This window comes from Calliphora vicina, chromosome 3 (assembly GCF_958450345.1).
Source record: "Calliphora vicina chromosome 3, idCalVici1.1, whole genome shotgun sequence".
Classification (NCBI taxonomy): domain Eukaryota; kingdom Metazoa; phylum Arthropoda; class Insecta; order Diptera; family Calliphoridae; genus Calliphora; species Calliphora vicina.
Window position 1 is genome coordinate 89384521 of NC_088782.1, and position 72089 is coordinate 89456609.

The 72089-nt window shown below is 29.5% G+C and overlaps 1 protein-coding gene across 1 annotated transcript; it reads left to right on the plus strand.

Annotated features, from left to right (window-relative positions):
- Nucleotides 1-35559: 35559 nt before the first annotated feature.
- Nucleotides 35560-36447, plus strand: LOC135955838 (probable serine/threonine-protein kinase clkA; the record flags this gene model as incomplete). The annotated part of the gene is made up of 1 exon (XM_065506207.1): nucleotides 35560-36447. A coding segment is annotated over one exon (888 nt), but the record flags the coding sequence as incomplete, so codon positions are not given.
- Nucleotides 36448-72089: the final 35642 nt, after the last annotated feature.

Sequence of the window (72089 nt, forward strand, 5' to 3'; positions counted from 1 at the left end):
AAGTGTCTCCAGCACTAAATTCACATAAATTATCTCAGTTTGATTACATATGTATATGTACGAATTGGGTTTTGTAATTTTAAGCTAGGTACTCTGTTCAAATTTTCGTGCGAAATACTGTCAAACTCCATATAAAATATTTGGAATGAAATATATGCGAAATAATTTCGCAAAAGCAGTACTCTGTTTTTATTGTGGAAATCAATCTCCCCATTTAGTGAATGAATTTGGGGACTATCATTTTGAAATTATCGGTTTAACTAATCTTGTGTATAACAATATTTTCTATAGTAAATCTTGTGTATAACAATATTTTCTATAGAAAATCTTGTGTATAACAATATTTTCTATAGAAAATCTTGTGTATAACAATATTTTCTATAGAAAATCTTGTGTATAACAATATTTTCTATAGAAAATCTTGTGTATAACAATATTTTCTATAGAAAATCTTGTGTATAACAATATTTTCTATAGAAAATCTTGTGTATAACAATATTTTCTATAGAAAATCTTGTGTATAACAATATTTTCTATAGAAAATCTTGTGTATAACAATATTTTCTATAGAAAATCTTGTGTATAACAATATTTTCTATAGAAAATCTTGTGTATAACAATATTTTCTATAGAAAATCTTGTGTATAACAATATTTTCTATAGAAAATCTTGTGTATAACAATATTTTCTATAGAAAATCTTGTGTATAACAATATCTTCTATAGTAAATCTTGTGTATAACAATATTTTCTATAGAAAATCTTGTGTATAACAATATTTTCTATAGAAAATCTTGTGTATAACAATATTTTCTATAGAAAATCTTGTGTATAACAATATTTTCTATAGAAAATCTTGTGTATAACAATATTTTCTATAGAAAATCTTGTGTATAACAATATTTTCTATAGAAAATCTTGTGTATAACAATATTTTCTATAGAAAATCTTGTGTATAACAATATTTTCTATAGAAAATCTTGTGTATAACAATAATTAATATACCTTGCTTTCATGGTTAAAAACGGCTAAACAAAATAGAATAACAATATGGGAGTCAAGGCGAATTGTTTAGACAAGTGAACTGTCCATTCACTTGTGGTTGTTGTGGCGAAAAATACAACAAACCCACGCGTCACCTTCTTTAGATTCGCCTTGATGGGAGTGGTTGCGTTGCTCAATTATTTGTTGACAATAGCAACAAACAACAACAAAAATTAAATAAGCGCAAACGCAACGTGCTCAAACAACGTGGTTGTTGTTTTTATACAATATGTGTTCTGTGCAGTGTTACCATATGTCAAGTTTTCGCTTTTTTTCAAGGTTGAGACGCAACAAGTTTTATTTTTTAAAAAAAAAGTTTTTTTTGGAAAATTGATATCAATTAGTTAAACCGATAATTTCAAAATGATAGTCCCCAAATTCATTCACTAAATGGGGAGATTGATTTGAATATATTGAAAGTGTCTCCAGCACTAAATTCACATAAATTATCTCAGTTTGATTACATATGTATATGTACGAATTGGGTTTTGTAATTTTAAGCTAGGTACTCTGTTCAAATTTTCGTGCGAAATACTGTCAAACTCCATATAAAATATTTGGAATGAAATATATGCGAAATAATTTCGCAAAAGCAGTACTCTGTTTTTATTGTGGAAAACATGTGAAATAAATCTGACAACCTTATTTTTCCACACCAAATAACATACGCAGCAAAGTAAATTAATAAAGTAGCGACAGTAGTACAACAAATACAACATTTACAAAAACCACAAGCAATTTTGTTTTTGGTTTAAGGTCTGAGCTGTCAAAGTTGCCTGTTGTTGTTTTTGCTTTTGGGCTTGTTGTATTTTTCGCCACAACAACCACAAGTGAATTGACAGTTCAGACTGAATAAAAAAAATAGTCAGCTGTTCTACTGAGTCTACTTTATTAATTTACTTTGATACGCAGCACTTCTTTCGCACGAAATTAAAACCAACAGCTAGCTGTCAAAAAGCATGTAAAATTTTTCGCATGAAAAAACCATAATTTTTCGCAAATATGAACAGAGTACTAGGCTTTAGTATGTACTTAAAAAGTTTTTTTTGTTGAAAAAAAATGTTTTTTTTAGAAATAAAAAGTTTTCTTCAAAAAATATATCGCAACACTGGTTCTGTGTACGCGTGAGAGAGTTGCACTTTTGAGAACACATTATAAAATGCTCTCTCTATTTTCTTAGTCAACAGTGTTGCCACAACCTCAAAATATTTATAACCAAGTTTGTTTAAAAAAATAACCAAAATGCTAAAAAAAATAACCAAACAAATTTATTGGAAACGTCATGTTTTTAACTTTTGTATATCACGTAAATAAAAAACTCAAATTTCTATTGCTGCAGTTAGATATAAATTACCTAAAGAATTAATTTATAATAAAAATGTTTTTTAGGATGTAAAATTTCGGGGTATTATCCAAATATTTCATTACATTTTTAATTCATTTTTCATTTTAATTAAAAACTATGTTCACTTGAATGTGAAGTGTTAAATTTTTATTTTTTTTATCGTTTTCGGAATATAACATTTTAGTGAGAATAAAGCTAAAAGAGTCAAATTTCAACATTCTTGAAATATCAGACAAATATTCCAAAACATACACCAGAATTATTATACTCAAAAGAAACATATGTTTACGTAGACCAGTTTAACCTTCGCTTTACCAATACCCACCCGGGTGACCACATCGTTTTTATTGGATTAATATTTTTTTAAATTTTGTTTCGATTTAAATGAAATTTGTATTCACTGAACAAATTTTAGAGTTCTATAGAATTTAATAGAAACATTTTAAACTTTTTATAAGGTTTTTAAATTTTTTAAAATTTCGTTCGTCGCATATATTTATAGAAGTGTAGTGTCACCCGGGTGGGTATTGGTAAACCATGAACATAAAAAACCTTTGGTAAAGCGAAGGTTAATGCTAAAAAATTTTCATATTCTAAGACCCCTTTCACACTAGGCAATTTAGTTGCGCAAATTTTCTTCTCCTTAACCCGACATTACCTCTGACATCTACAAACACAAGAGACTTGCGCAACTAAATTACCTAGTGTGAAAGGGGTCTAGCTGCATTACCCAAAATTTATAAGAAAAATGCCAAAAAATAGGTTATGTAAGTAATGTGAATATAAAAACCGTGATATTTCGAAAACGCGAGCTGACTGGAAAAAATACATGTTTAACATTGTACTGAGGGTTCATCAACTCGTACAAAACGTAGTTGAAATTTCCGTCACCAAAAATTTCTTTTCCCCTGTGTAATTAAACCAATATTGTGAACTCATTTACATCCCTAAATCACAAAAATCGTAAATATCTTTTAAAATAATTATTCGTTCTCATAAGGATTAACACAAACCGATGTAAAAACTTTTTTTGGAGTACACCTTATATTGGTGTATAAATACGATATCGTTATAATATAAAAATAACCAAAATGAAAAAAAATAAATACACATCTACACATCAGGAAAAAAAATAACCAATTTTGGTTATAAATAACTAAAACGGCAACACTGTTAGTGAATAAGATTCAAGGCGAATTTATATACCAGGGACCTATTTCACTAAGCTACAAGTTCACAATTACAAGTGTTTTTGCCTGTAAAATTGTGAACTTGTGAATAATTGTGCTTCATCAAAACACAATTACAAGTTTGTAGCTACAAGCGAATTTTACAAGTCACAAGTCTACAAGTCATACTTCTACAAGTGGTTTTGTTTCACTAAACTAAATTTGCACTTGTACACTTGTAGAATTGTAGAAAAAAAGCTTAGGGTCGACGGAGACCCTCAGAAAAATTTTACAAGTTACAAGTAAATGATAAATTGAAATAAAATATGATTTTTAACTAATTTTTAATAAAAATTAATTAAAATAAACACAAAAACAAAAAATTTTAATATTAATTAGGATTTGGTTACCTTAAAAAAAGTCAAGATTTTTTTGCTAAATATGGGACCATTTATCGAAATAATCGAAAATCTGGGCTTATAAAAAACACGAGTTAGGGCCTTTCTATATTAAAGTAACGGTTTATTTATTTTTTTGAAAAGGTTTCATATATACAGAAGTCGTGCCACCTAATTTTAAGGCGATTGGTGTAGGATATCATATGGTCGAGCTTGACCGACTATTTTTTTTAGCCACTTTGGAAATCTAAACATATATAGACAATTATAAATTAATACCCATAATTGCAAAAGTATTTATTTTTGTCAGTCCCCGCACATTTTCGATAGATTGGGTCTAAAAATTATTGAAATATGTTATATTGCGTTTTTATAGGATATTTTAGAATTTTGAGTAATAATAAATAAGAACTTTAAAATTAATATCACAATATATATGTACAAGAACTTGTAATTGTAGTTTACAAGTGAAAAAAGCTACAAGTGTTGTGAAAATTTTAATGAACCACAATTCATCAGCACTTGTAAGAATTAGACTTGTAATTGTAACTTGTAGAATTGCAGTTTAGTGAAATAGGCGATTCACTAACTTTTAACACTTTAGCAGGTGTTAACTTTAACCACACATTCAGATGTTTGCACTAACCACTTTGTGATTCACTAACTTATTTTTAACCATGGTAAACAGTTTTATATTTCTGTGTTTTCAAATTGATATTACGTGGCAACTCTGCCAAGCGAAATGTAAAAATAGGAGAAAAGAACAAAGAAGAATAGAAAAAAAACAAAACAAATAACTTTTTTGTAAAATTTTGTTGCCATTCTAAAATAAAATGATTTTAGAATGGCTAGTACTTCCACTAAAAGAAGCCCAGCGTCTGCCGAGCAGCTAAGTCACGTGGTTGACTTCATGATAAACAATCCGGGACTTGCTGGCGGCAAATTTAAAAAGCTCCGCGGAAAATTGGTGTGTGACAAGAAGTGGAGCGAATTGTCGAATGCCCCTAATTGTCTTGGCGGGGCGGTCAAAGCGGTCAACCAGTGGCAGGCTCATTATCAAATAAATTGTAGGCTATATACTTCGAAGCCATTATATTACACGATTATAACGATAAACACTTTTCTAAACTGATTAAACCACACCAAAAATGCTGGTGTTAATAAACGACAATTTGTTTTGCTAAAAATAACAGCTGACTGAAACAGATGTATTTAAACGCCAGCAGATATCGTTTAAGGTGTTAGTGAATAACAAAATGGTTAATTTTGTGGTTAACATTTTTAAACGAAACAATTCTGGTTTAAAAAGCATAGTGAATCGCACTACATGTGGTGTTGATAGCACAGCTGATTAATGTGTGTTGGTTTCATTGCCTTGCGTATTTTGTTTTTTCTTTTGGTGTTTTGTTTCGTTTGGCATTGTTGTTGTTTTTTGTGTTCTTGATAAATTTAGGATGCTGTACGCTGAAAGTGGGCAATGTACATTAGAGTGCTCCAAGATTGTATGGACGAAAAAAACTTTCTAGGTACAGGCCGTCCCCCCCTCTAGAATTGTTCTATGTATTGTAGAAACACATTGTGTAAAATATTAGGATGATAGGATAACGTTAACTGGTGGCGCAACGACGCTGAAGTTTTGAGGTGCATTTACAATGGGAAAATATGCAATTTTTTAAGTTTTTGTAAAAATTTTGCCATTAAATAATGACTTTTACAATTTAATTTAAAAGAATCGAAATGTGTACGTAATTGTCGTTATAATAAGATATAAAAGACAAAAATTGGTGAAAAAATGTTAAAGTTATTAAAAAATCGCCAGGCCATTAACGTGTCTCAGGCCACTAGAACAAGAAATTTATGAACAAAATTAACATATTTTGAGAAATATTAAAATAAAAGCTTATTTTTACTTAAAATATATCCATATTTACTTGTATATGAGTTTTTGTCCTCGTAGGATACCGTTAACCTATTCGCAGGTATGACCAAAAAAATTAAATTTTTTTAACGGCAGTTTCAAAACTCCAATTTCAAATTTTTAAAAATTTTGTTAAACAAATTTCAGAATTTTTTGATCATCACATGGGGATTTATTGACAACATAATAGGGAATAAAAATGTGAAAAAAGTATGTCAATACCTCCTATAGTTTTTCCGTACCTGCGATATAAATTTTGCGATTTTCGAGAAAAAATAATTTTTTGGCCATATTTTGGGGAATGACCAAAATTTCCTTACTGTAATGATTTTTAAGTAAAAGCTATTCAGAATAATATAGTCCAGGTAATTTTAAATATAGTCTGAAATTTTTACTAAAATCGGAAAACTTTAACCCTTAAATCGTGAAGGTCAAAGGTCAAATTTTTCAATATTTGGAATTTCTCATGGAAAGATAGCGAAATATTATATATTTTTGGGCCGATTTTGATGAAACTTAAGAAAAATATAAAGTGAAGTCTAGTATTCACAATAACAGTACAAAAATGGAATCTTTCGAAAAAAAAAAATTTAATAAAATATTTTTGATTTTTTTTTTTTTAAATCAAAAATATTTTTGACTTTTTTTTCAAAATGGGCCCTTTTTATTTTTTTTTATATCCCACTCGCTTAGTGGGATGCGAGTGGGATATCTATCAAAAAAAATATTTTGTAACTCAAGATTTAAAATTTTTGATTTTTTTGCAAAATCAAAAACTTTGTTGACTTTTTTTAAAAAAATGGACCCATTTTTTAATTTTTTTTTTGCTCAGAAGAAAGCTTATGTGTTTTCCTTTAACACCCTTTTTGTCGCTTAGTGGGATATCTATAAAAAAAATGTTTTGTAACTCAAGACATACAATTTTTTACTTTTTTTTGAAAAATCAAAAACCTTTTTGACTTTTTTTTTCCAAAATGGACTCTTTTTTTATTAATTTTTTTTTTCTCAAAAGAAAGCTTAGGTCTTTTCCTTTAAAACCTTTTTGGTCGCTTAGTGGGATGCGAGTGGGATATCTATGAAAATAAATGTTTTGTAACTCAAGACAAATGTTTTTAAATTGATTTTTTTTCATATTTGTGTGTAAGTGTTTCTAAAACCTTAAAAATAAAAACCACAACAACTGACCGATAATAGCCACCCCCAAAATTTGTCTGAGTTTTGTATCTTGCGGCTTTTTTAGTCAATCCTAAAGGTAGTTTTCAGCGCACGTGATTTTCATTGTTAAAATATCAGGTGCCCCAGAAACAAATTTTTGGAATCAAGTGGAAATATTTTATGGCCCTTCTCCGAAGTACCAGTTTATTTATTATTTTATGACATTTGACTTTAAGAAGTGGGTGGAGAGGTAGAAGTTGACAGGTAGGTTATTTATATGGTGGTTTATTTTTATTATTATTTGTAACATTTGGTTAAACTAGGTACTTTAGTATGTAAGCCCTTCTTGACCCTAATAAAAGATTTTAGACTCATTCATTAAAACTAACTACCTATATGATCTTAAAAAACTATTTATTGTCATTCTGAAGACATACGGAAATCAGTTTTTTAGAAACAGCGTTAAAGTTAAGACGTGTGTTATTTACATAAATACTTACAAAATTCAAAATGTCTACGACTTCTAAAAAGGCTAAGGTTGAAAATGAAATTTATTCGTCTTTTTGTTTTAATCCCTTTAACAAAATGAAGCACAGATCATCAGATATGCGAAATATTTCCGACGGCTTATTAAAAAAATTCCCTACGCTGTCAAAACGATTGAAAATTTGTGGATCATGCAGGAAAGAGCTCGGAAAGTTGAACGAATTACCGAATTTGAATAGTAATGAGCCTTGCGTTGAAGTTATTCCAGATGAAGACAAAAGTAATTCCGAGAATGAAGACAGAACTGTTGATGATGATGGTTATTCTAACTTTTCAAATTCAACGAATGAGTGTCGAAACCAATACCATAAGGTACGAATCGATGGCAAGAAAGTTCAAATGCAGAAGAGAATGGTTCTCTGTAACCTGAATGAATTATTCGCAACATTTCAATCTGAATACGAGGATGTCAAAATTGGATTCACAAAATTTACACAACTGAGGCCAAAACATTGCGTTTTGGCAGGAAGCAGCGGAACTCACACAGTATGTGTTTGTATTTACCATGAAAATGTTAAATTGATGTTGAAGGAAATCAACTTAAATTACTTAAAAGATGATTCATCAGAAGATTTACACCATTACCGCGATTGCCTTAAATTGACTATGTGCCCTAATGCTACAACTTCTTGCCACTTAGGTGAATGTTCGAATTGCCCGGAAACCGCATCCATCAAAGAAAATGTGATGGTATTGGAGCAAACCTCAAAAGAAATGCAGCGAAGTATAGCCTCCAGTGCTCTCATCAAGATCGCATCTTAGATGCGACTGCTTTATTCCATTGGGCAAAGAATTATTGTAAAGAAACTAAAATAGTTTTTAGTAGCAAACAGGATCATGAGGAAACATTGAAAACACTAAAGAGCAGATTCGATGCTGCGGTAACAATCGATGGCACTGCTCAATACCATGCTTTCATACCGCTTGTCGATGGAAGACTCAAATTAAAAAAAGTTTTCTGCATCTACTCAATGCGATTTCTTTCCAAAGCCAAAAAAGAAGCCAGCAGCGAAATCAGTAGCTGAATCTAATAACGCCAAGAAAGGATTGACAAAAAAAAAGCAGCTAATAAAGGTGACAAATAAGGAGGATAAAGTATGGATATTTGAAAATTTAAAAACTTCATAAATTAAGTGTAAAAATAGTTATTATATAAATTGATCTATTGTGATTAAGATTAAATTTTACTAAATTATTCATCTTTTTATTATTATTATTATATATTAAATTAATTATTATTACAAATAAATAACAAAATTAAATTATTCAACATTTCCATAGAAAAAAAGTGATTTTTATTCCTGAGGTTAACATATTATGGGTATTACAGTATCGAGGCTATGAAATTTTAGTTGGGTATGTTACATACCATCGGAAAGGCTAATGTGTCTAGTTTCTCTGCGTAAGTTTAATTTTTAAGGTTTACACACAAATATGAAAAAAATTAAAATAGTGCAAATTTAAAAACCTTTGTCTTGAGTTACAAAACATTTATTTTGATAGATATCCCACTCGCATCCCACTAAGCGACCAAAAAGGTTTTAAAGGAAAAGACCTAAGCTTTCTTTTGAGAAAAAAAATTAATAAAAAAAGAGTCCATTTTGGAAAAAAAAAGTCAACAAAGTTTTTGATTTTGCAAAAAAATTCAAAAATTTTAAATCTTGAGTTACAAAATATTTTTTTTGATGGATATCCCACTCGCATCCCACTAAGCGACCTAAGCTTTCTTAAAAAAAAATAAAAAGGGCCCATTTTGAAAAAAAAATCAAAAATATTTTTGATTTAAAAAAAAAAATCAAAAATATTTTATTAAATTTTTTTAATTTTTTTTTTCGAAAGATTGCATAAATAGCTATCTAAACTATTTGGGACACGTTTTGCTATGAACAATAGGTAATAAGTTATATGGATAAAAAAAAACACCTGTTTGGCCAAAATGTCAAATTTTGACCTCCTATAACTCAGAGAGTTCTTGACCGATCTTGTTGAAAAATGGTGTCCGAATTACTATCCAATAGAACTAACATTGGTGCAAATTTCATCGCGATCGGAAGACATCGATTTCAAAAGTTGGTTCACTTGACGTGAAATGCCCCATATACAATTATAAAAAATAATAATGCATCCACAACAAAGGTGAAGGGTATATAAGATTCGGCATAGCCGAATATAGCACTCTTACTAGTTTTTTTACTCAAAATGCAAAAATATCATATAAAAACGCAATATAACATATTTCAATAATATTTCTTATATAAAAAATATTTTTTAACCCGAATTTTTTTTCAAAAAAAAAATTAAAAAACCAAAAATTTTTTTTTTAAATTTAAAAAACAAAAATTTTTTTTTTAAAATTTTAAAAAAAAAAAAATTAAAATAACAATTCGAAAAATATTTTTTTTCCAAAAAATTAAAAAAACAACTTTGGAAAAAAAAATTTTGTTTACCTAAAAAAATTTAAAACTAATAAAAATAAGATTCGGCATAGCCGAATATAGCTCTCTTACTTGTCTATACCCAATCTATCGGAAAATGTGCGGGGACTGATAAAAATAAATACTTTTGCAATTTTGGTTACTAATTTAGAATTGTCTATATATGTTTAGATTTCCAAAGTGGCTATTCCCAAAGGCAAAAAAAAACCAGTAAGAAAGTATAGTCTGTGAAGCCCGACCATATGATACCCTAAATCAATCGCCTTAAAATTAGGTGGCATAACTCCTATTTAATAGTAAACAAAATAAATAAATCGTTACTTTAATATAGAAAGCCCAGATTTTTGATTATTTCGATAAATGGTCCAATCATATATCATATTTAACAAAAATATTCGGCTTAAAAAAAAACACGAGTTAGGGCCTTTCTATATTAAGGTAACCAAATGCTAATTAATATTAAAAATTTTGGATTTTGTGTTTATTTTAACTAATTTTTATTAAAAAATAGTTAAAAATCAAATTTTATTTAAATTTGTCATTCACTTGTAACTTGTAAAAATTTTTCTGGGGGTCTCCGTCGACCCTAAGCTACAATTCTACACGTTTACAAGTGCAAATTTAGTTTAGTGAAACAAAACCACTTGTAGAAGTATGACTTGTAGACTTGTGACTTGTAAAATGCACTTGTAGCTACAAACTTGTAATTGTATTTTGATGAAACGCAATTATTCACAAGTTCACAATTTTACAGGCAAAAACTCTTGTAATTGTGAACTTGTAGCTTAGTGAAATAGGCCCCTGGTATATAAATTCGCATTGCTGAAGATTGACAAAAAAAACACATACATACATACCCTGCGGTTCATTGCACTAGTTCCGCTACGTCGAATTCGTTGGCCACTAAGAACTACTACTAGTGAATTTTCAACCCACTCGCAATGTTATTGACTGGTGAATTTAACACGGGGATGTCATTGCAAGTGGCCGATTGGCACACTCTGCATAACACTTCACTATTAAATTCAATAGTGAAAATACTCCAGCATTTGAGAAAAAAAAAAAAAAATTTCTGAGAGCGGGGTTGAACACATAACCTCTCGTTTTCTAGTCAAATGCTCTAACCCAGTGATGTTCACGCCATACAACAATTGCAAGGCGAATTCATACAAGGTGGTGTCAGTTCTACAAAAACAACGATTGGTCTTAACAAATGTCAAAGAAACAAATTGAAAAATTAAACAAATAAGTATTTAAACTTAATATAGTGTAGATAATTCAATAGTGAGGGCTTTACTTATTTATGTAAACAATAAATATTTTGTTAATAAGCTTAGAATATGTAGATATTTAAACATAAAAACAAGCTTTGACAGTTGTTAGAACCAAAAAGCGAAAAAAAAATTATCAGCTGTTTGACTGACTCCACCTTGTATAAATTCGCCTTGAACAATTGTTTGAAAAATCTACACACATTTGTTATTCTCTTTTAAAGACTTTTGTTCATTCATCGCTGAGCATGCGAAGAAAACACATGTGGCGGACTATCGTCATTTTTTTCAGAAATTTGTTAAGCATTGTTGTTGGTTGTTTTTGTTCGAAGCATAGCAAACACACGCATTTCAATTACAATTGAACACAATAAAACAAAGTCAAAAATAAATACAACATTTAAGGGAATTTCGGACTTACAATGTATATTTTTCATTTCCTTGAAAGTTAAATTACATTAATTTAATAAATTGGTTTTATTTGACAAAAATTCTAAATCTAAACTTTCTTCATTTTGTTATTATTTTAAGTGTTCGACATTATGTTTGCTGGGTAGCTCTCTCACCAATTCATCTTCATTTTTATTTTTGAACATCACTGCTCTAACCACAGAACTCTTATTTGTACTGCTCTTTAATTGTTATTAAGAATAACATGTGAGTCTACTCTCTATTTTTGCATTTTCTACATCAGTGATGTTCAAAAATAAAAATGAAGATGTATTGGTGAGAAGGCTACCCAGCAAACATAATGTCAAACACTTAAAATAAGAACAAAATAAAGAATGTTTAGATTTAGAATTTTTGCCAGATATAAACAATTTATTAAATGAATGTAATTTAAATTTTAAGGATATAAAAGAATATACATTATACGGCCGAAATTCTCTCAATTTTTTTATTTATTTCTGACTTTGTTGTTTTGTGTTCAATTGTAATTGAAACGCGTGTGTTTGCTATGCTTCGTCCAAAAACCAACCAACAACAATGCTTAATGATTTTCTTAAAAAAATGAGACATTTGTTATGCTCTTTAAAGAGAATAATAATATGTGTGTTGTTACTCAGCGCGAAAGCACAATGAAATGAACATCATTGTTCTACATCAGCGAAATGCAATGAGCTCTCAAATGAGCTCTCTTGTTTTTATTTTCACATGTACGATAGCACACACATTGTATAAAAACAGTCAGTCTCGCATGAGCATTGATAGAAGCAGGTTGTGTTACGCTTTTATGCTTGTTTATTTCATTATTTCAGCTATTTCTTTTTGTTTTTGCCAGAGAATAATTCTCAACTCATACAACTACAATATCTAAAAACTGTAGTGGTGTGAGTTTGCATTTCGCTGTTCTACATCATCACTGAGATGAAGTGGTATACTTTAGAAGATTTTATTTTTCATGAATTTATTTTCAAAAACTAAAGACAAATATCTGACTATTGTTTATTACTGAATATGCTGGTGAAATGTAGTGCAAATGATAACCATTTAACTACCACTTTAGCAGCCACATCGAACTAGTTAGTTGTACAAGTAGTAATATAGCTAGTGCAAGGTTTCCAATTGGCACTTTTCAAACTACATACATTAGAGTTGTGTAGCTCATGAATGACCTAGTTCAATTGAGCTATTCACTCAACTGAGCGAAGTGAATCATTCATCATACTGAGCGTTTTCAGATCAGCACTGAGCGTTTTCAACTGAGCGGTTTTGTTTTATGCTCATGTTTCTTTCAGTACTCATGAAAGAGCTGCACAAGCACATTCATTTGTCATCTTCGATGTTTCACATGTTTCACTTTACTCGTCAATTCTGTAACATTCTTTCGCTCACTGGCATTGAAAAGTGAGTGAGTATTGTGTCCTACAAAAATAAAACGACATAGCGGGAAAAAATGATAGGACTTCATGTAGGCCTTCTAAAAGGCATACTTACACATTCTAAAAGATCCGATACTCATTCCACACTGCCTGCTCTTAGAAGGTGTTCAAGAAGACCTATGAATCCCCTACTAATGACAAGTGGTTAAATAAAAATAGACCTATGAATCCCCTACTAATGACAAGTGGTTAAATAAAAATAGTCTACATCAAAAAATAAAATACTCTGCATCTCTTTGATTAACTCTCTTTACAAAATTTACAACAATAAATTGCTTGATGTGACTTCTTATTTATTTTTGTTGTTTTTTAAGTATGTAATCAGAAATTATCATGTTTCAAAAAATTAAACAAACAACTTCATTTTAATTCTTATTTTTATTTTAGATCTTCTAATAAGACTTTAAATAGGTCTTCCATTGTAGACGTTCTATAAAACTTGAAAATGCACGACTATTCACAGGCTATCCTTTGATGCCTTATTCTAATGCTTTTTTTCTCTTTATTAGGCCTTCTCATGTAGCCCTTCTATAAGACTTTGCAGGCTTTGCAGTAGTCCTTCCTTTCTATGCATTCCATATGGCATTCCTCTACATGCCTTTCATTATATCAGTAATAACACGTTTTTTTACAGGCATAAGACCATATAGCAGCCCTGCGAATAGCCCTTCCAAAGTAGACCTTCTAATACCTCTTCCCAATTAGACCTTCTAGAAGCCCTTGCAAAGTTGGCCTTCTCCCAGCCCTCTAACAGCAGCGAGTGTGCAAGGCCTTGGCTCGCAATGACACGCCGTGTAAAATTGAAATGATTTTGCAATGCGGCTAGAAGTCCTTGTGTCTGCAAAAGAAGGCCTTTAGGAAGGCTTCTTTACTGAATCTTTTTCCCGCTGGGTAGGTTTGTTATGTATGTATATGATCGTATGCTGCCGCGTATATATTTTTGCTTTGATATGATACAACGTTTGTATGAACTGTTTCAAGAATTATTAGAGTTATTCAAATTGTTTTTGTTTTCATGAATTTTTATATGTGTGCTATTGAATGAGTGTGAATTTATTTATGGTATGGTGATGCAGAATGAAATAAAGAAAGAGTATTGCAACAGTTTGTAAGTACATATATTTCATAAAATAATAATGAAATAGGGAAATACATAATTGTTATTGTTAAAATAATAATTGTAATTGGAAGTATGTAATTAGTAAAAAAAAATACTATTTCAAAAATACATTAGTGGGATTATATCTACCAAAAACATAATTAAAAAAATACAAAGTACTGATATTCTTAATTAAATTTATATATTGTTATATCATAAAATAATTAAGTTAATGTTGATAATATTTTTATACAAATTGTATCACAAAACTATTTTTCTTTCGTATTTTTAGTACAAATTTTGTTGATATATAAATTGTAAAAGTCAGGTAAAAAATATATTTTGCCAATTGATAACTAACATTATGTAAATGGGAAAACCCCCAAAAAATTGCAACAATATTAATTTTGGTTTAGTTATTGTCACATTTTTATTTCGGATCACAATTGTCAGATCATCAAAATATTTTTCCTTTTTCAAATTCCAGTTAATATCTTGAGTTTTTTGGTAATTTTATTATTTTGTGGTAAAAGAATATCTTATAGTTAGTGAATGTTCTACTTAACAAATATTGTCTAAACATTTGGTTAGCATCGGAAATTAGAAATAATAAAAAATTAACTCTTTTTTTTCCGCAAAAATATTAGTTTAAATAAAATACAATTTGATTTTTTAAAATTTTAATCAATTATTTCACGCATAAATCTCTAATTGTCAAAAGACTGTGTGTTTTTACAACTAAAAATAGAAATAATTGATTTAATTCATTACAAGCAATTCTCAAAATGAAATGGTCATTATACAACATACTGAGCTAATGAGCTAAAAGAGCGACCTAGTTCATTTCAGTGAGCTGAGCTGAAAAGAGCGGTCACTTCACTGAGCTAATAAACCCATCTCTGAGTTCGATCTTGACTGTCATAAGAGACGGATGTATAACGGAGATCTGCATTTTTTCATATTTTTATTGTGTACTTATTTTTTTTCTTTTACGCATTTGTTACTTGCGTAATTTTTAAGTAAAGTTATTGTTTTTTTTTTTTGTAAATTAAGAGAAATAGACTCTTACTAGTATAAAAGAAGAATGAGTGAGCTAAGGGCTCAAAACTCAGAAAAAAATAATAAACTTAACTCATCACAAAATAACAATGTAATAAACGAAAGAAAAAGTGAAATGCAAAACAACATGTCTAGTAAACAATCAAAAAACAACTATTTCGCTATTCTTGATAACGACATTCAATGCAATCAAGAATACTTAAAGAAATTCGAAAGTCATGTACAACAACATGAAAAAGCAACAACGTCACAAAATCCTATACCAAGTGTAGAGAGTGATAAAACTAATGAAACATCAATAAAAAGAAATCAAAACAAAAACAAAAAATTACCACCACTAAATATATTTAACGTAGACCCTAATGAACTTATCGATTTCATCAAAAAGGGTTTACAAATTTCCGAATTTAAAATAAAGGAATTCAACAACCAAAAAACATCATTGTTTGTATCTTCTATAGAAGATTATATCAGAGTAAAGGCTTATTTAGAGAAAACTCAAACTAAATTTTTCACATTTACTCCTAAAATGTTAAAAACAAAAACATATATTTTAAAAGGTCTTGGTGCCAATATCGATACAAATGATATATTTGATGAACTTTGTAAATTTAACAATACAAATTTAAAAGTTCTAAAAGTTAGCCAATTTAAAACTAAAAAATCAATTAGTAACGGACATGACCTTCCAATATATCTAGTTCAAGTAACTAATGAAAGCAAAATCAATGACCTCAAGGCAATTAAAGGTCTGTTTCATAGATGTGTACGCTGGGAACCCCTTAAGAAAACCAACATTCCCCAATGCAGAAAATGTCAAAGCTTCTTCCATAGCGCATCAAATTGTTTTTTGCAACCTAGGTGCGTCAAATGCGACGGAAACCATGAAATTGGTAAATGTGCTCAACAAAATGTTCCTGAAAATGAAAGAGAGAAACTAGTTTGCGTGTTATGTAAAAAATACGGCCATCCCGCATCTTATAGAGGTTGCGAGAAGTACAAGGAGTTACAACAGAGGCTACGTGCAAAAAAACAATCTTTATCGGAAACTAAAAACACAAATAAAACCTTTAATACCAACGCTAATATGAGTTTTGCTCATGTTTTAAAAGTTAACAATGAACAAACTACAAACAATAATAATACTAATCCTATTCAACAAATTCTTCAAGAACTAAATAATTCTATGCAAAATTTATCTGTTCAAATTTTAAATTTAAATAAACAATTACAGATACAAACGTCTAGAATAGACACTATTTTTTCTATGTTAGAACAATAAGTTAGCAAAATGGAGGAAACAATTGTAAAAAACCTCAATATAATCCAAATAAATGTAAATTCCTTAATCAATTTAAGTAGAAGATATGAATTGTGTAATTTTATTAACATACATAAGCCAGATATAGTTTTGTTAAATGAAACTAAACTAAATAGCAAACATAAAATATTTCTTAAAGACTACCAATTACTACGAAAAGATAGATTGAACTCCTCAAGAGGTGGAGGAACAGCGATATTAATAAAAAATGGAATTAAATATAATAGATTCACTAATAACACTGTGAACTCCTTTAAAACTCTGGAGACATGCATTATTAAAATACCCCTTTTATCAAATAAAATGCTCTTTATAGTTTCTGTTTATTACCCATCAGGCAACAACAACACTGATTTCAAAAAAGAATTACATAAACTTTTCCAATCTCTCAATTTACAAAATCCTAACAATTTTTACATAATTTCTGGTGATCTAAATTCCAAACACTCTGACTGGGGAAATTCTTCAAACAACACAAAAGGAAATATTCTCAAAGATTGGTTACAATATAACGAGCTTACTTTTAGATGCAGTTTATATGCTTCCATTTCTCCGTCATATCCTCGATGTGAGTCATACATAGATATATGTTTAGCAGACTCTCGGTTGGCTATACATAGAGAAAATCATACGTTAAACTGCCTTCGAACATTAGATTATGATAGTGATCATAACGCCATAGAAATTTTACTTTTAAACGACAAAATTGATAGCCCTTTAACCTTTTTCAAAGAATATCCAAATGCTAAATATAATTTCAAGAAAACAAATTGGATTAAATTTCGAAACAACATTAAAACTAATCTCATAAACCAAGAACCTATACCAAATAACCAAAACCTTTCTAATTCCGAAATTGATTTTCATTTGTGCAAACTAAATGAAGTTATATTAAACGCTACAGAAAAAACTGTCCCTAAAGTCATTTGTTCAGATTATTTAAACAAATTCGATAATCCTCTCATAAGAAAGCTACAAAATGAAAAAAGTAAAATTCTTCACATAAAAAACATAATAGGTTACAAATTTTACTATCTCCTACGGAAATAAATTTTCTTAAAAACAAATTGAAATTAATTAAAAAAACTTATAAACGATAATATCATATTGTCTGTAAATAACTATTTTAAGGATAAACTTGAAAAAATAGATAGGAAAAATAATGCTTGTATATTTAACGAAGCTAAAAAACAATTTAAAACAAACAATTGTTTAGATATAAATTTCTTGAAGATCAGCCAAAATGATGAAATTTTACTTAAGAATGCAGATATTAAACCTGAAGAAATTGAAAAAGAAAACGACAACTTTATTGTAAGAGATAAATGTCAGGTATTAAACTTAATCGGTTCTTATCTTGAATCTATTCATTCTTATAAAGAAATAGACCATAACAACAATTTTCAGGTTGAAGTTAATGATTGTTTTATCACATTTTTAGGGAATAAAAATGAATTTGAGAACAGCCAATCATCAATTATTCAATCCAATTCAGATAAGAAGGCAAATAATTTGAATGAATTACACGCAGATGGTATCTTTATAACAAATGAAATAATTTTCTATATTTTCAAAAATTTAAAAAATAAATTATCATCAGGTATTGATGGCATACCTAATATTACTTTGAGAAACTTGCCTGATGAAATAATTTTACAATATTGCACTTTATTCAATAATATCATTAATAACTCCTATTTTCCTACAGCTTGGAAAACAGCAAAAGTTATTATTTTACCAAAGAAATATAAGGACATTAGCGATCCGAAAAACATGCGTGCAATAAGTTTACTACCAAATATTAGTAAAGTTTTTGAAATATGTGTAAATAATCTCATTATGAGCCAATGTAGAAAAGAAAATTTAAATAACGATAGACAATTTGGATTTAAATACAAACATTCCACAGGGAATGCAATTAATCTGCTTGTATCAAATGTCAACTGGAATTTAAACAGATATTTATGCACAGGGGCGTGTCTTGTTGATTTTGAAAAAGCGTTTGATAATATTTGGATACCAGGTCTGGTTTACAAATTATTAAAATATAAGTTTCCCTTATACTTAGTTATTCTTATACATAATATGTTAACTAATAAATCATTTAGAGTATATAATAAAAACAATACAAGTTCAAAATCCTTTACTATAGTCAATGGTCTTCAACAAGGTACTGTTAATTCTCCAATTTTATTCAATTTGTACATATATGATCTTCTCCATAAGTTTGACAATATCATTAGTTTTGCCGATGATATTGTTATATATCATGGTGACAACAAAATTCAAAAAATTAATAACAAATTACAACATTATTTTAATATTATAGAGAAATACGCAAAAAATTGTCATATGCAAATTAACATTAATAAATGCGAAACTATCCTTTTTCGTCCTCCAGTAGGAAAATGTAATAGGGACATTAGAAATAATTGGAAAAGCTTTGGTATAAAATCAGAAAATAATATCAAAATTCCAAATAAGCAGATGGTGAAATATTTAGGAATTAATTTAGACAAATTTTTGTACTTTAATGAGCATATTAAATTACAATTAATAAAATCCCGAAATGCTTTTTTTACTTATAAAAAATTATTTTTTTCAAAACATATTAAAGCAGATGTCAAGATTCTCTTATACCAAGCCTTAATACGACCCATCTTAACATACGGTTGTCCAATATGGTTCAATATTTCCCCATCCTATATGGAAAAAATGAGAATTTTCGAAAGAAAATGTTTAAGATCTTGTACTTCACTTTACAGATCACCAAAAAGCAATTTCTTAAAATATAATTCAAATCAGAAACTCTACAATATATCAAAATTGAGCAGAATTGATAACTTTATTATACACCTAATAAGAAATCATATTAAAAAATCCTTTGAGTATCATGAAAATAACCTAATATATGCACCATTCTATACCAGCAATGAATATATAGCTACTACTTTGCGAAACGGTTATGTCCCACCAGAGGCTTTCATCTATCTCGATAGTAAAGGTTATATACAAAATGAAATTGGCGTTCCAATATTTTATCACATATATAGGAGAGCCAATATTAAAGCTATTCACAGCAATCAAATTAATGATGTTAATTCACGATTTGACAAAAGTATTTTCTACGGAGATAAAAACTTAATTCCAAATTTAAATATTAAAAAATATTGGTGGCTTAATAATTAAGTTACACTTTTCTCTTTTACTTATTGACTATTAATAACCTTACAATTATAATTTGGTGAAGATTTTGAAAAAACTTTTGCTTCACATTATATAATAATTATTTAAACCTAACAATACTTATAAGTAAAATATTATACAAAACTATTTAAAAAATATTGTAAATATGTAAATATTAAACGCATTTGAGTGCCAGATTTTGGGACTATATTTGCCAAAAATTTATTTTATTAACTGTTTGTTTATTTGCAGTTTAAGTTAATAATTTTTTTTTGATAAATAAACGAAAAAAAAAAAAATAAACCCATCTCTAACATACATACATACAAATAAAGCTTTGTTTGTTATTATACATATATTTGCATGACGTCATTGAAAACAATAACAAATTACATTGTGTTTTGGTTTTTTGCTTATATCTCAGCCCAGGTCCAACTTACTATGGTCTTATATACGTCGATGCAAAGGTCTTTGAAATATCTAATATCTAGATATGCATATTGTCTATATTAATGACTTAGTAATCCAGATATAGGTCAAAAATAGGTAAAAAATCGAGGTTGTCCTGGTTTTTTCCTTATATCTTAGTCATTTGTTGACCGATTTTCTCGATTTTAAATAGCAACCGAGGACATGGCTATATCGATTCCGCTATCTATAGCGATCCAGAATATATATACTTTATGGGGTCGCAAATGAAAAATGTGGAAATTACAAACGGAATGACAAACTTATATATACCCTTGCCACTCATGGTGAAGGGTATAATAATTTAAAATGATAAATCATATAAAAACTCAAAACGCAACTGACAAAACAAAAGCACCCTCTTATAAGATGTTTAAAAATTTGACTCGGTACTGCATATTTGCAGTGTGAGTTATCGGGAATCACAACGAATGGACTTAAAAATTCCAAAAGATAAAAACAAAGGAAGACGTAGTGTGCAAAATTTAAGTTTTATACAGTTTATTGTGAAAAAAAAAACAATGAAAAGGAACAAGTACTCCAGTGAATTTAAAATTAAAGTTATTGAAGTAGACTTGCCAACCGTCTCGTTTTCGTCGGGGCAGATCAGTTTTAGAGTCGAATGTCCCGTGTCCCGGCGATACTCTGAACGGGACGCCATTTGTCCCGTTTAAAAAAAACATAACTTTTTCATTAATTACCACAAAAAATATAAAAAAATCAAAAATTGGAAATACCGATAGACAAGGATGCTTTATTTTCTGAAATATAGTATTTTCTAAAAACTGAATATCACTATTTAACAATATACATAGGTACTTAGTGCATTAACTTCTATGAGTTTCAATATACTTATTAATAAACATTATTTAACTTTCATGGAAAATAAATGGCACGATACTCGCTCTAGGATGCTTGTACCTTTAGTTAAAGGTAAGTTGTTGGTCCATTGAAATGGACTGAGATTGTTGAATTTATTACTTCAAATAATAAAAAAAGCGATTAAAAAGATAAATTTTAAATTATGGACTGAAATAGGTAAACTTTATTAAATAACCCGCTGCGCTTCGTTCTCCTACGTAGTAAAATATTTTTTACTATTTTTTTTAATGAGGTGAAACAATTTAGGTAAAATTATAAAAAATAAATTTTCAGACAAAGTTTGAAGAATCTCGCTATTTTAATTATCCAGATATTCAAAATTTACTATGTACTATGAATGGAAAGTTTCACACCCACTGTTCCGATCTAGACCATTTTAGCTAAACTCTGTACAGTGATAATTATAGTACTCCAGATATTCGAAATTAACTATATACTTTGTATGGGAGGTGTCACTCCCACTAATCCAATCCCGACCATTTTATAGCCAAACTATGTAAAATGATAAGTGAGCTATCGGACAAAGTTTGAGGAATCTCGCAATTATAGTTCTGAAAATATTTATTTTCCTTTGTGTGGTAGGTGACTTAAACCTTGTTCCGATTCTTCCCAATTTGGTTAAACTTCATGTCGTGATATGAAATTGATTCATATAAAGTTTGAAGAATTTCACAATTATAGTACTCCAGATATTTGAAAATAACTATTTACTTTAAAAAATTCAGTCTCGCCCATTTTCAGCCAATCTCCGTATAGTGACAAGAATTTGATTCATACAAAGTTTAAATACTTTACAATTATAGTACTCCAGATATTCGAAATTAACTATTTACTTTGCATGAGAGAGGCCACGCCCACTAACACAATAACATTTTCACCCAAAAAATGTAGAATAGTAAGGGTGATATTAGGGCAAAATTTTAAGACTTCCACAATTATAGTTCTCCAGATATTCGAAAATAAGTATTTACTCCTGTATAAAGTTCGAAGACTTTCAAAAGTCTCAAAATTTTGAGTTATTTTGAAACAAGTGTTTTAGGGTAGGTAGTACTTCAATACCTCTAACTCAGACATTTTAAAACCGATTTCAAAATTTTAAAAAATAATCTAAGAAATTGTTTAAGTTATTAAAAAAGTTAAATTTTTTTGCACAGTGCTTTAAAGACAATTTTATATAGACAAAAAGGAGATATCACTTATTAAAATCGGTTTATATTTGCAAAAGTTATTAAACTTTTTCGAAAAAAGTTCGAAAATATTTACCCTGTTTTTTTTTGCGCTGGGGGAGAAAATACTCAAAAATACTATTAATAAAACTTTTACAGTTTTCATCCGATTTGAAAAATTAAAACCATGTTTTATTAATTTTTCTTTATACATTGATATAAATTTTTATAAGCTTTCATATCAAAATAAGCAATAAAAAGCGACTCAAATCACAAAAGATCGTAACAAAAACAATACTTATAACTTACAAATGTATCAATAAATGCATGTCATTTTGAAGCGTAATAAGTTTTCTTTCCAAACACGTTAAAAAATAAAAATTGAACAAGATCTGACTGAGTTACAGATCGATAAGTTGAAAAACATCACTGTAAACGGTTTTTTCAGAATAAATTCTGAACTTGAAGGTGTTTCTGAAATTTTTGACAGAATTTGTAATGTACTCAGCAAGTCTATAACCCACACTAGGTCATTTTCCATTTTTTTCACCGTTCTCTGATCATTTAGTGGTGTCCCGTTTTGGAAATTTCAAAAGGTGGCAAGTCTATATTGAAGACTGAAAGACGGGCTTATCACTACATGAATTGAGTGAAAAATGTTCAATTAACAGATCAGTTATTTCCAGGCTAGTTTCAAAATTTTTTAAGACTGGTCGCATATGGAGGTCGTTCGCGAAAAAAAACACGATATTATGATTCCTTGATCAAAAAAGCAATACAAAAAGATCCTACAGCATCAGCTATTCAAGTACGAACATGTTTAAGTCTTAAACTTTAAGATTATGCGTTAGCGAAAGAACAATCCGTAGAAGAGTAGTAGAAGCCCGATTATTCAGCTGACGACCAGCTAAAAAAACATTTCTATCAGCTAAAGGTACGGTCAGACACAGCTAATATTTGAAGTTTTTCGTCATATATTTCATTGCTTGAATCTGACCACAAATAAAATTTAGAGCAAACAACAAAACAGTTGATTTTAGTCAAACTAAATTATTTGTCGGCAAACCAAATATTTTCTTAATGTGAACATAGTGTCACCACTAGCTATATAAATACATAAAAAATATATAATTTGATCTTGCATATCTTTATACCCTACACCACCATAGTGGGGAGGGTATTATGCGTTTATGCGTTTATGTGCAGATGTTTGTAACGCCCAAAAATATTAGTCTAACACCCACCTTAAAGTATACCGATCGACTTAGAATCACTTTCTGAGTCGATTAAGCGATGTCCGTACGTCCGTCCGTCCGTCTGGTCGGCTGGCTGGCTGGCTGTCCATGTAAACCTTGTGCGCAGAGTACAGGTCGCAATTTTGAAGATATTTCGATCAAATTTAGTACATATTATTTTTTCGGCCCAAGGACCAAGCCTATTGAAACTGGAAATCGGTCCATTATTTCACCTAGCCCCCATACAAATGTCCTCCCGAAATTGGACTTTATCGGTCATAAATGTTTAATTTATATATGTATCTACACAAATTCCGCTCCAAATAAGTTTTATATACACAAAATTCATGTCACCAAATTTTGTTACGATCGGTCCATAATTAGTCATAGCTCCCATATAGACCCGCTTCCGAAAATCACTTTAACGTGCATAAATCGCATAAAAATGTTGGTAAACACACAAAATTCAACATAGTTAACTTTAATATAGACATAAATCACACGACCTAATTTCATGGTAATCGGTCCATAATTGGTCATACTCAAAAATATAAATTATTGAAATTTTAAAAGAAAATTTTTTTTTGCTCTTTTACTTAGTGTAGGGTATTATATGGTCGGGCTTGACCGACCATACTTTCTTACTTGTTTTAAAGTTAAATCAGTTATTTCGAATTGTAAAGCAATTATTTGAATAAAGTTTTGTTGAATTTTGTTGTCATATACTGAATTTAATTTTTCACTTTTTGTTTGACCATACTGCTGCGAAAAAGAATCATTAAATATATTTGCCGTGTGGTCACACTATATCAAATATTTTCATCAAATAATCGTTTGATCAAATAGAGCAAAAACAGAAATTATGTGCTCAGCATGGCAGAAAAATAAAAGGAGAATTTTTAAGTATTTTTGGCACTAAATTAAAGAGACAATTTCACTATTTTTTTTTAAACATAAATACATATTCAATATTTCTTTAACATTTGTTATTTAAACTATTTTCACTAAAAAAATACATCAATAATGAAGTCTTCTTCTTCACATTAAAGTCATTCAGCCTAAAATGACATACTGGGAGAAAAACTAATTGAAGACATGAAGTCTATGTTGCGATTTTTGTATTTTTAAGCGCTTTATATTTTTATTGTGTTTGTTGTAGAATTTTAACTATTTAACAGAGTTTGAATTTTCCGTATTGAAAATCATATAAAATTCAAACAAATTACAATTTAAAACATTTCTATGAAGCTCTGTGTGGCTGGTAAAAATATACATTTTTGTTACTAACACAAATATAGAGTTAGGTACTGCTGTCAAAGAGCCGGACTACTTGTATATACTTTGGTTTCAACATTTTAAAAATATTTTTTTCTTTTTCGCAGTTCACTTATTTGATTGTTAGTTTGAATAAAGCGATTTTTAGTTCAAAATCCAAAAAAAGCCAAAACAAATACAATAAAATTCCAAAATAGTTTATTATATGTATTAGGGATATTTTGCATACTTTAAGTAAAATTATACCTACATATGTACTAATTTTATTACGTTGATAGTTATATAATTTAATAAATAAACATTTAATAATTATATTATTAAATTGTTCAAGCTTGAGTTCTTTTCCACGATTTGCTTTCATTATGTAGCGATTTTTAATTTAAGATATAGAAACACTACTTTTGCGATAACACATGATGCAACATCTGTTATTTGACGCTGTTTGATCTTGCATAGATCAAATAAAAAATTACCCAAAATGCAGGGAAATATTTGCTGATTATTGGTCACACATTGGTCACATTACAAGAAAGTTTTCTTATCGGCAAATAAATTTATTTGACCAAATTCAGCTGTTTTCTTGTTTGCCGTGAAAAATATTTTCTGTTCAAACTAGAAACATAAAATATTTGACGCTTAAATAAAAGTACTGAAATTTCACAATTCTTTTAATTGTAAAGAAAAATCTAGTAATATTTTAATTTCTAGAAATGTCTTCTTTATTGATGAAAGGAATTAAAGTTTTTTGTAGCTTTATTTAATAATTATTTAGAAAAAATATTACCATTAATGTGACCACAAGACAAATATATTTTCCCCTTCGTGTGTTTGATAGTATTTTTGTGTAGTTTGATTAAACAAATATGGCAAATAAATGTGTACAGTGTGACCACAAAATCAACCCATGGATTATATGATGTAGTTTTGATCAAACACATGAAACATTTTGTGTCAAATAATTTGTGTAATCTGACCTTACCTTAAGTAATTAATATAGACAATATTGGTATCTAATGTTATAAATTTCAAAGTCCATTGCAACGATTTATATAAGGCTATAGTAAGTTGGACCTACAATGGATCAAAATCAGGAAAAATATGTTTTAACCCGAAAATTTTTTGTTTCATAAAAAATTTTTTTTTGCCATAAATTCTTTTTTTTATTTTTAAAAATTTAAAAAAATAATTTGAAAGTAAATTTTTAATTAGGCTTAAGTTCATTTTTATTATAATTTATTTGTAATAATTCAAAGAATATCACTGAATACTAAAATTTTAGACAATTGGCAAATTGGAATGCATTTTCTAATTATATATATAAAAAGTTCGAATAATTACCAAAAATCTATAAATAATTTAAAAAAATTTTAAAAACTTTCAAAAATTTTAAAAAAAAAACTGTTCACTAATAATTTTAAAAAAATTAAAAATTTTAAAAAACAAATTTGAAATTTTTTTTTTTAAATATTCAAAACAATTTGAATAACTCCCCAGCAGTTTGCTGAATGTGGCCGTTTGTATTTTCGTTCTCAATGATGATGTACAAAATGCAAAAATTGAGAGTAGACTCACATGTGCCCAGCGGTAAATGAAACAAAGTACCTATGTAGATAATAATCGATAACGTCAGGATGATATTCTAAGCGATCAATCTAAGTACTTAGAGTATAATCTGTGCGTAATCCAACACATCATGTACTAATTATAACTTCGATTACGATTTAAGCGGATAGTCAGCAGCTATTTATTTTTTTGTTTTTTATTTTTCACTAAAAATAAATAAACTACCATTTCTTTCTTGTTTATACATGAAAAACAAAATCGATAAAATTTATATTTATGTTGTAAGTGAAGGTGTTGATTTTAGTGCCGTAAAAATTATAAATAAATTAAATGAAAATTTAAGGTTTTTTCTCCAGAAATTTATATATGAAAATATACAAAAGTATTCCTTCAATTACGAAATCAGTATTCATGGTACTATTCCTTAACTTGCAAATGCAAATAGGATTGTAATCTACATTTATTACATTTTAATTTGCAAGTCTTTATAGGCGTATCATCAAGTTCGCTTAGAACTCCGCTTTTAATGTAAATTAAATAGTAGTGACACCTACTGATATTGTGGCTTACACTCTAAGCGAGAGCACACCGATTATACAGCCTATGACACTTTTATGCTAAATCTAAGTGGGAAAATAAGCGAAAGAATCACCAATGACTGCTACGAAATATTGCTTAGATAAGCGCTTACGTAATGTGTATTTTTACCGCTGGGTGATTCTTAATAACAATTAGAGAGCAGTACAAATAAGAGCTCTGTGGTTTAGTGGTTAGAGCATTTGACTAGAAAACGAGAGGTTATGTGCAGGGTTGTCAGATTTTTTTTTACCTCCATCGCCAAAAGCTAAACGAAAAATCGCCAAAATGAATTTTTGGAGTTTTTTATTGTAAAATATATTATAAAGTCTTAAATCTAGTGCATTAGTTATTTGTATTAAATTGATATCAGAAGTATACATTGTATTAGAATTAAACTTTTTCAACATTTTATCTGTAGCCTGAAATGAATTGCAACAAAATTTATTAACATTCTATAACTTATTATTCTCATCAGTGAATCTAAAAGTTCATATTGAAATTCCCTTTCTACGCAAGCGTTGCTGGTTGGTAAAATTAACATATTAAGAACGGCCTTAGCATTCTTTAAAGAGAAATGTTCCACCTGCATTTTAATAATTGTAAACTTGTGGCCAAACATCTAACAAATTTTGTTGGAATTTCACCTGATCTGAGCCCAATTGATATATGCTGATTTTAACCATTGCAATTCACATTCCCCTGCAAATACTTTTGGATTGAAAAATAAAGTTAGTGAATTTTGAACTACCGAAAAGTTCTATTTCATTTCAATATTGAAAATTCATTATATACTTTAAAAATAGTTATATTTTCTGATAACCGTTTAAGCATTTCTTACAAAGCTTTTTAAGTACAAAAAACTATTTTCTTTTAAAATTTCTACATCATATTTCTCCATTTTTATATTTTGTAATTCCATTTCCAATTCTGTGCCAAAATCGATAGATTCCTGATTCCAAAAATCCGTCGAACCAATAGCCAATTTTAATGAGCATTTTCAGTTATCAATATTTCCATTAGTATTTCAAAATGACGCGTCATGACGGCTTAAAAATTTTATAAGAAAAAATTAATATTGTTGAAACTATTTGATAATGTATGCTACCTGCATCCATATGATCAGATTATAAATGATTAATTTTATTAACTATTGGGTTAATAAATATAAAAAAAAAATATTTCAAGAAAATCAAATAATTTGTTAAAAAATCCCCAAATAAATTGCCAACTAGTCTGTAAATCGCCATGTCGCCAATTGGAAATTTTGGTCGCCAAAGGCAATGAAAACTCGCCACGTTTGGCGAGAAATCGCCACATCTGACAGCCCTGGTCATAGCTCCCATATAGGGCCCGCTTCCAAAAATTACTTTTTTAAATTTTAAAATAAAAAATGGTTGGGCATGACCGACCATTTTTTCTTACTTGTTTAATACATGTTGAACAATTTGACAGAAATGGTTAAACTGTACTTTTTATAGGGACTGAGAGCTTTTTCTTGTGATAAATTGGACTAAGCGCTTTTGCTCATCACTACAAAAGGACAACAAAATGCGAGATAACTCCAATTTTTTTCTTTGTAATCAATGTATTTTTACTTATTGTACATTACTGCATTAAAATCTCAATTTCTAAAAAAAGTGGTTAGAGCCTTTGCATGTTAAGCCAGCGATATATTTTATATATACAGTGGTTGACAAAACAATTGAAACTTTGCAAGAAAGAAGTGTAAAACGAAAATAATATTTAAAAGAAATATAAAAAGCATCCTGTTTACAGTTATTTTATTTTTAAATTCTGGTAATTTTTCACAATTTCCTTTTCTAAGTTTTTTGCATAATTGCTTTTTTCAAAGTTAACGAAAATGGCTAAAGTTAAGATTTTTGAAGACTTAAAAAATAAAATAATTAATTTAAAGCTGGTTTAAAACAAAAAAATTTCGTGAGACCGGTTCTGTAAAAACTCAACACTTAGGTGGAAGACCTCGTAAGACTACACCTAGACAAGATAATTTAATAGCGAGAGAGTTCAAGAAATTCCCAAAAATAACTCCTCGAGAGGTTGTTAATAGCCTAAAATTAGAAATAAGTACCCGAACATTTAGTCGCAGGGCAAATGAGGCTGGTCTTCGTCCTGTGAAAAAACCACTCATTTCTAAAAAGAACAGTTCTGCTCGCCTACAATTTGCCAGGGATCATTTAAACTGGTCGATACAATTTAAGAGGCAGTGATTGGAGAACATTTGTAAGACGACCAAAGGGAAAAAGATTAGATCCAAAGTACACAAATAAGACCGTAAAGTTTGGCTGTGGCAATATTATGGTATGGGGATGTTTTTCAGGGAAAGGTATGGGCCCAATTCATATTATAAAAGATACCATGACAGGTATAGGATACAGAACCATATTAAACGATGTTATGTATCCATACGCTGAGAAAAATATGCCCCTAGTTTGGAGATTCCAACACGACAACGACCCGAAACACACCTCTAGGGTTGTAACCGATTGGTTACAATCCAACGAGGTACGTGTTTTGAAGTGGCAGATCGTAAAATAAGGACCCAAAATTACACCAGGAAGGAAGATTTATCGGAGGCGGTTATAAGGGAATGGCAAAATATTTCAAAGGAGACCATTGACTCTTTAACTGGTTCAATGCATCGTCGATGTGTAGCAGTTATAAAAAATAAGGGATACCCACCAAATTTTGAGTTATTGCAAAGTTTAGACCATATTTGTTAAAACAATACCTAAGTTTCTATTGTTTTGTCAATGCCGTAATAAAGAAATCTTTTAATTTTGTTTTCTCATTTTTAGAATTTAATTAATTATGTCCTTTGTTGTTTGTTAAATTAAGTTAATAAAATTATACAAATAAAATACTACAAAAATGTTAAAATTTTTTTAAAAAATTATTTCAGATTTTAAGCCACTAATGAAATATTTGGAAAAGTTTCCATTGTTTTGTCAACCACTGTATATATTTAGGATGCTATACGCTGAAAGTGGGCAATATACATACCTACAGTATTGGCCATAACTAAAGAACTCCCTCAATGGATTTTTTGAAATCATAATTTTTTTGATAAAATAGGCTTATATAACTTCTATTGTTAATGTTTATAATAATATTCATTTAGTAAAAGATAATTTTATGAAAAAATAATTTAAAATGATAAATCATATAAAAACTCAAAACGCAACGGACAAAACAAAAGCACCCTCCTATAAGATGTTTAAAAAATCATAAAATTGACGGGATTGTGCATCGGTTCGTGAACCCTGATATATTGAAAGATGTATTGTTGCCTTATACCAGTGAATAGATGCCACATATAGGGAGCTTCCAACAGGATAACGATAATAACACCTCCAAAGTTTGTAAGACTTGGCTACAGAGCAACAATATTCAAGTTTTTCATTGGCCTGTTCAATTTCCCGATCTCAGTCCTATTGAGAACTTGTGGGAGATTGTTAATATGAAAATATAGCGTGAAAATTTCCGAAATAAGGATCGGAAATTTTCACGATTTATTTCAAGTCGTTAAAATAGCAATGGAAGGAATATCTCAAGACACCATAAAAAACTTAATATCCTCTATGACTAAGAAATGTGCTGGTGTCATCCAAAACAAAGGATTTGCAACAAAATATTAATGAAACATTTTTTTATTTTATATCCATGAAGGGGTGCTTTAGTTTTGTGCGTTTCATTTCCTACCTTTAAATATTTTTTGACTTTAAGTTACCTTTTATAGAAAGAAAAAGTATTTGTTTATCAATACTAAATATACTAACAAATGAAAATAATACATAATAGATTTTAAAACTTTGTTTTTATACAAAAAATATAATATGAAAAAATTCACTTAGGGGGTGCTTTAGTTATGGCCGATACTGTATATACTAATTATTATAAAAAATAATAATGCATCCACAACAAAGGTGAAGGGTATATAAGATTCGGCATAGCCGAATATAGCACTCTTACTTGTTTTTTAATAAAACTGTAATAAATTTAAAAATTGATTATGAATAAGGCCTTTATGTACAAGTATTTTATTTAATAAAAGACGTGGTATATAGGACGTAAAATATATGCCAAAAAAGTCATATATTAAATCATGAGATTTGAATCAAAGTTGCTTTCAGAATAATAAAGATAAGTGATATATAAATACATACTTACAATTCTTTGAACCATTCTCGTACGTTATCTGATATATCTTCCATTATCTGAGATTTATATTCTTGTAGCAAACGTCTGCGTTCATCGGTCATCAGCTGAACGTACTCTTTATCAAGTATGCTTTGCTTTAAATCATTTTGGTAGATTTTAAAAATATTATGTTCGGATTTATGCAAATTAATAAGTTTTTTCGCTTTCCTCATACCATATAAAGAATGCTTAATTTTTTGCTTCATCTTCAAAATTTTCTTTGCTTTATAGCTTTTCCATGCCGTTTGAATTTTTAAAGCAGACGTTTCCAGTTGTTCTGCAATGTAATAATCACCTACAGATAATAATGAAAATTAGAATAATAAATAATAATTTAAATGTACTTATTATGAAATTATAATTTAACGTCAGCGAAACTAATGGTATAATTATGTTGTAGTACTACTTCTAATTATATTGTTGAATTATATGCAGAGTAAGTATTGTTTATCTATGGTGGAATGGGTCAGCCTTTAAGCTGGGTTATTGCTAAGCTACCTCTAAAATACCGTTTCAGCTCAACTACCGTTACCGCTAAGCATTATTTACAGTTAATGATATTTCTTTTAAACGAGAAATCCAGTTATTTTTAAATACAATAATTAAAAATTGTTTATAACCAATGCAAGATTAATTATGCACAAATAAATTTAAAAAATCAAGGTAGAATTATGGTCAAGCCCGACCATAATTTTGTACCAATTATGGACCAATCGCTATAAAGTAGGTGGCATGACTTCTGTATATATTAAACCTATTTGTGTTGAATTTTATTTGAATACCAACATTTTTAAGAAATCTACACTCATTAAAATGATTTTCAGAAGTGGGCATTATATGCAAGGTTGCCATTTTCCGGCTAGATCTAGCGATTTTATTGTTTCCAAAATCAATTTTGCATTTCTTCAATGGATCCGATTTTGAAAGTAAGTGCCCATAAATTTGTTTAATTAATCAAAAAGGAAAAAAAATATTGATATTACAATCTTTATCCCCATTTTCTCAATCTCTGGTTATTTTTTATCGTGACGATCTACTGACAGTTCTCATACAAAAATTCTATTAATTGGAAGTATATCGTTACGAAAAAGAGATAACGATTGAGAAAATGGGGGTTAATCTGCTAAACCCCATTAACACGAAGTCGGTAACCAGACTTCGTTCGTGGTAATGGGGGCAAGAAATGTAATATTTATGAATTTGTATTCAGTTATTTTTGGGTTTTAGCCATTTCTAGCCATTTTTAATTCAAAATTTAGCCATTTTCTGAGCTGAAGAGTTGGCAACCTTGATTATATGAGAGCTATGACTATAAAATTTAATGACATGACTTTTGTATATACAGTGGACGTCCAGTAGTATGAACGCCCTTTATTACGAATTTTCACTAATACGAATGGCAAAATTTTTGCATTGACTACTCTATAGTACGAACAGATGGGCATTTTTTCTATTCGATAGTACAAATGGTGGTTTCTTATAAGAATTTTTGTTTTATTTACGCCTGAATGAAGTTTTTATTATGTTTTTATATCATTCTTTCGCGGTCATTCACGTTTAGCGAAGTTATTGTGAAGTTTTTTTTTTATTTTTAAAAGTGTTTTGTGTTTTTAACTGTCAAAATGTTGGAAGTAAAACGATGTAAAACGATGTAAAAAAATACATTTCTTTGCAAGATAAATTAAAAATTATAGCAGACCACGAAAATAAAACATCGTTGTTTGAAATTTCCAATAAATATGGATTATCCAAATTCACTATATGTACAATCATTAAACAAAAAACGCAACTGCTGGATAATTCCATGAGTTCGTTAAAAAATCGGTATAGACTTATATATAGACAAGTGGTGAATTTAAAAAAATTGAGGATGCACTTTACGAGTGGTTTTTATTACAAAGAAAATTACATATCAAAGACAGTGGAGAACAATTAAAATGCAAAGCTGTGGAGCTGCACAAAAAATTCTACAATGGTCAGTTTTGTGCCAGTGATGGTTGCCTAACAAAATTTAAAAAGCGTTATGGAATGGTATTGTTAAAAGAGTATTAAATGGGCTGTTGAGCACAACATTGAAACCTCGAAAATCAGTTTAAAAAGTAATAAACGTCAATGTTTAATGACGGATTTTGTAAATAAATATGTAAATTGTTTTTTTTTTTGTTAAATTTATATGTACATAATTAGTATGTTCTTTCAAGTTTAAGTACTAAAAATTAATTGTTCAATAATACGAATTTTTCGGTACTACGAAAGGGCCTGACAATTTATAATTCGTACTACTGGACGTCCACTGTATATACAGTGGTGGCCACCAATTTAAGACAAATACTTGAATTTTTTTCATCAACTGAATTTTAAGTGCGATAGAGCCAAAATAAAAGGACCTCTATGGGTATGAAATTTATTATTAATGTTTCTAGTTTCTGAAAAATGTTTGGAAAAATCGGTAAAACATATATGGACAAAGATATGTGGAAATGCGTTGACCCACCTCAGCGAACATCCGCTGTTAATAACATGATATGACCAAAACTAATAAGTTATCCATATAACTTATTACCTATTGTTCTTAGCAAAATGTGTCCCAAATAGTTTAGATAGCTATTTATGCAATCTTTCGAAAAAAAAAATTTAATAAAATATTTTTGATTTTTTTTTTTAAATCAAAAATATTTTTGATTTTTTTTTTAAATCAAAAATATTTTTGACTTTTTTTTCAAAATGGGCCCTTTTTATTTATTTTTTTTATTTTTTTTTTAAGAAAGCTTAGGTCTTTTCCTAAGCTACCTATATGGTCGCTTAGTGGGATGCGAGTGGGATATCTATCAAAAAAAATATTTTGTAACTCAAGATTTAAAATTTTTGAATTTTTTTGCAAAATCAAAAACTTTGTTGACTTTTTTTAAAAAAATGGACCCATTTTTTAATTTTTTTTTTTCCTCAGAAGAAAGCTTATGTGTTTTCCTTTAACACCCTTTTTGTCGCTTAGTGGGATGCGAGTGGGATATCTATAAAAAAAATGTTTTGTAACTCAAGACATACAATTTTTTACTTTTTTTTTGAAAAATCAAAAACCTTTTTAACTTTTTTTTTCAAAATGGACTCTTTTTTTATTAATTTTTTTTTTCTCAAAAGAAAGCTTAGGTCTTTTCCTTTAAAACCTTTTTGGTCGCTTAGTGGGATGCGAGTGGGATATCTATCAAAATAAATGTTTTGTAACTCAAGACAAAGGTTTTTAAATTTGCACTATTTTAATTTTTTTCATATTTGTGTGTAAACCTTAAAAATTAAACTTACGCAGAGAAACTAGACACATTAGCCTTTCCGATGGTATGTAACATACCCAACTAAAATTTCATAGCCTCGATACTGTAATACCCATAATATGTTAACCTCAGGAATAAAAATCACTTTTTTTCTATGGAAATGTTGAATAATTTAATTTTGTTATTTATTTGTAATAATAATTAATTTAATATATAATAATAATAATAATAGTAATAATAGTAATAATAATAATAATAATAATAATAATAATAATAATAATAATAATAATAATAATAATAATAATAATAATAATAATAATAATAATAATAATAATAATAATAATAATAATAATAATAATAATAATAATAATAATAATAATAATAATAATAATAATAATAATAATAATAATAATAATAATAATAATAATAATAATAATAATAATAATAATAATAATAATAATAATAATAATAATAATAATAATAATAATAATAATAATAATAATAATAATAATAATAATAATAATAATAATAATAATAATAATAATAATAATAATAATAATAATAATAATAATAATAATAATAATAATAATAATAATAATAATAATAATAATAATAATAATAATAATAATAATAATAATAATAATAATAATAATAATAATAATAATAATAATAATAATAATAATAATAATAATAATAATAATAATAATAATAATAATAATAATAATAATAATAATAATAATAATAATAATAATAATAATAATAATAATAATAATAATAATAATAATAATAATAATAATAATAATAATAATAATAATAATAATAATAATAATAATAATAATAATAATAATAATAATAATAATAATAATAATAATAATAATAATAATAATAATAATAATAATAATAATAATAATAATAATAATAATAATAATAATAATAATAATAATAATAATAATAATAATAATAATAATAATAATAATAATAATAATAATAATAATAATAATAATAATAATAATAATAATAATAATAATAATAATAATAATAATAATAATAATAATAATAATAATAATAATAATAATAATAATAATAATAATAATAATAATAATAATAATAATAATAATAATAATAATAATAATAATAATAATAATAATAATAATAATAATAATAATAATAATAATAATAATAATAATAATAATAATAATAATAACAATAATAATAATAATAATAATAATAATAATAATAATAATAATAATAATAATAATAATAATAATAATAATAATAATAATAATAATAATAATAATAATAATAATAATAATAATAATAATAATAATAATAATAATAATAATAATAATAATAATAATAATAATAATAATAATAATAATAATAATAATAATAATAATAATAATAATAATAATAATAATAATAATAATAATAATAATAATAATAATAATAATAATAATAATAATAATAATAATAATAATAATAATAATAATAATAATAATAATAATAATAATAATAATAATAATAATAATAATAATAATAATAATAATAATAATAATAATAATAATAATAATAATAATAATAATAATAATAATAATAATAATAATAATAATAATAATAATAATAATAATAATAATAATAATAATAATAATAATAATAATAATAATAATAATAATAATAATAATAATAATAATAATAATAATAATAATAATAATAATAATAATAATAATAATAATAATAATAATAATAATAATAATAATAATAATAATAATAATAATAATAATAATAATAATAATAATAATAATAATAATAATAATAATAATAATAATAATAATAATAATAATAATAATAATAATAATAATAATAATAATAATAATAATAATAATAATAATAATAATAATAATAATAATAATAATAATAATAATAATAATAATAATAATAATAATAATAATAATAATAATAATAATAATAATAATAATAATAATAATAAAAAGATGAATAATTTAGTAAAATTTAATCTTAATCACAATAGATCAATTTATATAATAACTATTTTTACACTTAATTTATGAAGTTTTTAAATTTTCAAATATCCATACTTTTATCCTCCTTATTTGTCACCTTTATTAGCTGCTTTTTTTTTGGCAATCCTTTCTTGGCGTTATTAGATTCAGCTACTGATTTCGCTGCTGGCTTCTTTTTTGGCTTTGGAAAGAAATCGCATTGAGTAGATGCAGAAAACGTTTTTAATTTGAGTCTTCCATCGACAAGCGGTATGAAAGCATGGTATTGAGCAGTGCCATCGATTGTTACCGCAGCATCGAATCTGCTCTTTAGTGTTTTCAATGTTTCATCATGATCCTCTTTGCTACTAAAAACTATTTTAGTTTCTTTACAATAATTCTTTGCCCAATGGAATAAAGCAGTCGCATCTAAGATGCGATCTTGATGAGAGCACTGGAGGCTATACTTCGCTGCATTTCTTTTGAGGTTTGCTCCAATACCATCACATGCTCCTTTACCATGATCAGTAGGATGAAAATGCCACTCAGCTGGCATTCCAAAATCTTTTTCATGAGCTGTAAGATTTGCGAAGCTACTTTTGTTTTTAAAATGTTGACGAGCTCCGTCCGAAACGTAGTATACCTTTTCTACTGTAAATTTTGATTTTAGATAATTTAGTATTATCTTCTGGTACTCATAAACTGCAACGATGTCATGTTTTAAATCGTCGGATATGATTGCCATACTTTTGTGTGCCAGGTTTTTTTATTTCATGTAGTAAATAACTACTGTGAATATAGTTGCTTGGTCGTTATTGAAGTGGAATCCTGAAGAACATATTTATAGTTCTCTGCGAAATCAAATGAAATAATGAATTCACCAGACTTCAAATGTGTTTTCAAGTCCTTGAAGAATGACCACTGCTCTTTGACTAAAAAGTCATGGGTTCTCAAATTTAGCAATACTCTACACAGTTCTTCCACAAAATCATCCACATTTAAAATTATGGTTTTCAGTGTGCATCTTTCAGTCTGAAGCCAAGATTCAAATTTTAACTCCTCAATACATTCTCGATCAAAAGAGTTGATTAAATTTTCTATGATGGATGTGGTTTCCGGGCAATTCGAACATTCACCTAAGTGGCAAGAAGTTGTAGCATTAGGGCACATAGTCAATTTAAGGCAATCGCGGTAATGGTGTAAATCTTCTGATGAATCATCTTTTAAGTAATTTAAGTTGATTTCCTTCAACATCAATTTAACATTTTCATGGTAAATACAAACACATACTGTGTGAGTTCCGCTGCTTCCTGCCAAAACGCAATGTTTTGGCCTCAGTTGTGTAAATTTTGTGAATCCAATTTTGACATCCTCGTATTCAGATTGAAATGTTGCGAATAATTCATTCAGGTTACAGAGAACCATTCTCTTCTGCATTTGAACTTTCTTGCCATCGATTCGTACCTTATGGTATTGGTTTCGACACTCATTCGTTGAATTTGAAAAGTTAGAATAACCATCATCATCAACAGTTCTGTCTTCATTCTCGGAATTACTTTTGTCTTCATCTGGAATAACTTCAACGCAAGGCTCATTACTATTCAAATTCGGTAATTCGTTCAACTTTCCGAGCTCTTTCCTGCATGATCCACAAATTTTCAATCGTTTTGACAGCGTAGGGAATTTTTTTAATAAGCCGTCGGAAATATTTCGCATATCTGATGATCTGTGCTTCATTTTGTTAAAGGGATTAAAACAAAAAGACGAATAAATTTCATTTTCAACCTTAGCCTTTTTAGAAGTCGTAGACATTTTGAATTTTGTAAGTATTTATGTAAATAACACACGTCTTAACTTTAACGCTGTTTCTAAAAAACTGATTTCCGTATGTCTTCAGAATGACAATAAATAGTTTTTTAAGATTATATAGGTAGTACGTTTTAATGAATGAGTCTAAAATCTTTTACTAGGGTCAAGAAGGGCTTACATACTAAAGTACCTAGTTTAACCAAATGTTACAAATAATAATAAAAATAAACCACCATATAAATAACCTACCTGTCAACTTCTACCTCTCCACCCACTTCTTAAAGTCAAATGTCATAAAATAATAAATAAACTGGTACTTCGGAGAAGGGCCATAAAATATTTCCACTTGATTCCAAAAATTTGTTTCTGGGGCACCTGATATTTTAACAATGAAAATCACGTGCGCTGAAAACTACCTCTAGGATTGACTAAAAAAGCCGCAAGATACAAAACTCAGACAAATTTTGGGGGTGGAAAATTGATAGCGGTCGGCCTCATATTGCACCCCTCCAGTGGCTATTATCGGTCAGTTGTTGTGGTTTTTATTTTTAAGGTTTTAGAAACACTTACACACAAATATGAAAAAAATCAATTTAAAAACATTTGTCTTGAGTTACAAAACATTTATTTTGATAGATATCCCACTCGCATCCCACTAAGCGACAAAAAGGTTTTAAAGGAAAAGACCTAAGCTTTCTTTTGAGAAAAAAAAATTAATAAAAAAAGAGTCCATTTTGGAAAAAAAAAAGTCAAAAAGGTTTTTGATTTTTCAAAAAAAAGTAAAAAATTGTATGTCTTGAGTTACAAAACATTTTTTTTATAGATATCCCACTCGCATCCCACTAAGCGACAAAAAGGGTGTTAAAGGAAAACACATAAGCTTTCTTCTGAGCAAAAAAAAAAAATAAAAAATGGGTCCATTTTTTTAAAAAAAGTCAACAAAGTTTTTGATTTTGCAAAAAAATTCAAAAAATTTAAATCTTGAGTTACAAAATATTTTTTTTGATAGATATCCCACTCGCATCCCACTAAGCGACCATATAGGTCGCTTAGGAAAAGACCTAAGCTTTCTTTTTGAAAAAAAAAGTCAAAAATATTTTTGATTTAAAAAAAAAATCAAAAATATTTTATTAAATTTTTTAATTTTTTTTTTCGAAAGATTGCATAAATAGCTATCTAAACTATTTGGGACACATTTTGCTAAGAACAATAGGTAATAAGTTATATGGATAAAAAAAACACCTGTTTGGCCAAAATGTCAAATTTTGACCTCCTATAACTCAGAGAGTTCTTGACCGATCTTGTTGAAAAATGGTGTCCGAATTACTATCCAATAGAACTAACATTGGTGCAAATTTCATCGCGATCGGAAGACATCGATTTCAAAAGTTGGTTCACTTGACGTGAAATGCCCCATATATAAAAAAATAAAGGGTATGCGTTCCAAAATTCCAAAAAAAATATTTTTGGGACACTCTAATATATATATGTATGTAAAGGGCAAAGAATAACAAGAAGGGAAGCCTCTCAATTTTTCTACAACAACAACTTCTCTCTCTTCTCACATATGGGTAGTATGTGAATGCAACACACTTGAGAGAGAGATTTAACTTCAAAACTTTTTCTTGAAAATTGCAATTCTAACACATTTTTTCACAGACACATAATATTCTTTTATTTTTTTCAACACATATAAACCATTAAAATAACCGAAACATGTATATTTTGCACAAACGAAAAATATTTTTTTAAAATTATTTTGACTTTTAATTTTTGGGTGTTGAAATTAAAACTGAAAAAAACACACTTGTAAAATTTGGTATTGAAAATTAATAAAAAATTCAAATAGATTTAATTTTTGCAGAAATTATGGAATAAAAAGCAGAAAAATCTAATTATATAATCTTTCCAGTTCAGATATACATTAAATAATTTGAGAATTGTTTGAATTTTTAAATTTAATTGTAATAAAATTTTGTTATAATTTTTAAGGTCGCTTTTTTACAACTCTGTGTTTGAGGAGTGTGGTGAAAGTGGTTTGAAAACTAATACATATAAACAAAATGTTACCAATACATGCATAGAAATAGGTTTTTTATGACAACCGACTTAGGTTTTTTTTTGACAGCGTTTCACTTCTTGTTATTATTCTTTGGTAAAGGGTATAATGTATTAATTGTATTAGTAAAGTGGTAATCGTGTAAGTAAGTACCAAAATAGAAAGGCAATGAAGAAACAAACAAGCGAGTTACAAAAAGTAGAGTCAGTCAGTTAAAGTATGTACCTAGAAAAAGTTGTATTCAAAATAGATTTTCTAAAAGTTGCAGTTTAAAAGTTGTTAAAAAATCAAAGTTGTTCTTAAAAGTTGTGAAATTTAAAAACTAATAAAAGTTGTAAATATATTCATTAAAATAATTAAATCTACATTAAAATTAAACTAAAAACTAATCATTATAAAAATTAAACAACAAATTGTTGTTGCAAATAACTTTCTTACATTTGGGGGCTCCACCGCCTGAAACATTAAAGCAGTTATATAAAAAGTTATATTTAATTTTTTCCATAAAACTAAAAACAAAAAAATATTTTACAGTTAAAATTAAAAAGCAACAAAAAATTAAGAGTAATACACTAAGCCGACAGATTCTGTAAGTAAATTAATTAAATTAATAAAAGAAACTAGTAACGGTATCAATGCAAACAAATAAAAATACTAAAACATACGATTTACGGTCTCAAACGAGTAAATCAAGAGAAACATTAAGAACAAAGAGCGAATCTGACGCGACAGAAGATATTAACACGGAGAATATCGGGGAAGTGGAAATATACGAAACAAAAATATTAACAAAACCGAAGTGTCTAACAACGACTTACGGCCATTTTCACAATGTACGATTAAAAGTTAAATTGAACTTTAACCGCAAGTTAGGCTAATATGAATTTCACAATGTACGATTAATTCTTAACTGACACTATTTAATAACAAAGTTGCTGTTAAATATAACCGAATAAATTTCGCCGGTTAGCATCTTAATTGTAAGAAATATAATAAAAGAACTGTTACGTGTCTCTTTGTTAATCGGGTGTGCTTCGATGCCGCCTCGACTAGCTCTACTTTCGGCGTGGGAACCCAACCCGCATCTACACCACCAAGAGATTGTATCAATAAATTAAAATAAACAAAACAAAATCCCTAACAAATACCTAACATAAAACACTAGTTTCACCAACACATAACATCAAACAATTTAACCGTGGATTAGATGTCAAGTCCACGTACGTTGCCCACCCTACCATAGTCATTTCATCTCTTAATGACCCCTACAATATACCAATCCAACAACTTACCAACCCATCACACTCTCGTCATCTTCGGCCCACTGTACCTGAAATCTTACACAATTAGCAACACATATTGTACAAATTCTATTTCATATTACATTTATTAATCAAAACACTTAACCTAAATATAAATAAAACTATACTTAAATAAATAATCAAAATGTCTCTTAATATAACAAAAAAATAAAGGACTTATACATATACTTTTAATCTTAAAATGTCAGTTACTTTTTTTGTATTCCTTATTATAATTATTATAGTCTATGTTCATTTCTTTTTCAATATCAAAATTTTAAAACCCTTAGGTTTAAACCGAACGGTCTTTTGACCTGTTATCTAAATTCAAAAACAATCGTCTGAATATACTTGTACAGTTTTCTTTTTACGATCTATAAATTTTTTTTAACAAACTTCTTGTCTTCGTTTTTTTAACACATCACTTGCCCTTTTAGGCAGTGAAAATAATCATAATAAATATTTAGTATTCTCTTTTTTATAGAAACTGTAATAATATTATGACTTTTCAAAAAAAAATTTCTTATATTAATAAATAAAAAAAAATACTTATTTATAATTGAAGCTAAACTTCTTGTAACCGGAAATAAAATTTAAACAATAACAATACATAAAAAACACAATTTGCCTACACACAAGGATTACTAAAAGAAAAGTTCTAAAGAGTTACACTCCACTCTAATTAAATACGATTTTTATTCACCTTCACTCTGATTTATGTCCCTAAAGGAGCTCCCTGAAAGACACCTAAGAGCCTAGTGTTTATCAACTTATTTTATTTTACCGCTATTTAATACTTTCTTCTTTTAGTTATCCCTTTACAACATGAAACACTATTCAATTACAAAAATTCATTCCTTAAGAGCTAACAGACTAAACTTATTCTAACACAATTAATTTTTTGTACTTAACCTACCCTAACTAGTACTACCCTAATGCTTTTTATTCTTTATACCGATATTTTGGGATATTTCTATTCAGGTTTTTGTCCTGGTTTGAGGGTTCTAGTCCCGGGTTATTTACGTCCCACTTTGTGGAATTGATCCTAACACGAATTTTCACTCATAGATGTCGTATTTATCTTCACAGGGTCAACAATATATATGAAAGTTTTATATGAACAGTATTACCTTAGGTTTATTTTAAAATTTAAATATAAGTATTTTTCCAACGTTTTTCTGCCCACAGGATGATTCTGGAATTACCGCAGTATTGGTGACATTTTCACTTTATTGTGTGGCTTCCTAATCCTCTGGCACAAAATCTATTTTAAAAATTACCTATTTGAAACAATTCTTCATTTCCCAACTTATTCTTGAATTTATACTCACAAGTTTCTTCAGTGTATTTAAAATTTCAAATAAATAAATCATTAATATTATGCTAGGATATTTTATTCCCTTTTCCAAAGTACCAACGTTCACTAATTAAACTTTTCACTGTTCACACATAAACTTTATATTTTCCTTGCTGTTCAATATTAAGAAGTTTCGTTAACAACTTTAGTTTATAGAATGTGCGTTAACACAAACTCATGATGTCCATTACCTATTCTTTTCTTTAAAATTTCAAACAAGAAAAGTAACAGAAAAAAATAATAACAAATATCATAATAAAAAAAAGCATAACGTGTTTTTACAATATAGTGGACAACAAGACAGTTTGGGTTAATGCACTTATAACCTTGGCCTTGAATTGTCGCCTTTTTCCTAAGAGACAAGTTTTGAGTTTGACTTTCTCTTCCTTCTCTTACTTGGTGTTTGGCAATCCTAATTTCGTAGTTATTATTATGATTTACGAATCACCCTGTCATTGACCATGTCCCACATTTTGACATTTTAACAATACAAATATTAAACACGAGAATCAAAACAAACAAAAGGAGAATCAAAATTTAAACAGAAAAAACAAAAAATCAACATAATAACAATCACAAATCATATTGCTCCTGATGAATAAAACGTGACAGACCATGATGATAACATATAGGCAACAAAAAACGTAAGTATGTAGCAAAACAAAAATAATGAAATATCTCTGGCCATTTAGCACCTCTACCTAAATACCACAATAGTTAAAATTGTCTATCCATGGAGCACATCTACCTCAACAGAACATGGAAAAACATTTATATTTTTGTAATATTTATAATTTTTAAAAGTGTAAAGCGAAGAAAAGTAAATTTTGCACGGGGTGATCCATATACCACCCGGATATTGCACTTACAAACCAAACAACAAATGTAATTTGTTGTTCAGTTTGTTCTGTAAATTTTACAGTTAGGTACCTTAATATTTTTGAGTTTTATACGTTTTTTTTATTATACCACTAAGAAAACACAAATTATTATTTTTATGCCGTCTTTTAGACAATTTTTTATATTTCAATCTTTCATTACACTATTTTTCGTAAACAAATGTATGCATTATTGCCATACTTTCTACTGAATGCTTTGGTTAAGTAATCAAATGATGGTGAAACGTAAATCGGTAACCGTTGGTTAAATGGTCCCCGTTAAACAAACCGACAGTTAGTTAATTTTCCGGTTAAAATGAAATAATCGTACATTGTGAAAATGGCCGTTAAGCGAATTAATAAGGTTACTCTCGTTACAAGTAAAAAGTGAACAAGATCAAAACAATAAAACGATAATTACAGTGGACACATTTGCAAAAATTTTAAGTGATTTCGATGGGGAAAACGTACTGGTAGATAGGTTTAATAATTTCGACCAAAATGCAGAAGCGTATGAATTAAATAATAAACAGAATTACGTGCAAGCACGAAATAAAATTGTGGGTGTTGCTTAAATGTTTTTAGAAACGAAAAGTATTAGTAATTATGGAAGTCTAAAAGAAGCGCTTATCACAGAGTTCAAATGCGATTATGACAGTGGCGAAATACATAAAATGCTTAAAGAAAGAAAACTAGTGCGGAATCGTTTCATGAATATATGCTTTGCATGCATAAAATCGCTGCTCTAGGTGACGTAGAAGGACGGACTGTAGTTAGATACAGTATCGGACAAAACATTTGCAACTAGCATAGCAATTTTATAATTAGCTCACATAAAACACACGGGGTAATCAAATTCAAATTTTTATATTACTTATAAAACAAAAGGAACCTCAAAAGCGATATTAAATAAAAATTATTTTAATTTCTTATATACATAGACGTTTTTAAAACTTAAAATAAACATAGTCACTTCTTCAGTAAGACAAAACAATTGCAACTTAAAAATATTTCACGGTAACATATATTTTTGCTTAATATTTCGTAGCGAAACCCTTACTATCTATTACGGCTTTGCATCTTCGTGGCATCGACTCTATTAAATTATTAATAGTAACCTGTGGAATAGCATACCACGCATCTTTAATCCGATTGAAAAATTCATCAGCATTTTTGACGTTATTGCGATCAATCCGCTGCTTTACAATTGACCAGAGATTTTCTATCGGGTTCAGGTCCGGTGATTGTGGTGGCCATTGCATTACATTAATACTGTTTTGCAAAAACCAAGTTTTTACTACCTTCGAAGTATGCTTCGGATCGTTGTCTTGCTGAAACGTCCATCGTAAAGGCATTTCCCACTCAGCATATGGCAACATAATCTGCTCAAGTATGTTTTTATAAGACCATTTATCCATTATTCCCTGAATTCGATGAAGTGGGCCCAAACCATTGGCAGAAAAACATCCCCAGGCCATGACATGACCGCCTCCATGTTTGACGGTCTTTACACAAAATTCTTGTTGTACTAGTTTTCCTTTTGGTCTTCTAACACGAGTTATGCCATCACTAGCGATAATATTGAATTTTGATTCGTCACTGAAAAGAACGTTTTTCCATTGGTTTACTGTCCAACTAATATGTTCTTGAGCAAACTGTAGTCGTTTCAGTTGATTACGCTTAGATATGAGAGGCTTTTTAGCTGGCCGATATGCTAACAAATCAGCATCAATAAGACGTCGAGAAACAGTTCTTGCGCTTACTGGAATATTTAATTCTTTAACCAATGTTGGAGCCGATTTAAAGGGAAACTTTTTAATCTCTCTAACAATTAACGCATCGGTTCTTTTGTCAGTTTTTCGAGGCCGACCGCCTTTGCTGATGACCTCCACAGACTTAGTTTTTTTAAAACGTGATAAAATTCGAGAAATTGATGATTTATGCACCTTATACTTAATCGATAGTTCTTTTTGAGAAATTCCTTGATTGAAATCATCAACAATACGTTTTCGTAAAACTTTACCGAACTTATCAGGTGCCATCTTTATCGAAATTACGAATAATTAGTAAAACTTGTTTTTTATACAAAATAATTTTACAGCTAAATGAAAGTGAGATTTTATACCAATAAACTACGAATTGGAACAAAAGCAAAAATAACGGTTTTTTTCAACATTAACAACAAAAACTGTAAGAGTTGCAATTGTTTTGACGGATAAAAATAATAGGTTGATTCACATACTATACTGCAAAAATAGAACCTAGCTATAACTGAACCTAAAAAATGTATTAAGTTATTACTGACATAATAAGAAACTTGAACTCACAAAATCAATTTTAAATACTGGAAAGATTTTAATTTTACGAAACAAAACTAGTATTTTCAATGTTAGTTGCAAATGTTTTGTCCGATACTGTATATCGTGGACGGTCTGCCGGCAAAAACTGTATATAAACAAAACATGTATGCCTCAAAGATTTTTAAAGAATTACCTGAGAACTGTGAGATTTATGAACGCGTTAATGTGAATACCGAATCACAAAACAAAAAGTGGCACAAAGCAAATGAAACTAAAATATCTGAAAATAAAATACATTGTTATAATTGCGTTTCCACGGAGCATAAAAGAAATGAATGCAAAACTTAGGCAAAATGTTTTAAATGTAACAAATTCGGACATATTGCAAAACAATGTAAAGCTAATGAAAACAATCAAAATGATGTTCTAATGATTGTCAATCAAAACATAACAGATAAGTGTTTAAAACAGTGTAAAACTAATGAAAATAATCAAAATGATGTCCTAATAATTGCCAATCAAAAAAGATACAAATGTTTAAAAGTTAATGAACAGTTGATAAACGGACTAATAGACACCGGGTCGGATGTATCGATAATGAAGCACAATGGTTAACGACTTGTTGTTAACTGGACTAAGTAATATGAAAACAAGACCCTATGGGTTCAATTGAATGCAATGTTAAAGTAGATGAAGTGGAAAAGAAACAAAATTTCTTAATATTACCAAACGATGCAATAAAATGTGACATTTTAATCGGTCATGACTTTATCTCAAAATTTAAAATGATCGTTGATAGTAATGGGTATGAATTTAAGCATAAAAATTCAGACGAAAATAACATTTTAAACGTATTTAATATAAACGCGTTTGAAATCGATGCCAGCGGTGTATACAAACAAGAAATTGAAAACTTAATTGAACAATACAATCCATCGTCTGCAGTCCAACAGTGTCCAGTAGAGATGAAAATAGTTCCAAACGGTGAAATTAAACCATTTCGTCAATTTCCAACAAGATTGCCGTTTCCTGAAGAACAAGAAGTCAACAAGCAAGTGCAGGAGTGGTTACAAAAAGGAATTATACTAAGTCATGTTCAGATGTTGCCAGCAGAGTGGTTGTAACTAAAAAGAAAACTGGAGATTACAGAGTATGCGTCGATTTTAGACAACTAAATAATATGGTGTTGAAATATGGTTTTCCTGTGCCTGTTATAGAAGATTAGATAGATAGATTCTTTATTTTCATATTAATTATTGTTTACAATAAGTATTTTTATAAACATATTACATATTAAAATAAAGATTAAACAGCATGGTTTACAAAAAAACCGACAGCTGTAACTACAATTATTAAAAATTAGTAGTTAAATTCATTTATTAACATAGATCTATATTTCAGAGCATTTTTTATATAGTTATAAAGGCTTGTCCAAAAAATATCTTCACCATTAAGTGTTTGAATAATTTCTGCATCATTTAATATTATTTTACCAAAACAGTTTATTCGAATATAGTTAAATATGGGACATCTTCCAATAAAATGTTGGGTTGTTTCTACTTCCTTCATATTACATAAAGAGCATAGCCTTGACGTCTCCTCTCTATACTGATTACCATTTAGCCACAACAGATCAGCTCTTGCCTTTATTATGTAGCTTATTTGATCCTGATTGTAGAATTCATTGCAATAGCTTTGACCTTTGTGAAAGTCCAAAAACTTATAAATCCTTCGTTGACTACTAGCTGCTTTTATTTAATGATCGTGATAAATTCTAGTCTTCATGGTCTCAATAATACTTATGCAGTTGTCGTTCCAGTTTATTTTGCTACTTTCAGAGATTAAAGTTTGAATATTTAATTCCTGCATTTTTTGTTTCATATCTTTAAACCAAAAGATATTTCTTGAAATAATTATATTTGATAATTTGTGAGGGAGTCTTTCATTTTTGTAATCAAACAGCGTTTTAGAAATATATTGCAGGTGAAGACTGTATGTATAAATATGGCCAGCTTGTTGTGCTGTTTCTAAAGATATCACATAGTTGGGTGTATTATTTGGAAGTTTTAGAATACGTTTCGTGAAGTAACGTTGCAATTTGTCAATCTCGTCAAAACAAGTGTTTCCCCATATCTGCGCCCCATAACTTTGTATCGATCTACACACCGCCAAGAAGAATTTCCATTTAGCTTTTACCGATATTTTTTTATTTCCAACAAAATTATTCCATGTTAAGTTTATACAAACTTTGGCAGCATCGTTTTTCAGATTTATATGTTTGGAGTATGACATTTTTGGGGTCAAAACTATTCCCAAATATTTGTAATCGGCTACTATTTTCACAGGTTCACCATTAAATTTCCAAATTTCTTTAGCACTGGGTCTTCCACTTTTTCTGAAAATCATTATTTCTGATTTACTGAGGTTCACTTCCATTCCCCATATACGGCAATACTCTTCCAAATTTTTTATCATTTTTTGTAATACTTCTACGCTATCGGCCAATATTACTATGTCATCAGCATACATAAGTAGTCGAATATTTATGCCATCCACTGTTAAACCTCCATTGAGTGAGTCATGCATATCATTTAAGTATATAGCAAATAGAAGTGGTGATAACAGACATCCTTGTTTTACCCCTGTTTTTGTATCAAAGTAGTTGGATAGTTCCTCGCCATTCCAAACCGCAGATTTTGTATTTTGGTAGATTTGTTCAATACAATTTACCATTTTTGTGGACATTCCTATTTGATGAAGTTTGTATATTAATAATTTTCGTGGAACACGATCAAAAGCAGCTTTAAAATCCACAAAAAAAGCGTATACCTTTCTGTTTTCTGCAAATTTTATGTTAACAATTGCTGTAAGGTTATAAATGTTATCAATTGTTGAATAATTTTTTCGAAAGCCAGCTTGATATTCATTTAAATTTGCATAAACTTCACACCATTTAGAAATTCTTTCGTGCATTATTCCCATCATTATTTTTGCGATAACATTCATAAAAGAAATACCTCTGTAATTGCTCGCTTGGTTCATATCTCCTTTTTTATGTATTGGGAATATAATGCTTTTTTTAAAAACGTCATAACTTGTTTGGCCTTCTAATATTTGGGTATATACTTTCGACAGGGCTTTTAAATAACTGTCACTAGCATTTTTAAAGAATTCGTAGGAAATTCTGTCTTCTCCAGGAGCTTTATTTGGTTTAGCTTTTGCAAGTTGCCTTTTTATTTCAAATACGGTTACAGGTGAATCCAAAAACGCATCTTCTATATAATTGGCTGCGTAAAACATATCAACCGAACTGACTGTAGGGTTTAGCAAACATTTAAAATATTCATAAAAGTTTTCTACATTGACATGGCAACCAAAACTATTTTCTTCTTGTCTTATTTCTCTTGCCAAAGACCAAAACGTTTTACTGTCGTTTACAAAGCTTAATTGTATTTCAATTTCCTTATAGTATTCAAATCTCTTTCTTTTGCACAGGGCTTTGAAACTATTTTGTTTTTCTGTGTATTTTCTCTTATCATTAACTTTTTGAGATTTTCGGAACAATTTCAATAAATTCATACACTTCTCTCTCGCTTTCCTACATTCATTGTCAAACCATTTGTTTTTGGCGGGTTTTGGTGTATATTTAGATTGATTTTCCGGCTTTTTATACGACTCTAACAGTAATTTACTTAGCTCTTGCAAATTAATAGAGGATGTTTGTGTTTCTAAAATACTAAGTTTTTCATCGACTTTTCTGTTAAAAATGTCCTTATCTATCGGATTCCATTTTAGCTTTGGTAACAGATTTGCTTTTTTATTTTGATTTTGAGTACTATTTGTTTCCAAAAAAAGTGTTATTGGTTGGTGATCTGACCAGATTTGGTTTCCAACTTCAAAACTCCTCACAAGTTTTAGTACATCCACTTAGACTCCGCATAAATCATTTACTGAGTTCCCAATGTTGCTTACAAAAGTAAAATCTCCATCCTCATCACCCAAAGTTCTACCATTTAAAATCAGTAAACCGTAGTTATTACAAAAAGTTAGAAACTTTCTGCCGTTTGCATTTAGAATTCTATCTTTTGATTTTCTTATTTCAGTATTAGAAGGAAATGACACAATATTTTTATCCAGTACTTGTTGTTGTTCTCCTATTCTTACATTAATGTCGCCCATTATAATTAAATTTTGGACATCTATTTCCTGCATACACTGATCTACTTCACTGAATTCCTGTTCCCAATTTAAACCTCTAATGTATAATGGCATTATTGTGATTTCAATAGAATTACCTTTTTGTCAATTAGATCTATTCCGTTTTGAGTTTTGTAGTTGTATTTCATACCCATATCTATTAGATTTTTTCGCACTCCACAAACATAACCACCAATTGCTCTTCCAAATCTATTATTTCGTATGGCTGGTTTCCAAATGGTTTTATAAAGTTTGAATGTATTTTCATATTTACTTATATTCTTTTCCTCCACATGTGTTTCTAATAATATAAATATTTCATTTTGTTTTATGAAATCAAAAAAATCTTGATGAAGATATTTATTTTCTAGCCCATGAACATTATAAGACATGATTTTAAATTTTAGTTCCTTGTTTGTATTATTTAAAGCTACATTAACATTTCTACTTAAAGTTAAACTATTTTTATTGAATTTGTTTATTAGTTTTTTGGATTAATTGTTTCAAAAAATGCCTTATAGTTAAAATTTAAATCTCGCACTTTCTCACCATATAGCTGTCTTAAAACTTCTTCTCCAGTGTTTTGCCCAGACATCAGTATTTTATTTTTATTCCAGAAAAAACGTTTTTCATCCACCACAAGTTTATGGTCTTTAACGGTTACTTTTTTATTTTTGTCAGCTTTTAAAAGACATTGTTTTAACTGAAGCATTATTTTTTTATCGGGTTGTCTTTCTAAGCATAGATCACGCTCAATGTATATAGGTTTTCCTTTCAGATTTTTGACATGCTTAAAAATCTCCATTACCATTTCAACAGACTTCAATTCAACCATAACCGTCATCTTGTTATTTCTTTCAAATATTTTTTTGGTTTGTTCTATTTCCACTTTAGTTGATAGCTTGAGATCATCTTTAAACATGTTTTTGACTGCACTATAGCATGATTTTTGGGCTTCCAGACCTTTGATTATTAATTTCTTCCTTTCAAGGGCTTCTTCCAGTCGTCTCATTCTTTTTTGGTCCTCTTCTCTTTCTTTTTTAAGATTTTTTATTTCATCTTCCAGCACTTTATTTTCATCAGCTAATTTACGAACTTCTGATTTTACCTCCATTATATTTTCTTTAACTTCAAGAATATCGTTTTTTGTAGGCATATTCTTTAATTTGTCATCAAAAATCTTTGCCATTAGGTCTATTAATTCACTTGTCGACATTTTACCAACTTCATTTTGCGTTGCTGTTTTTTCTGGGGATATTTCATTTATTTTTCGTTTAGGTGTTTGCTGATTTATTTCGCTTTTAGATAATTTTGGCGTAAAGAAAAATTCATGGGGTTTGCTCATGTTTCTGTTGTTAAATGATAACGATTTACAAAACGGTTACGGCCACGGTTGCGCTAAAGTTACTTATATCAGTCGGTAATGCAGTGTATCCAAAATCCGATGGACTATTACAAAAGGCTAAGTTTTTCTGTGTAATGGATCTGGAAAATGGGTTTTTCCATGTACCCATTGATGAAGCAAGCAAAAAGTATACAGCGTTTGTAACTAAGCAAGGGCTATACGAATTCAACCGTGCACCTTTCGGTTTCTGCAATTCGCCAGCATATTTCATAAGATACATCAACTTTATTTTTCAAGAGCTAATAACTGCAGATGTTATGGAACTATACATGGATGATATAGTTGTTTACAGCGAAACTGAAGAAGGTAACATGAATAAGTTGAAATTAGTACTAGAGGTAGCACAACAATGGTTTAAAGATAAAATGGTCAAAATGTATGTTTATGAAAACCAAGATTGATTTTCTTGGACATACGATTGAAGGCGGCAGAATTTGGCCGGGAAAGGCAAAAACGAAGGCTGTTGCTAATTTCCCAGAACTCAAAAATATCAAAGACGTCCAATCATTCTTAGGATTGACTGGATACTTTAGTAAATTTATCCAAAATTATGCCTACATAGCAAAGCCATTGCCAAATTTGTTGAAGAAAATGTGATTTTTAAAACTGAAGCAGACGAAAAAAAAGCTTTCAACAATTTGAAGGCTTCGCTTACTAATGAACCAGTTTTATGAATTTTTTGTCGAGAAGCAGAAACTGAGTTGCACACAGATGCATCAAAAGAAGGATTTGGTGCAACTTTACTACAAAAATTTGATGGTCCTGTTTTCTTCTATATTAAAAAAGCGTCAGCACAGGAAGGGCGATTCCATAGTTATATCCTGGAAGCTAAGGCTGCGTATATAGCATTAAAAAAATTTAGGCATTTTGTTTTGGGCATTCATTTTAAGTTGGTTACAGATTGCGCTGCCTTTAAGCAAACAATATCTAAAAAAGATGTTCCACGTGATGTTGCCCAGTGGATATTATATTTACAAGATTTTGACTACAGAGTAGAGCACAGAAGCGGTAACCGTATGAAGCACGTATACTCTTTAAGTCGTTACCCAACATATGTAATGGTGATTTCGTCAGATATTGCTCCAAGGTTCTTTAAGTAACAACACGAATAATCATATCAACAATTTCTTATAGATATTTATTAACAATTTTAGTTGTTAAAATTCAATAGGAATATTATATTGAAAGTAACAAAAATAAATGTGTCAAGAAAATAAAAATTAAAGAAAAATATGTATGTATACACTTTTTTGTTTCATAAGATATTTGTTTTTTCTTGTAAATTATAAGGGGATGGGAGTATTCTAGATGGTAAGTTGAAAATGTAACTATAATATAGCGATAGGTAAAAAATGGACACCGATTTTATATACTAAACTTTTTTCAACAGGATTTCAGTGGACTCTTTTCATCGAATTCGTCAAGTGTAGAAGGAACTCATTTAAGAACAATACTGGAGGAATCTGTATAACCATTCGTGAAAGGGGATATTGGTCACATAACTGGTGAAAAAGGTGAGATAATGGTAATATATGAGTGATCTAACTTTATGTATGTACATTAGAAAAATAGATTTGCTTTGGATGGGTCTTATTTTGTTCGTTAGTAGCTAAAACTAACTACTGCAGAATTTAAGTGAAAACGGATAACTAGAACACTTCCGGCACGTGAAGTGTTCTAGATAATTTTCTCTAGAAGCTTAGGTTTATTGCAAATGTTTAAAAACAGTATCTAAATAGGGAATTTTTTTAAGATATCGGAAAAAGTACCATTATTTACCCAATTTTACAACATTCAATCGATTTCCGGCACGTGTTCTAGTTATCCGATTGCACTTAAATTTTGCAGTAGTTAGTTTTAGCTGTTAATGAACAAAATAAGACCCATCCAAAGCAAATCTATTTTTTAGGGCATGTCTAATGTACATATATTTTCAATTTATACACTCAAAAAAAAGACATATACTAAACTCCTTCAAAATAGTTCAAACATTTTCCTAAATTTGAGTAAAATTTTACTAAAACTAAGTAAATTTTATAATAATTTAATAAAAATTATAAAATTTTAAGTAAAAACAAAATAGTTCAGAAACTTGAAATTAGTTTATAATTTTCCATAGAAAAATTACTTGAGTTTTGGAAAATATTATTAACCGCAGAATAATATTTACTAGAAATTAAGAAATCTTTCCTAAACTTAAGGAAATTACATCATAGAATAACGTAATTTTCATTTTAGTTCAAAAAATTGGGTTCAGTAAATGATTTATTCCCAATTAGTTCATAAAATTTAACATACTTAAAATTTGTAAATGGTTATCTTTGATTTCAGTTAACATTTTTCCTTAATATTGAGAAATATATATTGATTTATAATAGCAATTTCTTAAAAAGCTATTTCGAGTTCATTGCTTACTAATTTTTAACTTCCAAAATTAAAAACTTCCGAAAATCTAGTTCAGATAAATAAAGAATATAAGCCATATATCATTTCCTACTATTTAATAAAAGTTGTCTTACTTCATAAAAATAACCTACTCATATTTAGGAAATTTTTCCTTAAAAATAGTACAGATAAATTTAAAAAAACGCAATAGATAAAAATCAGAAACTGGAACAAATGTTCTTAATTTGATAACATAATTAACTAAATTTTAGTTCAAAATAAAAAATTATAGTTAAATTTTACTTATAATTAGTATATATGTTTTTTAAAATGAACACTAATAGTGTAGATAAATTTAAAAAATAATGAAAAACATTACTAATTTTAAGTAAACATTTCGTAAAAAATTTTGAACGTAATGATTTTTTATTGGTAAATATTTACTAAATTTTAGAAATTATTTACTTAAATTTATAACAGAATCACAATACCCAAAAAATAACGTACTAAGTAATGCTAAAATAGTGCTTTTAGTGTCTAAAAAATATTTATTAAAAACTTCTAAGTTGAAATATATATTTGTACTAAGAGTATTTATTGAGTATTAAACAATTTACATATTTTTAGTAATTTAATTGTTAAAATTTAAATATAAAATAAGTAATAAACAATTTCTTTCTTTTATTCTCAAAATTTCATTATTAAAATTCTACTTATTATATTCAAAAGAGTTGACATTACTATTAATGTACCAAAAATAATAAACAAAGAAGAGAGAGAGAGAGAAATATATCACAAACAGTGCTGATGCATTACATGGATATTTGAATAATCGTTGCTATTATTTGGTTAATCTATATTAAAACAGCGATATTTTTGTAGATTATATAAATGTATAATTATTTAACAATGTGTACCAAAATTCATTTTTTAGAATGTGCATTTTGTTTTACCAAAATCGTTACAAAATATATGTTTATATAAGAACAGACTACTTAAAGAAACCGAATACTTAAATTAAATGCGATTAGGTAAATAGCAAAAATAAACAACACTGCGTAATATTGGAATGTTGAAAGTAACTGTTTTATTTATACAAAAAAAAACATACAGTCATTATTTTGCTTTTAGTTTTCATTCTGAACGCGTTAGAGTTAAAGAACATAGACGAAGTTGCAAAGATTTAAAGAAGAGAAATAATAAAATATAAATTAACAATAAAAAAGTGTAAAAGTAAAAGTATAAAACTTAAGTGTGTTTTTAAATACTATTATTAACAATAATATAAAAATATATAAAAAGTGTGCATCGTGTTTTAAATGGTAAGTAAAAACTATAGAACAAATTGATGTGATTTTATTAATAAAAGTGCAAATTAACAATCTTGAGAAGTGAAAATATGTGATTGCATTTGTTAAAAACTCCATTTCAATTTGTTCCATGGCATTTTTGTATTTTTAAGAACAGTTGTCCACGTTGTTTTTATTATTTGTTAGTGCTAAAATACTACATATTTGATTGATGACTTCAAATGCCATTAATATGGAACCAGAAGACAATTTGAAAGATTTATTGATGTTACACAAGGGAGACGCATTTTTGGAAATTTTTAAAGGTAAGTTTTTCTAAGTATTCTTAGAATTTCTAAGGCATACTTTAGAAAAGAATTTACATTTTCACTTTTTTTATTTTTAGAACATAACATTGACACAAATGCATTAAAATATATGACTCCAAATCATTTAGATGTTATAGTTCGCAAACCATTATTCGGTGTAAGAATAATATTCTAGCATCACCCTAAATCCTGGCAAAATGAGATGTCATCTTCCTATAATCTTTCAAAACAATCCTCAGTCAGCTCATCATTAAATCATGAAGAAGTAAGTTTATTTTTCGTTTTATTTATCTAATAAGTATATGTATTTATCAAATTTATAAAAAATAGTTTAATATTGAAGCAGTTTTAAAAGCATCTCTGTCCGTCAAATCGATTTTAACTTATTATGACATAAATAAGAAAGTAATTACAAAATTTCGTAGAATGATCGCAAGTTGTGTTATAGCCTATATTATTGAAAATAAAATAAATCCTTCTCCTAAATATTTTGAGAAAATTGCTGAATACATTGTAAAATATTTTACAACAGAAAACAAAGTAAGTTTTTGTTACAATGTTCAAAGTCCAAAATTTGTAAAACATTTCCCCACAAACAGGATTTATATTTTATACGCAAGAAGGGCAGAAAGCCAGGTGGTTGCTTATATAGCAAATACCATAACGCAATATCAAATTTAAGAAAAGAAGGTCTTAATGTGAATATACTAGAAAATAACACAGAAACTTTTGAAAATATAGAAGTGGAGCCTCCAGGTATAAAAAACATTGCCATATGTATGTTAAAAATATGGATATTTAAAATTCTTTAGTGACAACAAGGTAATCAAATTTTTAAAATTTGAGCTTTTACGTAATTATTGTTTGTTTTATAAAATGCAAAAAGCCCATCCGTATTTTTTTTAATTAAACAAATTTTTTATTCACTTCTAAAAATGTAAAACACTGATGGGGTGATTTGTATTTTTGTAACGATTGCCTTTGATTAGTACAATTAGGAAGACTAAGGACCTCTAGTGTTCCATAGCCAGAGATGCAGTGTGTCACAAAGAGTGTCCCTTCCACGCAGTTCTCCCGAAAGGAACCATAATTTAGCTATGAAAAGGTTCTGAATTTCCTCACAACTTATTACGTAACAGAAAAATTCTGAAGTACATTTTTTTTAAATTGTTTACCTTGTTTGAAATAAAAATTTTAAAGTAGACATATGTATTTAAGTTATATCTTTGATAAAAATGTAAATAATTAAACTTTCAGACGAAAATTATATGTTAAATGATAAAGAATGGCTAATGAATAATATTGAGCCAATGTCGGACGTCCTTCAAAAGTGGGACAACACTTTTTACATTAGAAGAAATTTCCTAAAATCGTCTGAAAATGGTTTGGAACATATTTTTAAAGAATGGCCTATATACAAACAATCTTTTGGACATAAATTAGTTAGTATTATAATTTTAGCATATTTCAATGATACTTTAAAACCAAAACATCATTTTATGTCGCATTATTGTAGAATTTTGGAACACTCTGGACCATTTTCTTATTTATGGACTTTTAACTTTGAATCAAAACATAGACAATTGAAATCCTATGTAAAAAATATAAATTCAAGAAGGAATGTTGTGTTATCATTAGCAATTAAATTTTGCATTTCTTTTTCGGAAACAATTTTCATCATATTCTGTAAGTTCTGAGTTATTAGAGTACAAAATACTACAAGCAACATCTTTAAAATCACCTCCCATTCATATTCATGAATTAAACAATAAATACTATTTAAGACCTAAAAATACTTGGTAATTTAAAATTTTAAAAAATATATTTAAAACTCGTAAATTGCATTGTAATTCAAAAATATATATCTTTAAAAATAGAATTAAATTGAATATTAATCTAAATTTAAACAAAACTAAAATTTAAATCAATATTTGTGTTATTTTTTCATTATAAAATATAAGATTGTATTAATAAATAAGTTATTATATTCATTTATATATATTTAAATAATAAATAAACTGTTTAAAACAATCTAATTTGTACTTTTATTTCTAGATAAAACAATAAATAAAATCTAGAAAAAAAGTAATAAAATTAAGTAAATATATTACTATAAAATTGTAAAAATGTTACTGTATTTAAGTACATGTATTCTATAAAGCTAAATGAAATAGATTACTACTTGGTACAATTATTCCTTAAAAGAAGGAATCAATGTACCAATAAGTATCCTATTTTTTCTAGCTTTATAGAATACATGTACTTAATCACAATTACATTTTTTCCTATATTTTGGGAATAATTTACTTATTTTTAGTACTTTTTTTCTTAAATTTGGGTGAATATATTATTACTGGGGTGGATGCGTTTACTAAATTTCAGTTATTACATAAACTAATATGTAGGATTTTTTTCCTTGTTTTGAGGCTAACATTTGCCGTTTAGTACATACATTTTAATTTATTTTGGGGAATAAATTAACTTAAAAACATAACTTTCTTATTCGTTTTTCGTAAAATATTTATTAAATCGAAGTCAATTTTTACTCAAAATTTTTACATATTGTCATAATTTTAAATAAAAAATATTTATCTTTTTAACTTAAATTTAGGAAAAATTTCCTAACTTTTATAGATTTCTCAAATTTATCTGAACTATATTGGAGTAAATATTAACTTATTTAAAGTAAGGCTTAAGATAATACATGAACTAGTGTGAAGATAAGTTTATACACTTTTCTAGCAAAAATTTACTATAATTCAGTAAATTTTTGGAATAATATTGAGTAACTTTTCTTTCCCAAAATTAAGTAATTTTTTTATTAAATTGTAATAAAAAATGTCTTTGGCGCCATACGACAACCATAATGTCCTCAAATTGAGTAAAATTTCCTAACTTCTAGTTCGTTTTTTTTTGAGTGTATATGTTATTATTGCAATAAATTGTAAATTTACTTATAATAATAAAAAAAAAAATTAAAACCAACAATTTGCATTTTTATTTAATAGAAGAAAAATCTATTGCAGATATATATAATTAACTAGTAACAATATAATTATTCAATATTACAAACTTTATTGTTAAAATTTTACTGTTGACTATTAACAAATTTTTTGTTTAATTTGACAAACTCGTTGTTGAAACATATTGTTGAGTGTTAACAATTTCAAGTAACAAAAATATATTTTGTATCTACAAAATCGGTTGTTGGTGACTTTTCAATTAAAAAAATAATTGTATTGACGAAAATGGTAATTAATATGACAATTGATTTGTCGTAATTTTTTTCTGTGTAGTATCAATCTTCGCAAAACTTTCAAACGACGATCCAATGTACAGAAGGCTATCAACAGTTGCATGCATAATTCGACTAAAACTACGGGCCTAAACGACAACATATTATAAATGTTACAAGACGAGATGATTGAAAAGTTTGATGATGATCGACAACACCTGCGTACTGAAGCTAAGAATCAAATCCAAAAGGCTCAAGTCGAATACAAACGAAGTTTTGACAAAAGGCGTAAAGAAGGCGATGTCTACCAGGTAGGAGACTTAGTGGCTATAAAGAGGACCCAATTTGTATCAGGCCGAAAGCTTGCGAGTGAATTCCTTGGGCCATATAAAATTGACAGAGTCAAGAGAAACAACCGGTATGATGTCGTTAAAGCAGCCAACTTTGAGGGACCTAACAAAACATCTACAAGTTCAGACTTTATTAAGCCATGGAAGAATGACGAATCCGCTGAGTGTCTATTGTCATCTGTGACAGATGAGTAACAGGATGGCCGGGTGTAAAGGGTATACTGTATTAATTGTATTAGTAAATTGGTCATCGTGAAAGTAAGTACCAAAATAGAAAGACAATGAAGAAACAAACAAGCGAGTAGAGCCAGACAGTTGAAGTATGTACCTAGCGAAAGTTGCATTCAAAAGAGATTTTCTAAAAGTTGCAGTTTAAAAGTTGTTAATAAATCAAAATTGTTCTTAAAAGTTGTGAAATTTAAAAACTAATAAAAGTTGTAAATCTATTCATTAAAATAATAAAATCTACATTAAAATTAAACTTAAATAATTAAATTGTAACAACTAATCCCAAAATATTAAAAACCAATGTAAAGAATATTACATCTTTGAAATAAATTAATGAATTATCTTTTAAAATAAAATATCTAAATAAATTTTGAAAATAACTTTCTTACATATATATATATATATATATATACATATTTATATATATATATACATATTTATATACAGTGGGGAGCTCAAATGAGTACATGTTTCTATTTTGTGCACTTCTTATGGAATAAAAATAAAACTAATAAAGCAAATTCAAAAATTGTTTCTGTCATTTATTTTATGTTTAATATGTAACAAAATGAATTACAATTCAAAACAAAAAACATACAGTTCTAAATAAAAACACAGACAAAACTAAAATAACTCGCATGTACTCAGTTTTGCACCCCACAATAACTTTAGGGAAGAATTGCATTTTTTAAAAAAAATTTCAAAATCCTTTATTATGTAAATAAAATTTTACACGCATTGGCATATTTTCTATAAAGTTTTAATTAACTTTTTTTGGAATACTCTCTCTCTCGTGCTCAATCCGCTGCTCGTACAAATTGGTAGGAGTTTATCGGTATGTTATGAAACCTTTTCCATTCATGCTTGGGAATTGTGATGCCGCCTCAGCTAGCTCTGCACCGGCGTAGGAACTCAACCCGCATACACAATACACATGGTTCGTCACAACAAAACCTATCTCATCTATAAATTTACAAAATAAACAAAAATAAAAACAATCATGATGATCCAATCCGAACATCGCTTATATGGGTCAGATGTCATACCCATCACAGCGTTGCCCACCCTGCCATAGTCATCATTATGATGACCCCTATCATTTGTATGCCAACTACTTACCACAACCTTATTATCTAACCATTTCGGACAACTATCCTGTAACTATTAACAAAACATTTAGAAATACATTTATTACAATAAATATTCCTAAAACTAAACAAAACATATAACTTAATCTAAATTTTCCCTTCTCTTCCTTCTTTTCTTTTTTTTTTGTTTTCCGTTCTTATATAAAAAAAATCAATATATGGTAAAAAAAATATGTTAATTTTCTTAACGTATATAACGAGTTTGAATTTCGTAATTATATTTATTTTTAATCGATAGGTCATTAACCACTTATTATATTTTCTCTTGTTTTGTACATTTCGATTAAAATTCTGTTTTTCCTTTTTTTTTTTTCTTTCTTTTTTTGAACTTTTATCAATTTTTTTCCTGAAGATTAATTTTTTTTTTTGAAACAATGAATATTTAGTTAAGCTAATAGAACTGAATATCATTGAATCTATTTAGTCCTTATTAAATTTCCTTAACCCTAATGATACTTAACACTAACACAAAATAAAAATACGTTAAATGAAAATTTTACTAACATATATCTTAAACTCTATACATAACTTCACCTAAACAAGGAACAACTAAATTTAATATTGTAATCATTAATTCAATATAATGTACTCTACTATTTCGTTTTATTTAAACATCTATCAATTCCTAAAGGAGCTCCCTGAAGAATTTTATCTTTTGTTATTTGGCTTATTTTCTTTTCACATTAGCGCCTTTTTTTTTACCCGTTTCTTTAACCTATTTTGACTAATTTAGTTGTAACCTTTTACATGTAACACTTTAACAACAAAAAAAAAAACTTATAAGACTATCAATTTTAAATAATAAACATAATACAACATATAACCTATACTAACTTACACTACCCTATTGTTTTGTCTTGTTCGACTAATTTGACTTGACTATTATCATATAAGAAAAATATTATTGGTTCATAACTAAACTTTCTACTTGAAGTGGATAATAAGACTTTTTCATTTAATCACAGATGGCATTCCATACCTTTACTTTTCATGATGTTGCCACTGTATGGTTAGGTAAACACGGTGTTATCATCACTGTTGCTCCTATTAAATTCTCTGTTGGTCATTATTTTGGGGATATTTCAATTTATCTTCCTTCAGATCTTACATTCAGTCCTTATATCCATTGGCTACCTCCTTCACGTCCATAAATTCAAGGCTTTATATCTTCTGGCAATCTCAAAGTATTTGGAACATTTTATGTACACTATGCTCCTTTAATTCCTTTATTTGAAACCACTTTCTTATGTTTCTTCTTTTTGTTATATTGTGATGTCTATTACGTTAAATTTTTAAATCTTTCTTTTTCGTCTTTTCTCATCGCTAGCCAAAAATCAAATCCAACTTCTTTTTAACTTTCTTTAATATCCTCTGCCTAAATGTAACGTTCAAAACTAACAGCAGTTTTTTTCCTCTTAACAAAAAAAAATCTATATATAAAAAAAAACATAACGTACATAAAACAACATAGACTTGTACACAATCGTGTCAATGTACTTTTGGCCTTAGCCTTGAAACATTTTTATTTTTGTATTTGTAAGAGAAATTTTCAATCAAAATTTTTTTTATTTTCTCTTACTTCAGTTTTAGTCTGGCATCTTTTCAAGCTTTGGTATCACTAATATTATACATACAACTCTGTACTACATACAATCCACATTTTATTTTTGACATTTCAGCATAAACAAAACACGCATTGGACTTTTATAGTAAACAATTAATTTTTCATTAACATTTAATTTAAATCAATACAAAAAAAACAAAAACAAACAAACAAACATTAAAGAAAACAAGTTTTAAACAAATAATAATTCAACATAATATAAACAACTAAAACAAAACCTGTAATAAATAATAAACCAAACAAAATTAAAACATCACACAACTCTCGGCCACGTACATGACACAGCGGTGAGACACCAAACAAGAATTGCTTCTGGACTACCTCAACAGGTATTGTTTCAACCGCCAATTCACGATTCACTAAAAATTCTCAATAGGATTGAACTCAAGACATTGAGCTGATAACTGCATTAATAAGAAATTTTTCTAGGAACACCATTCTTTACGATTTTTGACGTGTGCATTGGGTCATTATCCTATTGTTTTTTTCTTGGGCATATTAACACAGATTTTAATCGTTTGAAACATGTCTGTAGCATAAACAATTTTAGCAAAATGGAGTATTTTTAAATTTCAAACTTGGGTGTTTAAGGAGGAAAAGGAAAATTGGTACTTTTCCCCTAATGGTACTTTTTTAATTTTTAATTTGTATTTAAAATTATTTCACTTATGTATGTTAAAGTTAGCTGATATGTCGTCGTCCCGAAGTTATCTTCTCGTATATCACAAAATCAAAAAAAAATTAGTTAAGACCATTTTCTGGGGTAAAATTCTTAGATCTATCGATCTGTTCGATCCCCAGGTCTATATATCTTATAACTTCTGAGATATTGTGGAGCTATTTTGTTGTATATCCCTTTTTGCTAAAAATTCAATGCATTATAATACCGTATGTGGCATTTTTGTGGATATACAAGGTGGCGCAAAAGTAATCCTCCTATCAGAAAATGCTATAAATTTTGCGATTGGCCCCTAATGTAAGTTCTGTTTTTGCTGACTATTTATTTGACCAATAACACTATACAACAAAATCAAATTTTTTCCAAAATTACAAGGTCCGACCAATAAATTTTGATAGAGGAGACAAAAAAAAAAAAGACACGTTAATTTCGTATTTATTAAGAATTTTGATAGAAAGTCTTCATTAATTAAATTTTATTTAGCTCATGGTAATGTAGTGGAATTACATTACCATACGATGTCCAGCATATTTCAGCTATAAGCGTTCTTCAATGGGTGCGCATGTTAAATTTTTGGGGTACTTTAAAAAAAAATCTTAATAAATGCGAAATTAACCCTAAGCTCTTTTTTGTTGTGTCTTATTTCTGACTTTCTGGTTGAATTTTCCGTTTTGGTGTATTCAGTTACTTATAGTAAAATTTCACGGACAATATTTTTTCGGAACATTTTAACTCCTTAAATCCCTGTTTTAATGGAGTTTGTTGCACTTTTTTTAAAAGAAGGACAAAAAAGACCCATGCCTCGAGGAGTTAGAGGGTTAACATATGCTACAAAAATGTTCTCCGTAACATTTTCAATAAATTAGCTGAACACATTTTATACCTAAAATGTTCTTTAAAAAAAAATTCTTAATAAATGCGAAATAAACCCTCGGGTCTTTTGTTATGTCTTATTTCTGACTTTCTGGTTGAATTTTCCGTTTTGGTGTATTTAGGGACTTATAGTAAAATTTTACGGATAATATTTTTGAGGAACATTTTAACCCCTCAAATCCCTGTTGTAATGGTGTTTTTTGCTCATTTTTAAAAGAAGGACAAAAAAAATAAAATATTCTCCGTAACATTTTACATAACTTTGCTGAACACATTTTATACATAAAATGTAAGGATCACATGGTTTCTTATGGCGATTAACAATAGGAATGTGCCAGAGTTGGGAAACTTTAACCCCCCCTCAAATGAAATTCAGATGTAAACTTTCAAAACGCCGATACACGTGTCTTTTTTTTGTCTCCTCTATCAAAATTTATTGGTCGGACCTCGTAATTTTTTTGGTGTTGTATAGTGTAATCGGTATGTGACTTTGGCACAACGTGAATTTCGTCGCAGATGAGTGATGAGGCCCGTTTCCATCTTAGCGGGTACGTAAATAAGCAAAATTTATGCTTCTGGGGCACTGAAAATCCGCGTGTAACCCACGAAGAGCCACGAAGAGCCATTACACCCGCTAAAAGTCACTGTATGGTGTGCTGTTTTCGCTGGAGGAGTCATCGATGTCGCGGGCCAAACGGTTACTGTGAATGGTGAGCGCTAAAGAGCAATGATCAACGAGTTCTTTTTGCCGCAGCTTGATGAATTGGGGTTGGAAAACATGTGGTTCCAACAGGACGGTGCAACGGCACACACTGCACGTGCCACAACCGATATGCTGAAGGATGTATTTCCCGGGCGCCTCATCTCCCGTTTTGGCGTTTTGCATTGGCCAGCAAGATCGCTTGATTTGACCGCTCCAGACTTCTTTTTATGGGGCTTTTTGAAGTCGCGGGTTTATGTCAACAAGCCTCAGACTCTTGCAGCTCTTAAAGACAATATCCGTCATGAATGTGAGGACCTATCGCCGAAAGTTTTGGCCAAAGTGATGGAAAATGTCATAAAAAGGGCTCAAATGACAATCAACTGTGGCGGCGGCCATTTACATGACATCATATTCTCGACTTGATGTAAAAAAATTAAAAGACCAAATAAAAATAATCCACAAGAAGAATCAAAGTTTTTCATTTTTGTTTAATTACAGCCAAAAAACATCGGAAATTTACTTTTGCGCCACCTAGTATAATAAAAAGTGCATGAAATTTTGTAAATATAAAAATCTTGTGTTATCTTCACGTATATGATATGAAATATTTGACAAGATTTTAAAAAATAAAAAAAATATTTTATTTTTATTATAATAGGCATTTGATTTCATTCTATATTCATGATTTGTTCAGCATACAATTAATAACGGTTATTTATATATGTATATATCGAAAGTATATAATAAAAATATGTAATATAGATTTGTTTAAATTCACTTTATTGTAAATAAATTAAAGTTTATTCTAACAATATTATTGTAATAAACTGAGAAATGTTATTAAGTAGAAATTTCTGACCGATTATGGCCAATAGGCTGAAAATAATTAATAAATAAAAAAACAAGTAAAAATAGAAACAAGAACATAATAATACAAAATATATCAATATATAGAGTAGAGAAAATATATTGAATTTGTGTTATTTTATTCCCCATATTCATAAAAAAAAATTAAATTTGAACATTGTTTTAAAGCAAAAATTTCCATACAAAATTTGATTTGAAAACGTTTAAATTTAAAAATTGTTTATGAATAAGGTCTTATAACTTCAATTTTGATAAATTGAACTTTTTAAAGAAAAGTATTTCTTTTAATTTAGAAATCGATCTATTGAACTATGTACAGTGTAAATCTCTTGTATTTAGGAATGTTCCGGCTCTGAACATTTTTCACCAATTGTGTTACTTCTTTTATACCCATACATTACTCAATAATCAGACGTGTTTTAAATCACAAGGAACCCTGCAAGCAACTCAGTTAACTTAAAGCTAACTTTAAATTAACTTTTTCTCAACTAGTTGTGGTTGACGCCTGGATTACTTTCAATGGAGAGAACTGACTATTTTAACATGGCGATGTCATAGGAAATAGTCAATTGTCCGTGTCTGCATGACTTTTCAACTAACTTAAAGTTAGCTACATAGTAGTCAGCTTAAAGTTAGCTAAATAGCAGTCAACTTAAAGTTAGCTACATAGTAGTCAGCTTAAAGTTAGCTACAAAGCAGTCAACTTAAAGTTAGAACTCCGTGTGGAGTTCTCAGTTCCGTGTGGAGTTCTCAGTCCGTGTGGAGTTCTCAGTCCGTGTGGAGTTCTCAGTCTCCCATCGGACGCGTCCCAGGTGGCGGATAGGGGGAGCAACTGCCTAGTCTAGTGATACTGTTTTGACAACAGGTCATTAGCCTTGACAACTGCTCAAGCGATGTCAATATCTTAAGATACATTTTTAACAAATGGTCTAAACTTCTTGACATAGCTAGGTTAGTAAACGGAACTGCGCTAGCCGACTATCATAATACTGTGATGCATTTTATAACAAATGGTCACAGTAGGATGTAATTGGTGTTAGGATAATGTTATTACTGGTGATACATTTTTGACAAATGGTTGCCTAGTGCTAACACATTCTTTCTCTCTTCTTAGTGTTACAACCCGCGGACCAAAACTGTTCTTTCCTCTCTCTACTCTTTCTTTCCCCCCCCAGGTCAAAGTGATGGTAGCAGTGCCGAAGACCTGAATGGCTAGTAAGTGGTTAAAGAAAACTAGTCGCTAACAGCTCCCCTCCGACGCCAGGGCACGGGTCGGTTGTAATACAGTTTTCGCCTAATCCATGTACGCCGTCCCTGCATGGAGTGTGGGATCAAAATGAACAAAACTACAAATAACAATAAACAACAAAAACAAACAACAGCGAAAGGCCAGCAGGGGAAACCTATGCTGGCTGATTGCAAACAGTCAGCTGTCCAACCTTCTGGTGACAGTTTGACTAAAGGCAGCGAGGTAGACTTGGATTTCAAGCCGAGCACCTCCAAAGCTGCATTAGCCCTCGCTGGTAATATAGCAGCAAAAAACCCTTTGTTGGACACTGTCGATAAGACAGATGTCTCTGCGAAGATGCTACAGGTTGGATCGCCGAACCAGAAGACGGGTCCAACCACCGTAGCCCCACCCGCCATTACGGCAGAACCGAACGCCCCCATTCGCAAAGAACCATCTAGGAGGGCTTACGTGCAAAGGCGTGCCGCCATGCGCATTATCGATCGGCTTGGATCCAAGTCGGCCGATGCGCTTAATATTGACGAACTGTCGAAACTTAGCTGGGCTAAGGCCCAACTGGCTGAGCTGGACAGTTCAAATCCTCCTCCAAGCGCAGATGCAGCGAACCAAGGCGCATCTGCTGGGCCCAAACGGCAACGCTCTGAGGAGGAACTGCTTCAACAGCCGAAGACTAAACGTCTGAAGCAAGAGGCTCGCGTGGTAAGAAGGCCTTACAGTGAAGTTGCTCGCAACCCACTTGTAAGGGCGATTATCGACAGGAGTGTTGAAGACGGAGCTATCTCCCAGGAGAAATGGCTGAAAATCCGTCAGGTTATGCTGGGGGTATACTGGAAGATTCTCAAGGAGAATCCCGGTCCATCCCCGCAAAACGATGATGCTGGCTGGTACCAAGGCCATGTAAAACTGCTAGCGTGTACCAATGACCGCTCAGCTTTATTGCTAAAGTTAGCAATCGCGTACCTAGGGGAATTGTGGCCCGGCGCGAAACTGGACGTGATACCGGTATGTGAGATACCTCGCAGACCGAGATCACTCGCAGTTATACCGGCGGAACCACATGAACCTTGCGTACATTCAGAGCGGGAATCCTGACCTACCGACCCATAATTGGAAAGTGGTAAAGGTTTCCGCTCCTGAAGGTGCGAATAGGAAGGTGGTCGTGGTTCTGAATAAGGAATCATTAGCGCCACTACGGGAGAAGCAAAGCCGAATATACTACGGTTTCGATAGCATAAGGCTGCGCGTCTATCGTGGTGACGACAAGATCGACCCCGAAACTTCTGAGGTTAAATCAGAAGCTCCGCAGGAGATGGATGCGAAACCCGAGGTTGATGACCCCGCTAACCCAGATGACGAAATGGAGACCCAATCAAACTCCGGTATGGTTGGGGATCTATTCCGTTGTATGGGTGAAGTGGAGGACGAGGACGCTCTTCTGGACTCTGATCCAGAAGACGTGGACGTAACCGTCATCTACGACCCCGATCATGGTGAAGGTGATCCAGGCGAACCTTCATCACTCTAAGGCAGCTTCTGCTGCACTACTCCTCCACATTACTGAAAATGGGGAGGACATCGCGTTGGTCCAGGAGCCTTGGATTTGCAATGGCGAAATCAAGGGACTCAACGCAGAAGGGTACAAGCTTTTGTACAAAAAAGGCACAGGTAAAATTAGATCTTGCATATTGGCTAAAAACTATCTTAATATCTTCATTCTAAATGATTATAGCGATGAGGATACAGTAACCGCTGTATGGGAGACGAGGTCATATAAAATATGGCTTCTCTCATGCTACATGGCCCATGATCAGGTCGACCCACCACCTAACAACTTGGTGAGGAAAATGATGAGTGCTGCAAATCGCTCCCGGACTCCTGTGGTCATAGGGGCTGATGCCAATGCCCATCACACTATCTGGGGAAGCTCGGATACAAACGCTCGAGGTGAGTTTCTATTAGACTTTATATTGGATTATAATCTAGTGATAACCAATAGAGGTTCAGAACCTACTTTTGTAGTTGCAAATAGACAAGAGGTTCTTGATATCACGCTTGTCAGTGCAAGCCATTCTTACATGATCAGAGACTGGAAGGTTTCAAATGACTGTTCCTTCTCGGATCATCGTTATTTAGTTTTCTCCATCAATAGGAAACCAGATAGGGTTGAACCCTTTTTAAATAGGAGGAGGACAAGATGGGATGAGCATCGACGTATTCTATCTGAACTCCTACCCCAATCTCCCACAATTAACGATATTGAGAACATTGTAAGGGCTGTAGATACACTTACGAATTCCATTAATGGGGCTACTAAGCACACTTGTGCGGACTTTTGTAGCGGCGTCGAAAGCTCCTCTGAAACTAGCCGTTTACGCAAGATTCTGTCTAAATCACCAACCGTTCAGGGTTATATCCAGAAACAGGACGGTAAATGGACCACCAGTGGACAAGAGACTCTTGAAGTACTCATGGACACTCACTTTCCGGGAAGCCTGCCATTTAGCATGGCATATGAATCCCCACACCATGATAGAATCTCATCTTCAATTGAGATTAACGAGGATAAGCTACTCTGGGCCATTCGGAGCTTTGATCCTGATGGTATCATACCTGCTGACCTGCAAAACAATGCAGAATTAGTTACACCATGGCTGATTACGATATTTCAAGCCTGTCTCTCATGGTCCTACATACCTAATCAATGGACCGAATGCAATGTGACTTTTATACCTAAGGGTGGAAAGGCTTCACATACCAAGGCAAAGGACTTTAGGCCAATAAGTCTATCATCCTTTTTGCTTAAAACCCTGGAAAGAATTATTGACATTCATATAAGAATGTCAGTTGGCCAGGGATTATTATATCCCTCTCAACACGCCTATACAAAGGGGAAATCGGTTGAGACGGCACTTCACTCACTAGTAGGGTATATCGAGAAATCTATCGAATTCCGCAATTACACACTTGTCGCCTTTCTGGATATAGAAGGGGCATTTAACAATGTGAAATCTGCAACCATAATATCAGACCTGGATTCACTAGGACTTGAACAATCAGTAGTTAGGTTCGTTAGGTACCTTCTGAATTACAGGATCATCCGTTCTAAAATTGGAACGACCACGATATCCAGATCTGCCAAAAGAGGCACTCCCCAGGGGGGTGTCCTATCTCCACTTCTGTGGAACTTGGCCTTAAACTGTTTGCTCGGAAAACTAGATTCCCTGAACTACAAGACTGTTGCCTATGCGGATGATGTAGCGGTGGCGGTCTCAGGGTTTCATCTGGGCACGATATCACCAAGACTGGGGACGGCACTCGAAATTTTAAATCGATGGTGCATCGATAGTGGTTTGAGTGTAAATCCCAGTAAAACTGAACTTGTACTGTTCTCTTTACGGAATAAGATTCCTAACTTTACGCTACCCCGACTAAGCGGCACTGAACTGTCGCTCTCGGATAGTGCAAAATACCTGGGTATTATACTTGACAGGAAATTATCCTGGAAACTCAACGTAGAGGCAAGAGTAGCTAAGGCCATGACGGCTATGTATATCTGCAAAAAGGCCATAGGCACGAAATGGGGTATTAGATCCTGGAACATGAATTGGCTAGTCGATACGGTTACTAAACCAATACTATTTTATGGGGTCTCTGTCTGGTGGAAGGCAATGGATAAGGCCTCCAATCGCATACTCTTTGAAAGGGTATTGAGACGTATGGCAATCCTGATAACAGGGGCATTGCGAACTACCGCGACAAAATCGCTTTTTACTCTACTCAATTGGATTCCAGTAGATCTAATGGCCAGGCAATTGGCATTAAACACGGCCTTTAGGCTCAAGGCCTGCAACACATGGAAATTCAGGTCCTATGGACATGCTTGCATAATAGGAAACTTACGAAATCTTCCTGATCTTATTGATTACTGTACCCCCAAACCCTTCCTCCTGAGGAATTTCGGTTTCTCTATCCCATCCAGTATGGAGATTGTTGATGGTCTCCCTGTCGATGAAAGGAGGCTATCGATCTATACGGATGGGTCCAAAAAGGGGGATAGAGTGGGCGGGGGAATATACATTCCTGAATTCGGAATAAGAATATCCTTTAGGCTCCCAAATGGATGCAGCATCCTTCAGGCTGAAATATCGGCCATTAGAAGAGCGGCAAACTGGCTCAGATATTACAGTGTATCTGGTCGAGATATCCGTATATATACTGATAGTAAATCCGCAATTAAATCCCTGGTAGGTGTTTACACAACATCGAATATGGTCCAGGAATGCCGGACATCCTTAAATGAGATGGCGAGACATTCGACAGTTGTACTCACATGGGTACGTGGACACAGGGACAATTGTATTGCCGATTATTTATTTATTTTTTTTATTTATTTATTTTCAATGAATTATAAGCCTATAAGGCCAATTAAATTCAGGTTTACATATGGCAGTAAGTATAACAAATTACTATAAAAAATATTAACATAATTTAAAATTTAAAAATTTTGTTAAAAAAGATACATATAAATTTATAAATTAAATTAACCCCCCTATTTTTGCACAAATAATGACACTTTATTAATTTTCTTTTATTAATGTTATTTGATAAATTAGTACTAGTATCATAACAGCTATATTTCTTATATATATACTTTCAAAGTATTCTTAAATTGCTGAATAGTTTTATCAAAATTACGAACATCATATGGAAGAATAGAATTCCATATTCTGGCTACCCTAACAACAAATGATCTGCTCATAACAACGGTGGAGTGTTTTGGGCATATTAGCAAATTCGTTCTAGAAGAATGACCAAAATTAAATTTTTGCAAAACGTACAAAGGTTTTCCATATTTTACAATTTTATAAAATTGTAAAATTACTCTTCGATCAATAAAACTTTTAAAATCTGACCCTAATGTACTTAATACGTAAGATGATATATGTTGTCTATAACTGAGACCGTATATAAAACGCACCACTCTATTAAAGCAAATACGAAGCTTCGTTAGATTTTGTTCTGACATTCCAGAAAATATTTCCACTCCATACATAAACAAAGGAAGGCACAATGACATCGCAACACGTTTCCTTACTTTTAAAGGAAGAAAAATTCCTAAGTTGTAAAGCCTTCTCAAAACAAAAGATACCTTCGATATTATGCTATTTACCTGATAGCAAAAATCCAGCTTAGTATCAAGGTATATTCCCAACACTTTATGGTGAGAAACAAATGTTAGGGGTACACTTCCGAGATAGATTGAAGGTAGTAGTAAATTATGAGAGAAACACATACCCCTAGACTTTGAGGGATTCAATGATAAAAAATTTGATTCAGACCA